General features: G+C 29.3%; 2 protein-coding genes and 1 pseudogene across 3 annotated transcripts; 1 reads left to right on the top strand and 2 right to left on the bottom strand.

Annotated features, from left to right (window-relative positions):
- Window positions 1–24,810: 24,810 nt before the first annotated feature.
- LOC111041163 lies at window positions 24,811–34,138 on the bottom strand. The gene is made up of 10 exons (XM_022325360.1): window positions 33,773–34,138; window positions 33,561–33,687; window positions 33,325–33,483; window positions 30,341–30,708; window positions 30,129–30,260; window positions 29,102–29,330; window positions 28,805–29,035; window positions 27,662–27,935; window positions 25,217–25,364; window positions 24,811–25,131 (listed from the first exon to the last, which is right to left on the bottom strand). The coding sequence occupies exons 1-10, from the start codon at window positions 33,838–33,840 to the stop codon at window positions 25,077–25,079; spliced, it is 1,791 nt and encodes a 596-aa protein (XP_022181052.1). The 5' UTR covers window positions 33,841–34,138; the 3' UTR covers window positions 24,811–25,076.
- Window positions 34,139–34,246: 108 nt separating this feature from the next.
- On the bottom strand, window positions 34,247–51,744 carry LOC111041164. 2 transcript variants are annotated; one of them, XM_022325361.1, is made up of 4 exons: window positions 50,474–51,744; window positions 49,981–50,102; window positions 49,788–49,917; window positions 34,247–34,362 (listed from the first exon to the last, which is right to left on the bottom strand). In XM_022325361.1, the coding sequence occupies exons 1-4, from the start codon at window positions 51,048–51,050 to the stop codon at window positions 34,304–34,306; spliced, it is 888 nt and encodes a 295-aa protein (XP_022181053.1). In that variant the 5' UTR covers window positions 51,051–51,744; the 3' UTR covers window positions 34,247–34,303. The 2 variants fall into 2 exon arrangements, with proteins under 2 accessions (XP_022181053.1, XP_022181054.1); XM_022325362.1 differs by lacking the exon at window positions 34,247–34,362 and adding an exon at window positions 48,305–48,599 and having other exon boundaries at window positions 50,474–51,721.
- Window positions 51,745–60,952: 9,208 nt separating this feature from the next.
- LOC111041149 lies at window positions 60,953–67,769 on the top strand (annotated as a pseudogene).
- Window positions 67,770–72,089: the final 4,320 nt, after the last annotated feature.

The raw sequence follows: 72,089 nt of genomic DNA, 5'->3' as shown, positions 1-72,089 counted from the left end.
AAATAATATTACATACATCCATCACGCGGCGCCCGCGAAAACATGACGCGGTAATGACGAAAAGGCAACAAAAACAAAAAAATCGCACGCGTGTACACAGATATCACGTCGTCCGCAAGCCACACGGACGGTTTAATTGTTACGAAATTTCGCGGGTTTGTTTAGGCGTTAAGGTCCCTTTAAATAGATTGATGAATGGCTCGTTACCATGGTTACTTCATTAATTATGAGGTCCGCGAACAAAACACGTCAAGTTCAATGTAAACATTATGTATACGGCACGACGCACCCCGCCCAACACCACCTCTATCACACCACTCCAAGGCTCGCACACACATACGCGCACACACACGCACACGCACACACACACACACACACACACACACACACACACACACCCGCGCGAGCGTTTGCGCGTAAATTATATAAATAAGCAATTTATACATTGACCGGCGACGCTTGTGGGACGGGCGGGTCCGGTCTCTATTGTTTCCGACGAGATACATTGTATGTAATATGTACGTATAATAACAATAATATAATACGTCCGTCATCCCCTGCAGCGACACTCGAACGATCGCGCATCGAAACAATAATATTATTATATCTAATATTAAATTAATAATATGCGCGTTTTTTGTTATTATTTGTTTTCCTTTGCGCCACCACACATTGTTCAATATGAATTATGTAGTGGATAACGGTTTGCGACGTATATCACATTATTATAGGCCGGTTTAGATTTTGAGTGGAGTGATTAATATACTTATCGATTTCACGATGATGTGCGGGTTCTTTTCTGCCGTCATCACATTTTACGGCAGTAAAATTACTTCGATTTTCAACAGCGAATTGGCGAATGTAGTTTGACTTTAGGGCGTGAAAAGTATCCGAAAGCGAATAAATGTAGATACTTAAATTGTTCACCAAACATTCACATTATAATTTCCTAGGTTACTAGGTTGGGTTATATACCAATGTCATACGCTAGTTAATAAACCATTTATTATATGGTATAATTTTCTATACATTTTTAATCTTTTCTATTTATAGACATTTTCAATTATTTTTTTATTAATGTCGATTTAAATTTGTTTGAAGTCGAATTTTTCTTGTGGATATTTTAAGTTAAAATTTATACCAAATTAAATATTTAATTGAAAAATAATGAACATAGTTGTTCTGATGTAATTTAAGAATATTTTTCGTGGGTATTTTTAACGTATAAGTGCAGTCATATATTTTAAACACAATGATATTTTTAAATTCAATGTATTACTAATACCTAGTACAATAAATTATACTTTGATAATAATTTAAATAACACATACGTTATAGTGATTTACTCTCAATGACGATGGGTGTATGTACACTCGTCACATATACTGTATAAGTACAAGTGTATAACAAAGCGGTTACCAATCGTCTACTTTTTATATTATTTTGGTATGGCGGTGGTAGTGGTGATGGTGGTGATGGAAGGTAGTAATGGTTTACTCCGCGACATTTGTCTGTTTAAACCCCTGCAGCCAAATTAATACGATACAATCTAATTGGCGGTGGTGTTAAAATTGCGAGGAACGTAAAAAAAAAATACTATTATTAGTACAACACCATATTGTATTATATAATAGCTATTTTCTACTCGTTTATTGTATTATTATAATAGTTTTATTGTCGCGGGGCACGTCAACGTCAACGTATCCATTAAAATCGCATTACGCGTGCGCACCATCACAGCGTAAGTCCACAAGCGTGCTACTTTACTCGTTTGCACTATAACACTAAAATGTCCTAATCTGATCGATTCCGGTTCGGTTTTCGCCCCGAACCCATCTATATCGCAGTAATGGCCGGTTGCAATAATAACATGTAGCAACGCGTAAAATATTTTATTATAATATACAGAGTAAAGGTCGTCTATCAGTGTATATAAAATGCAATATAACGTCCGTATATACCTTAGTCCAGACCGGTGACTCTGATCGTCTGATTTATCTATATGACATATTTCATAGAAGATTTTAGATGTGTGGGGGGAGGGGTGTAAGGTAGTACCGCAGGGTACTGAAAGTAGAATTTCCGTTAAACATAAAAATAAATAGAAATTATAAAATTGGATGGACGATAGGAGGGGGGAGGTCCCTTGGTGTACGATGTCAGAGTATATTTTAAACACTTCGGCGCCACTGGTAACGATGTCACTACAGGGGTACACATTACTGTCAATAATAATAACAACTGCAGCCGTACACATTTCAAACGGAATTTGAAACGAAATCGAACGGAATAATCTTCTCACGCATATGCACAAATAAATTTGTGTTTCGAGTTTTCCAGAAAACGATTTTGCCGTTACTTATTTTCCTCGAAAAATAGACGGCATGTTTTTTATTTGACTCTCCAATAGCTTCTTTTAATATCTGGAACAATCGATATTTTTAATAAATTTATAATTACGTTGATAATATACTGGACTAAGTAAAAACCGTGTGGCATACTCGATGGATTGGGGCTAAGGAAGTTTTAGTTAGAATATGAAAATGACATAATTGAGGTTCTATTGAGCATAGAAAACACAAAACAAAAAACTATCATACTATAATACAATACAATACTTGATTTAATTGGGTATTAGATTACGGTTTTTATACCTAATTCCAAAATTTGATAAACATAATGTATTATATCATTATCAAACTATTAATTATACTTACCATAAGCCATGAAGTGTAAGAATAAGGTAAATTATTATTAATTTTATAATATTTACAATACGCCAATGCATATATATTGGTAGAGTACAAAAAAAGTATTAAGCTAAACAAAGTTTTTAGTATAAACTCAATTTTTGTATAATATACACACTGATTATTTTGTCAAAGGACACTCATTATTTAAAAATTGTTAACTTTTTCAAGACTCATATTATTTTATGACATAACAGTAAAATATTTCTTAATTATATTAATTAACATAAACGATGATAAAATAAATTTTTCATTTTATTTTCTGAAGCAGATTTTTTTTAGGATCGTTTAAAATTTTGATCTATAAAAGTTGAATTTTGGATGATTAACAATAAGTTATCCCTTGAAAAGTATTTGGATAAGCCAAGTATCTGTTAGTTATAAATTTAAAATACGTCTTGTTCACTTTAACTAACTAAAAACTTCTCCAAATTGTATTTTAATATTAATATCGAAATACTCTGAAAAAATTGGGAATTTAAGATAGAAAAATATGCATATTGTCATTCAAAAAGTACAAGCATGACAAAATATTAGAGATAAAAAACAATAATTTGCCGTAAGGAATATTATTTTTTGGTATTTTTAATTTATAATATTTTCAAAAAAACTAGTTACCTATACGTTAAAAAAATCATACTGTATATAAATTATTATTAAATAATCAAATTATTTTTCAAAAATGCAACCATAAGAAAATGGACAATTTAACAAAATAATAAAAATAAATTGTAGTTTTATGGGGGTTGACACAACACTGTGTCGTGTCATATCGTAGTATAAAATAATTTTCTCTGATTGGCTAAACCCCGTGGTTTCATTAAGGTATACCGTATATGGTATACCATATGATATAATATCGTTATAATATTATCACACGATACTGCATAGTTGAATATATTCAACTTTTGGGCATGTGCCGACAATTTATAACTAAAAAAATGATCTAAGTGTTATCATCATGTGCAATATTCATATCGTTGGTATTGCATTTTGTTATACAGATAAAAAAACGAACGGCACGAAGGCACACGATCATTAAAAACTCGACGACTTGACACGGTGAAATGTGATTAGTGTGAACCACCCTTAATACGTCAACATTATTATTTAATATGTAGCTTATGTCACATAAAACAGTACCTACCTACGAATTACCATTTATGTACCAATATGTTACATTATCAAGCATACAACTATAGAATATATTATAGTATATATATATATATTGCTATAAGAATAGTGTATAATGAAAAAATGTGTTATGGGTAGGCAACTACCTAATTTTAATTTAATATGTTTGCCTCGCTCCACCATTCAAAAATCCTTTGTACGCCAATGGCAGGGACAATATAGGTCCTGTTTATTAATTTAAAATAAACTTTTTTAGTACCCAACTTTTTCATACATATACAGCATAGTACGAAATATAAATACTTGACAACATGGTCGGTACTAAATATTCACAGACTAAAAACTTTTTTGTAGTGATTTTACCAGATAAAATATCTTTTTTACTTTAATCTATAATGCACTTTTTATAAACCAAATCTAAATTTTGTTATAATATAAAACGATAGAATAAAAGACTTACAAACAGACATTAATTATGTCATCCGAATTCGATGTTAAATTCGTCAAATTTTGTGATGGTAACTAATTTTTTTCGTCTGATATTTGAAAACCATTTTAGACTTGCTAGTAGTAAAGTGAGTGTAGGTATATTGTGATTTATGAGTTTATGACTGTATGTGAAAATTAAAACAATTTTTTGAATTTCTTATCTTGTCCAGGTAATTCACTAATTCAGTATAATGTTTACTTAAGTTTGGAAGTACAAATGTATAAGCGGCGTATACTTAATATTTGTCAAAATCATAATAGACATAATATAAAATGTTTACCGAAGTAGGCACCTACATGTTTTATTCATACACATAAATACATAACATTACCAAAGAGATGTTAAATCCTTCGATACACATGCCAACTATTATTATATTATGATAACGTGATACGTCACGTTTGGAGCATTTGTTTACAATTTTTATAAGTATATTTTTTTTTTTTTTGCTCACGATGTGAGTGAAAATAGACACCCTCGATACCCGCCAATGTAATGTGACAATGCAGTGAAACTGTGAAAAAAATCATAAGCTCAGCGGATAGAAATCAGACTTCCATTGTAGTCTCAGCACGGGTACGTGAGTATGTATAAATAAAATGTATATATATATATATATACACACACACACACATGAGGATCGGGTTTGACGAAGAGACTTTGGAACCGACGGAGCTCTCGTTATTGATCCAACTTAACAGAAAATGCTACTCCAAGACATCAGATATTTTGTCACTCGAACTATAGTCTAAAAAAAAACACGTAGAATGTTATTACTGTATATACCGAGGACTTGTTGGCGTATTTTATTAACGCTTATAGTCATATACATATTATGAGACTATTATTATCATACTGCATCAGAACTAACGAAATACTACACTAAACGTCAATAGTTCTATATTTCCGTTAACTGAAGACAAATATGGGAACTATAGAATAATAGTATATTATTTTTCTTTCATATAATAATACGTTATTGTTTTATCAATATATAAATCACTTGTTTGGAAAATCATCTTTATCCATTATTATACGTAGGTATTGGTAGTCTAAAAGCGACGAAACATCAATTGTCAGCATTAAATTCATGCCTGGTCCTAATAACCGAGTCAGTACGTTGTTGATATTTCCGGCAAAGTTTCAAGTGCATTGCGTTTACCATATGATATATATACGTACATATAATATGTATGTTAATTATTATGTCCACCTAGCGTTAATCGTTAAACCAATAATACAAAATGTAATAATTGTATATCGTGTCGATTGTTGTGGCCCTGCGAGTTGCAATCGTTACAACGCGACGGTAATATTAAAAAATAATTTGAATTACTGTATAAGGTCACAGCGACTACAAAAAAACCGTATGAAAATTTAATCACAAAATTAAATGTCAGACATTTTATTATTATTATTTTTTACAATATTGTATGTAGTTTCAACCCTGGCGTCAACCTAAAAACGGTGTGGACAGCTATTAGGACATCATCCGCGCAGGGTAGATACGTATTTAAATACGCGTATATTATGATCTCGGTGGTGCAAAGTGTGACAGATTTTAGGCCATATAATGGTATTGTCGGAGCGTTTTTTCAATGTGGCCACATTCGTTGTCATACATAAAACAATACCTATGGTCAGTTGCTGTTCAGCGACAACAACAGTATTATAGTTCTACTGTTAGTCTTAGATTAATAATTGAAGCGCATGTATTTTGAATAATTAACATCGAAATACCTACTGGTATGAACATATAGCGCCATTTTTGTGGAAGGACAAAAGGTCCTAGGGCAGAATTAATTCTGTATAATTTCGTGCGTATACATAGGGAGCGGCTTTGTATAGAAGGATATATTTTCTGGGTAGGTATATAAGCTCACAGCAGACGATGTTTTGGTATTTCTATAAATAAACATTAATGAAATGATGTCTATGCACATATTATACATATTATATATAGTTACGTTTACTAATCTTTTAATACGAGGTTGAGATTTGATTATTCCTGTTTTTGGAAATTCTCTTTGATATACTTTCATCGCAGTCCTACATAGACTTTATCCCATAATATACTTTATTACTTTAACGACTTTGTTACGCAACAAGATTACTTTTCAGATTTCGTAGGACTCTGCAGTCGTGCACTAAGACCGATTTCTAAAATAATTCGGCCAGAACATAAATACCCAAATATTATACGATGGCAATAACTAAGACTCGTATAGTTATTTCATGTTTGTCTAGAAAGGTCGCAGAAAAATATGAGTGTTGTATAAATATGTTTCATGACACAAGGAGGTTATATATTCAAAATTGTATTTTGCGTATTTTTTCGTTATTGTGTACAAGTACGCCTGCGATAACATGAAAAAAATTAAGAGCATAATATTAAAAGGTTTAGGTACAAAATGGAAAAATATTGATATTAAAAAAAATATGATGCACACAAAAATCTGTCTAAAATATTATTTTCTAAATGTGTACTTAATATATAGGTACATAATATAATATAATATATCATAATATAGGTACCTACCTATATTATGTTATAATATTAATATTATCGGTTAGATAATTCACTCCTAGAACACCTCGACAAGTGTTGGAAGAGAACTTTAGTTGTGTGTCATAATTTATAACATTTTTTTAAATATTATAATAATTTATATATATATATACACATTACACATTATTTAGGTACCATATAATTTTTTTATGTATTAAATTTCTTCAGAACATACATTTTTAAGTACATAGGTTTTATATTTTTTTATTTTCGACACATAAGTGCATACATATTTTGAGGCTTTCGAACAATAAAAATCCTCAGCCCTAGTAGAAACTATTATAATACCTATCTATACTGTTGTTGTAACAACATAAAAACAATAGTATCATGTACAAATTATATCGGTTTAGCGTTAAAGCTTATCGCGGACAACAAAAGTCCGTCAAAAATGTAAAATGTAATGTGTTTCTTCAGGAACGCCACAATAGTCAATAACCCTGGTAGTTGAGGCATATTTTTAAGAAAAATCTCTTCGGTGCATCGCTCTCGCGCATATTATTACTATCATTGCACTGGTGTACCTATATACATAATACAATGACGTCGTATGCACGATATTATTATTATTTTATAGTATATAGGTACACCACGTACGACCGTACGGTCCACGTGGCGTTTCATTCTTTCGGATTTATTCCTCCTCCGCCTTTACCATTATTTTTTTTTCGTTCAGCCTTTGCATTCGCACTCGCCGTAACACGTGTCGTTCGAGCGATTCCGGAGCGACCCGCGCGCGAGCTCGGAATACTGATGATGATCAACGGCGGAGGATTATGGCCGGCAGCCGTCGACGGTTGACAATAACATCCGATCGCGAAATACCCAATTTCACCGCCAGCACACCGGCTGCTGCGGGCTGCGTGACGACGAGATGACTGCCAAATGTACTTACATAATATTACGTATTGATGTATATACAGGGCGATTATATTAATTTTGCCGTGCACAGGAAACGTCTCCGGAAATAAGGATACGTTTTTTTTTTTTTTTTTAACTGTAAAGAATTATACTATAAACATTACGTATATATAGCCAACGATTTTCTGCGTGCAAATCGTATCACGATTGATTTGAAGCATTGAAAATTGCTTATATCAATATTTTCTCAAATATTATTGTTTACGGTTCGCGAGAAAAGAATCCGTCTGTATAAAACACGCACGAACCGGGTCACGCGGAACGCTCTATATATTCTTACAAATATATATTATTATTATATTATATAATAATATGTAGGAACGGTAGAGACGTTTATATTTAGATAGGAGTTTGGTTTTCTAGACTCGTCATTTGATTATTGTGCACATAATATATGATTTATATGTGTATAGAGGATTTGTTTAGGTGTAGGTATATGTTATTACGACGATCGATATATATGTAAACAGCAGCGAGCTATGGGGAAATACAGTTTTTGGAAAAAATTTTTTTTTTGTAAACTATATACGGAATTATATTTATTACATTATTACATGTTTTATTTATACGGAACAAATATTACAATATAATGCAAGAAGTCTTATATTATTATTATTATGTTTTTCTTTTATCCGGGGATACTGCAGAAATATACTTAAGTATTTATCTTATTTCTATGTGTATAACTTCTCCTGGTACAGTCGTGGTATAGCGGTATCAGTAGCGTCACCGTGGCAATATATACTCGTATAAGATACGCCAATCATAAATTTTGAAACAATAAACGTCATAAAAAAGTGTCTAAAAAAATGTTTTTGTTTGTATTTCAGAAGTTTCTGTTTGTATATAATTGCCGGCGGATAACGGAAGCATTTTCCCATCGTAAAAGCGTCACAATTAAAAACAAAAACCCAACTTGAAACCATTTGCGTGTCAACATTATTTTTTATCTATGAGGAACGATTTATGGTGCTGTGGTGTTTATACCGTAGAGTACATTTAAACAAGTAAATTAACAAGGATAACGGAAACCAGAGCGAGCTGATCGAACTTTTGATTGTTTATAAAATTCAGTATACGACATCTAGCAGATATAGAACACTTCGCACCACCCGAAATGAGAAATGGTGTATATTGAATCACGTTTTGTAAAGGATACGCGACACATCTATAAACGTATAAATGCAATAAAGTATATCAACTCTGTATATATTATATACTTATAATAATTGGTTTTGGTTTTCGGATAAATCAAATGTGATCTATATAATGGTAAGACAAAGTGTATTGTAAATTAAACACGACACAAATAATAAATAAATAAGAATTACCTGGCTAGAAATATTTTAAAATATAATATCCATTATCCGCAATACCCACCATCCTTTCCATTAAGACGCAGTTAAACTGACAAACTTGAACAAATTGTGAATGGCCTGAAGATATTTCAAACTTCAAAATAAATATGTATACTTAAACTAGACTAAAAATATTTAATAAATTCACAGTATTAATTGTGATAACATTGGAAATTATTTTATTTTGAATTCAAAAATGACATTGACTTTTTAGTGTATAGATATAATTTGTTATTTGAGTTAATTTTAGTGTAGTGAAAACTTTAATTTATACATAATATTTTATTTACGTAATTTCAAATAATACTAAGGCGCTGTTATCATGATATCATATTTGTAATAAATAAACAATAACTTATGATAAACTATTAATTCGTTTCGGCTTTTGCTTACCACATCTTCAGAATATAAATTATTTATCATACTAAAAGTTTAAGTATATTATCATTCTCTGTGAATTCTGCGAACAATTTTTGAAAACGATTAGAATTTGAAATTATTTTAAGACTACATTAGTAATATTTCTTTTTAGCTGACTATTGTACTGTAGATTTACTATTATGTACATTGGACGTGTTCTAATAAACTAAATTATTTAATAACTATGTTTTCCTTAACATTTTTAATAATATATTATAAACTCTTTAAACTCTTTTTTGATGTTAAAAATTAAAAGGTAATTTTTTTACATATTCCTTTAGTATAAAATATGCTATTACGTTTTCGGTGTTATCATAGACTCACATATACAGCACTCAAGAGTCAAGAGCAATCATCAATCGCATTACATTTTTCAATGTTTCATACATTTCGTTGCATACAATTTTTTTCTAAGTTTTTAAAATATAACTTACCAAACTCTTAATTAAAATGTCAAGACGTTTTAATTTTCATAAAAGCAAGAATAATTATGATGAAACACATTTAAACCGTTCAAAATATTACAGAGAGCCGATAAGTTATTATAATATTGTCTGAAAACTTAATGATGCTTAAAATAAAAGATAACCTTTCAGCCATCAGTTTAAATTTCTACGACTACTAGTAATATATAGTACTCGAATAATAATCAAAAAAATATATATACAATATTGATTAACGCAAATGAGTGGGTAATATTATGTTCAGTAGCAGATGTACGTGTGCTGTCAGCCACGACCACTCTTGATTGGTTATCAATATTATATTTTTTTAGTTGTAGTAATAATTACTGTCAGGTTTAATAATAATATATTATAAACCAGCTGTATGTACTGTAGCCGAAATTTGATTCATATTGACATTAATTTTTCCGTATATTTTTATCTGCAGATAATTATGTAATAATGATATTTACGATATTTTAGTGTTAATACGACGTTTCGGGTCCTGATACTATAGGGGGTGGTAACACAAATTAATAATTATTACAGCAGTCGACGTATAAAATAATATTGTAAATGGACAACCACGCCACGCAGACAAACATGAGAACAATCTGATGTCGGCAACCAAAATTTCAAAAACATTTTTAGAGATTTGACAGAAGTCGAAAATGCCATTATAGATGCCTTTCAGTTGGATCAGTTTAAAGGCTATTATAATATAATGAAACTGCTTAATGTGTTTAAAACTACAACCATATAATAGCGGGGACTCTCCGCAACTTCGTCTTCTCCTTCGTGAACAAACCGAATTATCATTAGTAACCGACGAATGGCTTGGAAAATACGATTAAATTGGACTTTAAATACGTTGAATAGTGAGTACGTACCTATAATAGAATAAAATATAAATAATACGCAAATAATAAAAGTCTATAGAAAACCCAATATATTTTTCTGTTTTTATAAGACGGCGCTCTGTGTATGCAATTCTGGTACAACGCGTATAAGAACTATATTATACGTACTACTCGAATGTGAAGTAAAAATATAATAATAATATTATAATAATAATATTACGTTCTACTCGCTGGAATTCGATTCGATATTCCGACGTTATTGCTTGCCGTTATTTACAATTATTGAATATGATAATATTATTATTTAATACACATGCATATTATATCTATCGAATAACACTTGTTTCGTATGTCAACAAACGCCGGTAAATCAGAACGCAATAGAATGTTGTTTGCGAAAAATTCGAACATAATATCCGTAATAATACCATTTCCCTGCGATTTCCGACATCCGACGGAATGCAATAATTCACATTAAAATGATATTATACAAATACACGTGTACCTTAAACATGTCCATGTCATATGTATAATATTACATTGGTTCAATATTATTGAAAAAAAATAATAAAATGTTCACGCACAACAGCAATATTAGTTATTTTCTTCATTGTAACCAAAATTGACCAGTAAATAAAATATGATATTCTGTTGTACCATGCTTAGTCTTACTTATTAATACGCATGATGCCGGTCTACATTTTAAAACAATTTTAAATATTTAAATAAAAAGGGTAAACATTTGCCGAGAAAATCATGGAATAGTCCTTTTAACCACTTTATTTTCATTTTGGATTTTGAACGACAAAACAAGAGAAGCTATTTAAAAATAAACTCAGATTTCCAAATCACATTATATTGAAGATAATGTAACGTTAAATATTTTATACTTATATAAAGAGTTAAGTACTAATTTTTTTTAACTAGGTAACATTCGACATTGTATACTTTGTTCTTACATTTTTGTAACTTTCTCTAAGGTCAATAACAGGTTTTAAAAGTTTTTAAGCAAATAAGCAGTATAATAGCTAATATTTTATAACTCATTTATAATAGTATGTAATATTTTTGGATTCACAGGCTTTTTTTTTTTTAACGGGAGACAATATTGTGCAGTGAAATATTTATATTTTATACAGTTTCTCGCCATCTTATCCGCGTCAGTAAATTTTTATTTTTATTTTTAATTTCCGAAAAATTTTACCGTATCATAAAGACACAAAATTTATAACGATTGTCGATTCCTAATATTTTTTTTAGTTCACCTAAACTTAAAATAAACAAATATTCATTTCCAATTTTTTTTTCAAAAAACAAGAGATATTGAAATATTTTACAGGCAAATTACGAAATAATTTCAACAAATATAAATAAGATAGTAATATATTTTAATATTGTGTATCTAAAGCATTTTGCTTATATGATAAATTATGTTATTATACGGCACAGTCAACTGTGTAAATGTTTGCAGGTAACTCGATCGATTCGCTGTATTACCTCTGTATAGAACTAAGGTTTCTAGTTCCATTCCGAATAATGAAGTATTCTCATTTTCACTGGTAGTTTTGTCACCGGAGTTTAGTTGTATGCGTGTACCGAATAAAATAAGTTGTATATAGTCTATATTAAACAGATAAAAACAGGATGAGATAGCCAGTCTAGCTATTGGAAAGAATAATAACATATTATTTACACAGTTCGAGTGCTGTTAACATAGAAACGTTTTAAAACAATTCAATTTATATTCGGGACTGATATTTTTGTTGGAAAGACGTGTTTATCATCCTCGCTCGTATTATCTCTCTCAGCTCTTCTTCCTCCTACAAAAATAATACAGTACCTATGTATTGTTTAATGACGTGCGCGCATTATATTCACGTTGTTATTAACAAAATAGAACAATTAATATAACAGATTGGTTCGAAATAAGATACTATCACAATATATCATGTATTTTCTTTTCTAATAAATCCATTTTATTAACGTTAATTTCGTTTGTATAATATAGGTGAGTAATGTAAAATATGTCTTACACAGATTCCTGACTCTCAATAAGTGGCTAACTGACACTTCATAAATGTCATATATGGATAGGTTTATACCTGCGGTATCATTATAATTGGATAATATTCTATTATAATTTGATATTTTAGGTGCAGATAATAGTATTATAGAGGTATATTAATGCCGATTATGCGGAATGATTATTTTGTCGTATAGGCACCACAGGAAATGTATCGAGAAATTGTGTGTGAGGAACTTTTAAATAATTGTTCTCAAACATTTAAGGAAACAATAATACGTGATTTATTGATTTTCCTCGGCTAAAAACAATAAAAATTCTGACGATGAAATAAAATCACTCAGTACACGCCTAATATGGCACCACTATAGGCACTTATATTATCAATATCTACAGTCACCCTGAGTGCGGAAGGCTAGACGTCGGCGGTGTGTGTAGTATAATTGTATGCAACTATATGGCACTCTCTGGTGCACAGGTAGAGGTACCTGCCTAATACCTTCGACGACGAGAGGCTTGGGCTTAAGGCGGATTAGAGCCTGGGCCGTGAGCTGCAAGTGGCCGATAAGGACGCAGAACGACTGTGTGCACGATAATGCCGAACTGGCTGCAGCTCGAATAAAGCGGCTTAGCTTTTCCAATCGTAAGTCCTCCTCGCCCGCGAACCACCTCAAACCGTTTGTAATTAAACCGGCGTGGAGCGGCAGCACAAAAGCCAGAGCGTATATTCGTACACTTCTATATCGTTCCACCCGCCACCGCCGCCGCCTCGGCGATAACTTGAAACCGGCTAAAGGTCGATGGTCTTTGCACTGCGCCCGTGTAAAGCCAGCGACACAAAAACCTTTGTCTTCAGCTCCCCGCGCTTTGCTCATGAATTACAATATATTATATTATTTATTATAATCTCACTCCCCCGGCACCGCGCGCCACCATCGACGCATTTCGATTCCTATTGTTTTCACAATATCATATTATATAACTATATATTGTAATAATACAAAATACTCATCGTCGTGTCTGCAGCGCTACGAAATGTGTTATGAATATCCGACTTTTCCCCCCCAAAGACGCTCTGCACTTAACATACGAGTGGCTAAAAAACCACAAGACCCTATAATAACCGTCATCATACAGGTTCACATACCACACTGAAACCTATATATTATTATATACCCAAGTGTTTATATTCGACTATACCTGCAGTGACTATTTTGATCGTCGACAGCGAATAATTATATTTTTGTGTTACCAACACACGTCTTGATAACCTAAGCATCTGTAATCTTAATAATGAAAATATTTTTATATGCTATGAAAAAATTGAATATTTAATTAGGAGGGTCGGCGCACTTGAGGCAAGCTGAGAGTCTTTGAGGTATGTATAGTATACTATTATACTTTACCACTATAAGTTACTACTTATTAAGTACTATATATAATTAGTAGTATTCAATTGGTGTTCTCCTGGATTGGTTGGTGATGAGAGTAGGGGTGGGGGCTATTCTCCACCATAAATATCCGTTATAAGTTATATCCCTGAATAGCTTGTATTTTTATATTTGAGTGTTTTTTTGTGCTAACTATAGTTGAAAAATAATGATGAGCATTTTGTGATGAGTTGATAACGTTATCCTTTTTCATATTTATTGAGTATCAACCATTTGAAAATCACGTCGAGTACAGTTTATTTCGACTCTGTTGACATTCAAACCGCCATTGCCAATCAATTAATATGGCAGTCAAAACTGCAATCATACAGTTGGTTGTCTAAAACAGCTGCATGAATTGCCCACGTTTATGCTGACATTCAATTTTTCTCGATAAATTACATTATTTATCAATTAGTTAAATTATTATTAGTTATTGTCTTTGTCGACTTCTGAAAGAATCTTTTCATGTATGAAAATATTGAAAACCTATTTAATAATAAAACAATGACTGAAGTAGGTAAAGAGTGCATAATATACCAATACGATTTTTCGTATCATCACAATGTTAATTGATCCCGAGTAAGTGTGTTTAAAGTCATATCTTAAAAATCAAGGAAATTGTATGTCGTTTTATGAATAAAACTACGATTTTTCAAATGTGATGCATAGCACCTATAAATAATATTTTTACTAAAGTATAATATTGTATATTCTATTGTTTTTGTAGTTGGTGATGGGGGTTAAGGGGACAATGTGTTAAAATGTATATTCAAATGTTCCATCACGTTCATTTAAAACTGCAGTCTGGGGCGACTGAATCCGAATTGCATATACCACCTGTTGTTATAGCTTAATAAAGTATAGTCTCCCTAGATAGAACGCCATCTCTGAAGAAGTATTAATGTGCAAATTGAATGCCGAAGACAATTTCACTTTTTTTTTTTAATTTGTGTTGATAAAATTGATTTAGCTTAGAAATTTAATACAGTGTTCACCATAAGTTGTTCTTGCAGGAGTTATAAATTATCATCATTTCATATGGTTACCATATTTTTTTTATTAGTATATAAATTTTAAACTTTTCAAGAAACCGACAAGGTTTTTCCGAAATTAAAAAAGAAACTGTAATATTATATTATGTTTAGTGTATGGCAAGTTCTATATTGGCGTTTTGTATCAATGCATATTGATTAAGCAATAATAGTTAGCTATGTGATCACATCAATATTGCATATCGCAAAGTTCTCTAAGCATTCAGTGTAGTAATATTATAGTTCAAAAGCTCATATAAATGTCACGTGCTTTGTCAGCATTCTGAATTTGAGTGAATATTATATATTGTTTAGCAATATAATATTAAAGTTACTAGTAATAATAAAAATAATGTAAAAACTCGCTAATACCATAATATTTTGTTTATAGTTTTAATAATTCATGTATTTTGTATTAAAAAAAAACTAACTAACTAACGATTAGGTATAATTTATTTATAATCCGATCAAACTTTTAATACCTATCAAAAGCTTCACATTTTTAATATTTTACATAACTGGTATTTTGAAAACTTTTTTTCATTATAAGTTAGGAATTCCAACACACTGGTTTCGTTTTGTTCATCGTAATTAATTTTAACGTTTGGTATGTTAAACTGCAATTTAAAATATAAAAACACGCAGATATAGATATAAAACGTTAAAAAAAAATTAAAATGCATTATTTTGCGCATTTTAAAATATTGTTGTATATTATTAAATTATATTTAATGTTATATTATATACATTTTAAAGCCATTAAATGGGTTCAAATTGATTTTTACACAATTTGACAAATCCATATTATGTACACTATTTTGAGTCGGAAAAACTACTTACAAAATACAACTATAGTTGAAACTAATGGATACTATTATGAACAATTAAAAAAAAAAGTTTTTAACCTCCAGTTATATTGGCCATTAGTTTTACGCTATTATGATGATATACCTGCCTACCACTATTTAACTGATTTCACATTTATACATCATATATTAATATAATAATATTATACAATGTATTTACAATGTGTTCAGTGTTTATAACATTCAAATAATAATACTATAATAACCGATCTTTCCATATTATTGCAAACTTTATATTCATTACTTTTATCTTGTAGGAATTTGAAATTGCAAGTATCCTATAAAATATTTATTTTGTCACTTAATTGGTCAAAAATATAAAGTGTTGTTTTTAGTACCTACCAAAGTTGACTGAATTTAACACATCCTGTAACTGATCCAATTATAACATAGGATACTCTTCCAGTAGGTGTACGTATATATTAGGCTCATTATTTTTACAAAGAGGGTTAATATTATTAAATTATTATTTATTCGTCAGTAATACAATACAACAATTATTTCGCTTCAATATTTTTTATAATAATTACCTGTAGTTTCTAGATTTTCTAGATTTAACACTTTAAAAAAATAAAATAATATAGATATTTGCATTTGAGTTACAGTTGCAGGAGAATTTTTCTGGAAAAATTATTAAACGTAAACTATATAAATCATTTTTGTATGATAATAATATTATGCAACAGTATCTAGACTTTGTAAGAGTAAAATGGAAAAAGGTCATTCTCAGAGTCAGTAAAACCATTACCTAAACGAAACAAACCAGTGTACAAGAGATAATCACACCTGCAATACATGATAATTATGTGATTTTCAAGTGGAAAACACCTGTGTGACATACCGACTAGAACGCGTGTCGCGTGTCCGAGGCCACATATATAGCAGTGGACCACGCTTAGAACTTTAACGATGAAGACTTCACTGAGCTTCACTTCAAAGATACTATGAAAGAAACGCAGCTGCAATATTCCACTTAAATTCCACATCACCATAATATAATCATATTAAAAGGATAGGACTTAACGATATCTCCACCACCTACGATTATCAACACAAATACCGTCCCACCTAGATCGCAATTGTGGGCAAGAACATACTTAAAAAAAAAAAACATAAAACCGTCCCTCCAAGTGAAGTAAAGCCAAGTTTGAACTTCACGGATCCGAAAGTCATAGACTAGGCTGACGCCTGACACTGACATGTGGCCAGATCAATCAGGTACACCATGATCAACTGTGATTGATAATACGCCAGTCGCAGAAGACAAACAGACTCAGCGGAACTAAGTTTCCACCAGAGACCGAGCCACCGTACGACGACGACTACCAGATGTGAATAACTCAGACACGTCCAGCCTGCAGTAGTCAAGGTTGCTCCCTGCCTGCCTACACCCGCAGACGAACCCATCCCGATCGTTTGTATTGGGTAGTAATCACTTATGGCCACCGTGCAGTAGTTTTCACATTCCCGGAGACTGCATTCTGGATCGCCTCGACCAAAGTATAATCCAGATTGGCCCAACGAAAAATGCTCTTTTCAGAGCTACCACTCCGCGATACACCCGACGCGCCTGTTCAGGCCATCGTCTCCGGACCAATGTACTCCACCCCCAGCCTTTTATTTGAGTAGGAACGTATACTGCGGCGGTAACGTCCGAATATTGTCAAACATTACGAATTCCCTATAAATTGTTTAACTGTACCTACATTTATATATAATGGCTCAACCGAGACTATATCGCCTGCGGGCCTTATTAGTATTAGGCCGATGTCCTTTTAAATATTGTATTTACATACGAAATTGTATATGAAAATAAAAGATAAGCTGACACTATAACAAATTCTGCATCCTTCAAATATTATTTCACAAAACGGACTGATCGGAAGTGTTGCGCCGTTTCAATTTATTGTGGTTACCGATAATTATGGGTAGCCTCATACGAACGATGTAAACACTTCATCGAAATAATTAAAAACGATCCTGTGAGGAGTATGTGAACCTTTCCTAATTCCTATGTTGTACGTGGAGGATGAGTAGGTTATCGCGTCGGTAAATAGTAGTATACCTACCTAAATAATATCGATAGATAATAATAATACTGTATAAAATGTGCCACGTAAAAACGAAATAAATTCTATGGGAATATGGAATGCTCAATACACTAGATATTTTAAATACAAAATATTGTATAAACTCGCATATTATTTTATACCTACCTACGCATTCTGTATATTATTGTGTTTTTTATGAGCCGATATAACCTGGAATTATGGGCAACAATGTAATAAACATCAATGCCAATGAAAATATATAGCGCAATATCAGTCATGAATTCATGGGCTAACAAAATATAAACAAATGCATGTGCGTTAGATGAATGACTGGTTATAGTTGTACACTTTATTTTCAAAATATTTGGAGAATAAATTTAAGTAAATTACTTCGACTTTATTTTTTTTAAAGATACTAGAATATAATAGGTATACGTAGGTGAAATCATAAAAAAAACAATACGATTTCAATGAAATGTGATAAAAACTATTTATATAATTTTACCTGCTGTGTACAATGTACATATTACTAAAATAGTTTTTTTTTGTGTACTTATAAAATTATCAATAAAATAAACCAGCGGATGCGTTTTTTAAACACACGAAAGGTATTTCTATGGAACAAAAAAAAACCGTAAATGAATTTATCATAATATTTACGACGTTTTTATAATAATATTCATAACAATCGAATTTATACCTATCAGAAAATATATGATTTGATTTGTTTTGTTTTATATTAAAACTTGATCATTTATCCCCATTAAAAAATAGGTGGGCAGTCGGGTACAATGGGTGTCGAGTGGCTCACTGTAATGGATGTATGAAATTGAAATTTAATAGTAATATGACATAATTGTAAACGAAAAACGATTTTGAGCGAAAACAGACCATCAGCCTATATGTATTAGGTATCACTATGTATATTTTATATTATAAGCTATTAAAGTAATTGATTTTACTATTAGTAATACAGCAGGTTAATTAATTAATTAACTTCTTCCGAAATGGCATAGTGTATAAAAAATATTATAAAATACTTTAAAAGTTTCAAGTGTTTCATGTACTCAGAAATAATATTTTTAAATTACAACAAAATAATTAAAATTGTAATACTTAGCTTAACTATTTACCTTCGTCCAATTTATTAACGCACCTAACTATATTATAAACTATGAATCATTCCTTTCAATCAGTTTCTCCAGCATCACTAATAAGAGGTTGTGATCAGAGCTATAAGTTAATGATTTTGAAAACAAAACTGTGTGATTTTAACTTGTCCGAAAAATGTTTAATAATACTCGTACAATAAAATTACTACTATAGTACTTTACAACTGTACAAGTGTACAGCGATGCATTTTTTTTTTTATCAGTGATCTGTGTAAGTTAAATTCAGCATCGGAAAACAATTTTTGGATGCAATGGCAGAGTTAGCTGCATTATACATAATTGTCACGTCGAAGAATACAAAATTTAAAGATCAACAATTTTATTTTAAAATTAAAATCTCGTTTAATACAACATAATGCGAAAACACGAATAACTTCGTAGTTTTAATCATATCATTGGGCTAAAATGACTTAGTTACATTTGGCTAAAACTTTTAATTGCAATTGGAGAATTGCTTAAATTGTATAAACCAAAACTTAAAGAGCATTAGACAGCCAAAGAAGTATAATAAGTTTGTAAGACCTGTTATAGTAAGCTGTAATGGATATAGTTTCTCTTTCTTTCAAGATATTCTCATTCATTTTATGTTATTGAAACGACCTCTATGGACGTACATTAAAACTAAAAACTATATTAGGCGAATCACGTTACTAGAATGCATCAGAAGTATGCGAAAATTAATAATATACATAATACTAGTTACCTACAGATAATAACTAATTTCATGTAAGTTTTATGCTGTAAGATGAATGAGTGTAGCTCGTGATTTTTCTTGGTTATGCTGTTGGCGTTTCCGAAATCAGAATACTATTTTCCAATTTCCATTGTCCATGATGGTTAGACAAAAGAGAAATGAAGAAGATTAGGGTTTTTTTAGGTATACCGTAATATTAAAAACACAATCTCTCGTATACTTACATGCGTTTGAGTGTACGACTCCACATATTACTTTATAATCAAAATTCATAAGTACCTATAGCAAATGTTTGCATATTATTTTTTAATGAAGCTTTTATACATTCACAAATCCACACTGATGAAATTATGATGACCTTCTTCTTATTTTCCATGTTTAAGTAAAAATACATTTTCGCAAAAGAATAAATTGTATTTATATACTAAGTAAAATGTGGTTATATTTGGCAGTTGATTTACTCATAATTATCATTACAAAAGTATGGCTTAATATGGCACGGTATCTACATTCAATAGCGTGCGCGCTCTGGGTGTTCAGCACCAACCGGTGTTACTAGTTCGCGGATGGGTGACCACCCGGGATTTTTAGTAACAAATCCTTGGCACACATACAAGTATTCTGAACCAACTGTGCCCTTCCCCAGAGTAAAAACCGAATAACCATAAAACAGTTGATGCTTTAAAAAAAATGTCTATTTATTTTTGTTAATTATATAATATTTATATGCAATATAACTACATGACTATTAATTATGGATATTAGATTTAAGTACCTGACAATTAAGAATTGTTTATTATATTTTTGGCATGATTATATCTATATGGTTATAAAATATGAGTTATGTATTTATAAATAAAGTGAATAATCCCAGTTGCATGCAGGCTTACAGAAAAAAGTAGACACATCCAACTTCAGGCAGTTCTGAGATTCGATGATATTAGAACTTTTTTACTCCCCTTACTTGTTATGCATTTATGAATATTATTTTATTCCAAACGTAAAGGAAATTTCATAATGTATTTAAAGTAAAAAATGTCTTGTTAAAGATAGAAAACATATTTTATATGTTTCAAAGAAATAATAAATAAACATATAAAATCCATAATAATATTATGATCATGATAAAATTATACTTTTTTCGCAGTATTATTAGTGTTTATAACTATGTTCTGTCCGGGCTCGAAGATACAAACTAAGAAAATAAAAAACATTCTAATTTAAAGATATTAAACAAGTATTTCTATTTGTGGTTAAAGACAACTGCAATCTACGACTTACGAGCAGGGCACTATAAAAGGTGTATTACTGTAGGATACCATAGGTATACATAATAATATATTATTATATATCAAATACAATAATTAACAATCGTTATAATTATTGTATAATATAATTTTATTAAATAGTAACACACACATAAATGACAATAATTTTTGTTATTTCAAAAATAACAAAGTTTTAATAAACATTTATTTTGTAATAACAAATAGTATTCAAGTAGAATCATCAGAATCATTGAATTGTCAAACATCCACAAACGACACACGGATTAAACTATATTATTGTTATATAATAATATATCTTTTATATCTTTTTTTTTTTGAACTAGTAATTATCTATAAGCTAATCACACACTAATGTATACCTAGAGGTATTTTAAGTTCTTTTTTATTGCGCCAATAAAAAAAAGTGTATTATTAGGTCTAGCGACTAAGTAAATTTGGAAAAATATTTCAGCTGCCCATAACTGACGACAAGGAGAGATATGAACTAATGTGAATAAGTATATTATATACTACGAAAATAGGGCATATATTTTCTAGCTACAAATAATATTCAAGTAAAATCACCATGAATTGTTAAACACACCACACAACATACAGATTAAATAATATTATATTCCTAGTAATAATTATCTATGCACTAATCACACGCTAATGTATATATTTAGTTCTATAATATTATGGCAAAAAAACAATGCATTCTTAAGGTCCAGCGATTAAGTGAATCTAGAAAATATATAAGTGGCCTAGACCTGACGACAAGGGCAGATATGAAGTAGTGTGGATAAACATATTAATATTATCATATATTATGAAAAGTGAGCATGAATTAAATGATTCCAATTGCATTCGTTGTGTTAAAAATATCAATGTAGTTTTAATTTTGTGGATCTGTAAAATTTAAAAATGCAATAAAATATTTGCAGTTTAATGTTGAGGTCATTAATAGAATGTAACTTGTAACTGTTAGTTAAAATTTTTATATAGTAAAAAATATTACTTTAAAAATTAAAATAATTGTAACACTATAGCATTAACATTTGGCAAAATTAATAGACGTAAAAATATACGTATCATAATATGAATATGACTTAACAGAATATCAAAATGTCATTATAACACTTTCATTTTTAAAAGAATAAATTAAAACGCGTGCTCCAATATAAGAAGAAAATATACCAGTTAGGCACCTGTTAATCAGTAAAAAAATCACATGGAAATATGCGGTAAGTAAAAAATTGACATGGTAAAAAAAATGGACACAAGTGAGTAAGTGTATAGGAGTTGTCGAGTATGCCATTGACTATTGTAATAGATGTGTTAGATTTGAATTCAATGTAAAATAATTTTATACAAAAATGATTCTGAGCGGAAAAGGTGTGTCAGCCATCCTTATAGAAATAATCAAATTTAATAATTTTAATAAAAATTAATAAAAATTAATAAAATCGCATGGCTTTAAATAGCATTACTTTTTGTTAAAGGTAGAAAACTTATGCTAAATCTTTTATTACATTTTCAAATGTTAGCCATAAAAATAAAAATATTTATGAATTTTTAACTGGAAATTAATTTTCAAATTTTAGGGATATTGTCAACATTTAAATGCATATAAGAAATAATTGCTACCAAAAATAACTTATGAGGAATCTTGCATTGAATTCCCAAAATTTTTAACCGAGAGAACATTTTGGATCAACAATAATTTAAAAAAATTGTTCAAAAAATTCGAAAATTTCTCATGATTATAAATAGCTCAAAGAGAAACAAAATATTTTGAAAATGTTATAATGAATAGAAAATAATAGTATTAACATTTGGTGAAAATGTCAAGTATATATACAGTTGTTCGTTTTTTAATTGCAATATATATAATATTGATGTAGGTACTACTGTACTAGTATAGTTTTTTAGTTTTCGGTATTTTTTTTTTGTTTTGTTAAAAGTAGAATAACTTGCGATTTATCTTCTACACAATTGTATTATGTTAGCTATGAAAAGAAAATTTTTATAAATTTTTAACAGAAAAATAATTTGCAAATTTTTGGGATTATGGAGAATTTTATCAAAATTCTGACACCAGACAATCATAAAAATTACTATAGATTTACCCAATTTTTGTTTTTAAATACACTATTTACAACTCATATAAAACGTCGCATTACACTTTAATGTTTTTTAATCGAGGAAAAAATTATTTTTCGAGGTACACTAAAAACATAAAAACTATTTTGTCAAAAATTGGTTTTACTTGAAATTTCACATTTTTCCAAAAGAGAATGTCAGCTTAATATTTATTTTCTCTCTCAGACTCAAGCACAACATAGATAAAACGCTTTCTTCTAAAATAATTTTTTATAATTTTTTTAGTAACTTAGAGTAAAATCACCTGTACCAAAAATGATAGATGATAATGTATATTTGTGGGTATGACATATCGGTTTTATATTTCATTATTATTTGACTTTCAATCGAACTAGATTCATTTTCTAATTTTGAATTTAGAAAATTCACAAATTATTTATCAGTTAAAACATAAGACATTTTTCTTATCAAAGGTATCTAAAATAATATAATTTAATAGAAGATTCCCCACAAATTATTCAACGTTTAACAAAAAAATAAAAGTTTACTGGAAATTAAATTTAATTTTTAGTAGGAGTTTGAATTTAACATTTTTAGAATATTGGATATTTAAGAGTTATCCCAGGATATAATTCTCATTATATCCCCGGGATATTAATAACCTTAGAATATTGGATATTTAACAATAATTTAACGATTTTTTTTTGTATTTTGTTGTAACTCAAAAACGAACAACCGTATACAATTTATACTATAGATACTTGAAATTCTCACCAAATTTTTACATTAGCATTTCCCATACATTATAACATTTTCAAAATATTTTGAATATTTTTGAGCAATTTAAAGTTATGTGACATTTTCGAAGTTTTTTTTAAAAAAACTGTTTCACTTGGGTAAAAAGTTTAAAAATTGAATTCAAGGTTCCTTGGAACTCTTATGTTTTTTATGGCAGTTCAAAAATATTATAGATACACATTATGCTCGATTATTTTTTTGAGTTATAAGTTCAAAATTTGACAAAATTCATCAAATCCCGAAGAGTATTTTCCAGTTATTGAAATTCATAAAAAAATTTGCTTTTCTTTTCTTACATTTGCCAGTTTAATTTTAATAGAAGATTCCTTATAAGTTTGTCTACCTTAAAAAAAAAAGTTTAGAGGAAAGTAACAATATTTATATAGATTTATAATTTATATTATCGAATCTGATTATTTATACAACTATGAGAACCTCCGCTCAGAATCGTTTTTTGTATACAATGATTTATCATAAAATTCAAATTTAACTTTAACATATCCATTACAATAACGTCATACTCGAAAACTGTCGTAGCAGTGCGGTACCCACTTGTCCACCTTTTTTCAAATTGGTTTTATTTCCAATAACAGCATGTGTCAGGATTATTATTATTGTGAAAAAGAAAACTGATATTTTAGATTTTTAAGTAAATTTTGTCAAAAGTGTCATTTTCCTTGATTCTGGTATACCTAGTATCCGTCAGCGAGGTCAACAATATCCGGTTGTATATTAAATATGCGCCTGCTGCAAATGAAAACATAATATTAATTCACAATTTATAACAATGCAAAGTATCAATACCTAACTCTTATTAATAATAGGTACAAACCTGTGAGCCTCGGTCATCAACTGGTATCTGCGTCTCAAATCACCCTTCAATTGTGGCTTGACAATGTTGAACGCCGCATTAAAGATATTTTCTGCGCTGGAACTCCCAAAGTATTTTAACTCGAACTCAATGCATTCGGCCCACAAACCTGCAATTGAGACGATCTAATACAATCGATTCGATGCGATATAAATATAAAATATTAGCCTTTTCGAACTTTTCGGTTTTTATCTCAACTAGGCGCTATGGGTCAATTTAGGACAGTCGGACCACACGACAAAACGCCAATAAGTGCCGAAAATATTGAAGACTGTGATAATTACATGATAGGTACATATAATATTATGAACAGTAATATTTATCTAAGTCAAATTTTTTTTCTGTGACATAATGACCATTTTTTATTGGGTGTAGCTCATAAGCGCAAAATATGACCCAAACGCAACCCAAAAGCGCAAAAATAAACAACCCATAAGCGCAAATCAATTTTATAAAAAAGTGTATTTAATTAAAATCGTAGTTATTATTAATATTGAATTAAGTATTTACAGTGTCACGGTGATATTAAAAATGGTAATAAAAAATAAAGTAAAAATAGAAAAAAATAAAAAATATAATGTTGAGTATTATTTTGAGTATATTATTTTAAAATTAAATTTGAAATTTGAAGCCCACTGACTTCAAATATTCCAATCTGGAATTTTTTTTTTCATTATACATGGTCCAAGTTTTTGTATTGGAGATGCCTTTAGATTTGAGATTCGTATAGTTTTTCGACCATTTGACTGTATTTTTAAATAAACTTCTGCTTGGTGTTCTTTAATCACTTCGATAAAACTATAAATAGATGGGCGAGGGTTATAAAATTGATCTTTCAAATGACGGTGATATAATTCTGGACCATTGGTTGTCCTTGGGTCATTCTAAGGTGGCTCAGCCCAGAGGTGTGGTGGGTATCTGCTGTCATTTACAATAAAATTTGCTAAAATATAATCTGAAAATGCTGATATATTCTGATTGTCGGGAGCAATAGAAAATAGTTCATAAAATGCATCATTATCAATGTGTTACGATAAGACACAGACAAATGCAACAACCGTCGCGACGCGTTGCTGCAATATGTCTTGAAACGGGTCATATACATGCAAAGCGTAGAGCGTCAAGCGTTAGGTCAGTAAAATATTGTATCAGGTTATACAATTGATTTTTGCGCTTTTATCCCACTACCAAGGTACAAAAGCACAAATTCATTTTGCGCTTTTGAGTTATCGAAAAAAAAGGTCGATTTACGCTTTCGGGCTTCATCGTTTTTTATTATTCTAATTTTACCAGTTTTTGTATCCCAATTAAAAAAAACTCAATTATTGTTAGATTTTTATCTTATCCTATTCAAAAATATACCTGAACTGCTGATAAACTTTGTTAATGAGACTCGATGATGTTTTAATGGGCATTTTTATGAAGTGGATTATACCTAATGCGAAAAAAAATGTATAATAAAATGTTCCTACTTCTATCATATGGGAAAATTACCCAAATATTGCACATGTACAACATTCGGTATGACGGGGGATAATTACTATCCACATACTTATTATCCATCTAACCCAGAGTCGATATCTCAACTTAATGACATTTATTCTAATACAAATAGGCAGGCCATAAAAAATTTCAGCAGACCAATATAATATAAGTACTGTGTCTTAAAATTACAAAAAAAAAATGTGTTCTCTCCGGCCTACAATAATTAAAATCTTTATATTTTCCAGATACCTAATATATGAATATTAGAAATATTGTGTACCTAAGAATACTAGATTATTCCTTAAAATATTTCGATTTCAATTTAATTATATGCCAATAAATGCCCTATTCACCGATTCTTTAATTTAGTCAATCGCCGCCGCATTATAATTTTAAATAAAACATCCACAATGTTTATTTTATTAGTATTCCATTATTACTTAGTTTACTAAAAGTGAAAAAAAAATTAAATTATTCATAGATACTATTAAAAAAACATTGTATATTTATATAAGGTTACATATAAAATATTTAAGGCTAGTCACAAATCAAACATTTATACATTTCATTTAAATAATACATTAATAATAATATCATTTGACCATATTTTCCAATATTTAAGACCAATTTAAAAAAAAAAATGTATTTGCCTGGTGCAGAAAAATTGCAGACTGTTCAAAATGTAACCTTGATAAATTTCAGGTATGCATACTCATGAAGGATACACCGAAACACCTGAAATGATTTACTCTATTGGCGCCTATATACTTACCTATATCGATAAAATTACGTCACATCATTCCGAGACTACTAAGCCAATAAAAATTAATAATCGATTATCTTTTTAATATAGATTATAATAATTTTTGTTGCACTTCAGAAATTATATCAACATATTATAAATATTAAAAATTAACTCACTGGTGTCATTGTCTTGGTGGCTAAATTTCATGCACGCGAGGTTGTACAGTTTTTTTATGATGTTGAGGTTCATCTGGGATTGCTGTTTCTCGCACTGAATCATTTCCATGTACAAATTTTTGGTTTCCGGTTCTAAGTTTATCAATTTATTGAAAAGATCTCGAGAAGAGGATATGCCATCGTACATGTGGCACCATGCAAGATAGTCGACTTTGTACACCGTGTTGATCTCTTCATAGGGACTGTAGGCACCTTCTTCATAAAACTCCCCAAGCTATAAAAAACGAACGTTAAAACTTGTGGCAAATTATAAAGAGACTAGAGACTCCAAAAAAAAATAACATTTAAAAGTGCGGTGTTGACATGCTCCACTATTTTATGTCTGTTTTCCATGATCGCTTTTTGTCATCTACGTAATTCAAAATGTATTCTACCATCTTCATTCATCACCAAATCACCAATTCTGAATTCACAAAGAGTGAACAACCACATCTTACTACTCAACCAATTGATTCTCCACGTTGGCGACCGATGAGGAAATTGTGATTGGACTCAATACATTTTGCAATGTACCTATCCAATGATCTTCCTCGAGCTAATCCGAATTCCAAATAAGCAAAAATATCAATCCCTCAATCAATATAAAAAAACACCAAAAACCATTTCGCATTCCAAATAAAAAACACACATCTCTACTCAACCCTCCTCCTGTCTAGATCAAACCATAGGTACTATGTGTCTCCGTTGCTTCTGACTACAAACATATCATATAACCTAATGACTTATAGTACTCGCAATCTAAATTTCATTTAAATCTTCCCGCTTTAATGCTTACGTAATTGCTGAGCTATAATCTTTTGGTTAGTAGGTAGCTAAATTGGGAGTACAATGAATGGGTTATTTACTCTATTACGAGATTCATGTTATGTTTGTAAATCGTATGCTATCTCAATGACTTATTGTTTAAATTTATGTACAAATAATTTTTTTGTTTATCGACGACCAAAAATGCCGGAAAAATGATATGATTTTTTAAAATCGATTAGATCTTTAAAGTATCGATATAACTTTGATATGCGTGCATATATTTTTTCCATACTCCATATACCTAATATACCGAAATAATAATAAATAGTATCATACCATTGTGATGTCGCAGTACTGTTGCAAAAATGAATCCATAATTTCCCACAACAGTAATGCCTTGTTTTCCAGTGCAAGATTGCCGGCATCAAAAATCCTTTTTATTGTTGTACAACTACTATTGTGAACAATATGATAATCCAAAACTTCGGCCCACACGAGAACGTCATCTTTGTTGTGATCGACAGCCAATTTTAAAATTTCAGGACGATCATCATAGGAAATAGTGGCCTTCGTCACGAACAAAACGTTATTTATTTACAATTTACAATATATTATTATACTGACAAAACCTACCCAATAAACATAAAACTCTGGTTCGAGTACACCTCCAAAGTCAAAGTGGGCCATCTGGAATACGTTTTTCATTTTCCTTTTCACGAGAACATTAACATCCCAATTGTTTATACTTTTATTAATTTGCCAAATTTTTACTATATGTTCGGTAAGTAATATCATCAAATTTCGTTTTTTCATGTCACTTGATACATTTTGCACTCCTTTTTCGTATGTTTCAATACAACACCTATAAAATAAAATCTTATCAATATATATCATTAATGTGAAGGTACCTACCTATGAAATAAAATCAAAATACATTTATGCAGGGTGATTCTTTTAACAGTAGATCACTAATCATAATCTATAGAAATGTTGAAGTACAAATGTTTTTTATTTTTAATATTATGTTATTACATAGGCAATTCAAATCACAAAACTACATTTTTAATATATATATTTTTTTTTTTAATGTACTTTAAGAGGACGTTTTACATATGTTGTCTCCTTCTTACGAGTGCATAACATATGGCAGATCACATTTAGCTCTGTTGGCTTAAAAATTAGAGTGAATTGACCTCTTATTAAAATTTAAGGTAAGATTATTATGGAAGGCTTCTTAAGGGCTTTTAATTATATTTAAATTTTAAAGGGAGTTATGAGTATTTTAAGTTGTTCAAACAATTTACAATATTAAAATATAACTCTCTTTTAAATTAAAATATAATTAAAAGCTCATGAGAATCCCCTCATAATAATTTTATCTTTAATTATTAATAAAAAGTCAATTTACTCTAATTTTTAAACCGACAGAGCTAAACTTGATCTTTTGAGTGTAAAATTTGGTAAGTTAAGAATTTGTAAGACGGTTACATAATATCTAAATAATGCATAAGATATATTTTCAAAAATATTAATAGTTTTTTTTTTAGATAAGCAGGCAGGTTTAAGTGTTTACTCCTAAAATAATCACCCTGCAGTTATAGACTCGAGACAAATTGTATTTAATAATTTTAATACAATTAATACAATTATGTGAAACAACCTCGCTCTATCTTTGAAGTCTGTGCTGTATCCAAAGAAGCTAATATCGTGGTCGAAAATGAACCCTTCTGAGCACAATGTAGCAACTTTATGCCACATGAGATCACTTCGTTTGTACGTTTCTATTAAATCACTAAATGATGTAATAATAAAACAATTTTAGTATGTTTTGAAAAATAATCTACTAACTAATATTATATTATGTATGGGTACCAAATAATTTCGTATTGTAGTCTCCATATGGGTTTTACTTCTATAGATCTGTCCAATAAAAGGATATGAAAATCGATGTCCCGTTCAAACTTTTTTATAATATTTCTATATACTTGAATTGCTATAACTTCATTCGATTCACCGCCTCCTACATCACCCAAGTGCATCACTTCAATCCACAATTGTTCTAAATAAAGAGCTTTTTTATTTGGGTGTATTTTAATTCCTTCTACGAAGTATTGCCTAGCTTTCTCGATATTATGTTTTTCATATTCGAACGTCCCTGCAGCTATAAACATTTGGGGATCACATTTTTTTTTCGTCATTAGTACGATTAGCGGATGCATTTCATTGGTGATCAACTTTTTCTGAAATCAATAAATGGTTGATGTTAAAAAGGTTTAAAGATTTTTCGTAATATTATGTTGATAAATATTACAAAATTTGTTTATTTCCACTGTTGATTGATGAAAGAAAAAGTTTTTATCTAATATTGTTATTTTTAAAACAATGACCACTTATATTTTTTCAAAATATTATAATACATTCTTGTGCAAAATATCTCTTTTAGATTCTGAGCAAAGCAATGAATCTATTGATTTTACAATGATGTATGTTTTTTATTTTTTGTGACAGTCATAAAAAAAGTATAAAATAATTTATGTATATTTTATAATGGGTAGACTTTTCACTCCGAGGGACAATCCAACGAGATGCCAGTAGGAGTGTAAGACCATACGCGGAAATCGAGGGAAGCCTGAGGAGACTAAGCTAACTAAAAATTTTAAGTACAGGTTTCAGTAACTTGGTCGTTACAAATTACATAAGTCATAAGGTTCCTAAACATATAATAATTCATCCACGTCGTATGTGCCAGGTTCGATGAAAACACAAATAAAAGAGTTTTGAACTGTTTATGGACTTTTTCAATTTTTTTTCTATAAGTGTGAATAAAATTTTATTTGTTCGTTAAAAAATGTAAAAATATCATAAAAGGTTTCTGATATATTGTTACATTATCAGTTGAAAAATATTAAAAATACATTGAAATGTTTTTCTTTTATAATCATTAAGGTTCAAATATTGACAAAATGTCTGAAATTGAAGATGATGTAGTTGAAAACGTATTAATTATTATTGTATAATAATTGTATATAATGTATAATTCTTATAGCTAAGAATTGAACGCTTAAATCAAGGTTCAATGTAAGAAGTTGATTCTGTAACCAAAATATCTAAAAATGAACACAGCTCTTTTAGAGTTATTTTAAGTTCAAATTTAGACAAAATTACATGTTATGAAAAAAATAACAATTTTAGTCATTTGTAATTCGGTTTCAAAACAGCCCAATTTTTCATAAGTAAATAAAATATTTTTCCAGCATCACTGATAATTTAAGAATACTTTAATGAATAATATTAATTTAACTTACCGGCTACAGTTTTAATAATAAGTAATAACAATATAAAATATCCTTGACTGGCATACCGTCTCCGCTCAGAATCGTTTTTCATATACAATGATATTATATCATTGAATTCAAATATTTTAATACTATTCATTACAGCTACCTTCTACTCACCTAATGTACTTACCTATGTACTTATTTTTTTTTTACATTTGGAAAAAAGATAACAATAATAATAATAATATCATAAGTCAGTAATGATAATATTATTTGGAGCATGCTCTAAAATAATAAATATTTTGATGAAAATTGAGTATAAAAAAAAAAAAGAAGTAGCACATTATTCAGCCCACAAGTAATAATTCTGCCATGCCATTCGAGAACTATATTTTTTGAATAAAGCCACGGTACACGCCCAACTCCTTCAAAATACGCCCATTCCTTTCGATCGTAAATTTTTAATTAGGAACAAAAAGTTTTTAGTGCTGCTAAATTGGTAACACTGTTTCAAGAACACCCATTATGGCTTTCATTTTCTTTGTTTAAAATACAGATATATAAACATGTATGTTTATATATCTGTGGTTTAAACCGTCGCAGAGCAATCTACTTTCATTCTCACTGAGCATAAAGACTTACCAATCAAATTGATCAATAACATTTAAAAACTTAAGTATAATAATATATTGCTCATAGATAATTTTGTACTCCCAATGCCGTGTAAAGAAATGGGTAGCTCCAGGCAGCAAAGATTTGAGAGTGAAAAAGTTAAAGGTGTGATTTTTAGTAGAACATTCAGATGTTTAGTGATGGTAACACTGTTTTTTGGCACAACCGTGACAATCATTTTTTTTTTTCATACACTCGTAAAGCAATCTACTTTCATTCTCCCTGCGCATAAAGACTTACTAATTAAATTAATCAATAATTTAGAACCTAATCTTATAGATTTTGTACGCCTGACGTAAAAGGTTGGTAGCCCTGAGTAGACGATCTCTAGGGGCGGTTAAGTTTTTAAAGTGTGTTTTTTAGTAGAAATTTCATGTTTTAGTCGTGGTAACACTGTTTTTGGTCACTCCCGTTACTTTCATTTTCTTTGTTTATAGTTTTAACTTTCGCTGAATCCTAAACTTTCATTTTCTCTGCTCATGAAGACTTACCAATCAATTTAATCAAGAACGTCAAAACTTACATTCATAATAAAATATATAGATAATATTTTACGCCCAATGTAATGCTAAAATACTAGTAATATACTAATATATATTATTTTTTGTTTTTTGAGAGTGGTGAAAAGACTTTAAAGATAGCTTTTTAGTTGAACATTAATATGTGTTAAAACGGAATTACTAATAAAATGTACCAGTTCTTAACACTACAATGATTACAAATAAAACATTGAATTTTTTACCAATGTGACTTTTTATTAAATATGTATGGGATTTCTTGTATGCGATAGGTTAGATTGACTGTAACCGTCATAAGGACAACTCGCAAAATGGTAAATTTGCCAACTTCAGTAATTTTAGGTATTATTTAAATAAGTACAATCGTCAAGCATCATGATTTACTTACGTTTTTCCATTGAAATTCCATGTACTCTATCAATAACACACATTCGATAGAAAACATTTGAAACATACTGAAGTACAAGTGATCAATTCGATTGGACATCAGAGTCATCATTTTGGTGCCGTCGCGAATGTACTCTGGTGAGAGATTATAATTTTCATGCTAATAAGAAAATGACAACAACCAACATTAGTATGTTACGACTCCCATTTGATTATTTATTACTGAATAGAACCTACGTGGATTGCTAAATCGCAAATGTTCATAACGTTCAGTTCCAGTTTTATAAGTTTCAGACACTCGCCTTTGGTAATTTCTCTGGTAACAGATTTCTGGATAAACAACGTTCGTTCATTGATAAGGTTTCTAAAAAGAAGAAAACACCATGTATAACAATAAAAAATATAATTTGATAGTGCGCTGTATAAAACAATGACAATTGTGTACTCACTTGACCAAATGTTCTTTCATAAGTCTGTAGGTCCTTAAAAAACTAATGTCAAAATGTTCATTCGGCATGGCGGCGAAGTTTGTATATAATATATAGTTAAAACCTTGCAAATACAGCCGACAGATGTATTAAACTATGTATTATATGGTTCGTGAATGAAATGTAAGTATGGCGGAACTCGTCGACAGTACGTGCACGAGCTTACATCAACCGAGATGTTATGTCGGTGTTCACCGTTGGGGGTTTTTCATCGGTGTTGATATACCAGGTTAAAGTTGACCGACAGCAGCGCTGATTTGTCTAAGCGATCGATGGGGGTCGCTGTACGAGATGACGGATTAGACTTCCGCCGCTGTGGCGGCAGTGTTGCCGGTGGTAGTGACGGTAGTGTTGGAGTTGATGTTTTTAGTGGTGGTGGTGATGGTGACGTAAGCGATAGGGATGGCTGTTTTTCGGGGATTCAAAAATCGATTTCAATCTGATGCTGGAAGCGGGTGGGTTGCGCTGGCCCGTGTTCCAACCCCCGCCATCTCAACACTTCCAGAACCAGCCACCGTGGCCCTCGTGGACCTTTGGCTGCAATGGCGAACCTAAAAAAACAATTAGCCACTTTATTTGAAAAATAAATAAAAACGTGTTCTATGTAGGCAGATGTTTCCTTGCCGATTCGAATTTACTAGACTACCTGTGTAGTCCACGCATAGTCCTTAAATATTAGTACCGAGATCAAACCACAGGGGTTTCACCGAAACAACCAATTGAACAAATTTTTTCTCGAGTTAAAGAATCTCAGGGATCATTGAGGGCACACTGCACTTTTCATCAGGTTATTGGCTCATTTTTATAACCTATAATACAATTTCATGAATTTTAGTCATAGTGTTTGTGTGACTTTCTTTTGTGTCCAATGCTTTCTGTAAATTGACCACATATACGTACACCATGCAGCATGTAAAAGTTAAATTTAATTTAAATCATGGATAAATTATTTGTAATAATTTGTATTATTAAAATATGTTAAATAGTAATTATAAGCACGGACTTTAGATAAGAAATTCGAATGGGCTCCATTTTCAATAGGAACACGATTAAAGTTTGACTATATAGGTATATATTTAATTATTTTGTGAAATAAGATTATCAAATCATAGAACATTAATTAATAATATTAGCCTCAAGCCAGCTCTATACTATAGATGTGCCGTGGTTCGTGGTCCACACTATACTATAATACTCTAAGGGCTGTTCTTACAATATCCGGTTAAAGTTAACGGCACTTGGCTGGTGGAGTTCTGTGAGTAATAAAATCTGTTGTCTGTCGGTTAGCGTTAACCGACACTTAACCACGGGAATAGTTAAACCCAGACTAAGGGTCCATACTGTATACTACATGATAAGTGATAATAATAATTATTTCACGGAAGTTAATATTAATATACATAATAAATTACCGGTGATTGTGGGTGGGTCATAACTCATACAGTAATAAGTGATATATAGGTATTCAGCAGTGCAAAACTAGAGAAAAAAAAATTAAAGAAAAAAGAAAAAAAAATGTTTTGGCTACTGCACTGCTACAGTCTAAATGGTTGAGTACCCACTAACTACATCGTATGTGCATACAAAGTATGATGATGGCTTAAAACCGCTAACGTTGACAGCCGATGTAAAGAACTCGAATCGCTGCCTTTTATTAACATAATAAATTATAGTAATTGCGATTGAATGTGTACCATTGAAGAATTCGAAAAGGCCATTCCTATATCATTATATTTTACTCGTTGACAATAAGAGTACCAACATGACTGACGTCCACTATAGTATTATATTGTATACCCGTGTGTATTTGTATTAGATTATATGGAATTACAAAAATCTCAGTAAAAAAAATCCCTGGAATAAAAATACGACTTATACTTGCTTTTTTCTAACCCAATACTGCCATACTTATGACCATTGAAAATATTGACTATATTAAACCATAACTATTAGGTTATATGTTATATTGTTACCAATAATATACCTGAATAGGTCCTATAGTAGGAAATTGATGGGATGAAATTGTTAAGCGAAACAAATACTCGGTCTTCTGTAAATTCAAAGTAGGTATGTTCTATTATATATTTCGATAAACTATATTAGCGTAAATAAATGCCTGGCATAACTTTTACAAATAATCATCTAAAAATGTTAAATCTCTATAGTCATCTTTTTTTAAATAACAACAAACAATCATCTAAATCAGCGGCTCTTAAACTGTAGTCAACGGCAGCCTGGGGGACCACAACGGGTTCTATCTAAAAATAAAAATTTTCAATTTTTATGAAAAATTATGTGTAACAAAAATAATTATAAAAGTGTAAGTTTTTATGCACCCACTTAAAATAACTTATAATAAGTTTTAAAAAAGTCGTAAAAAAAAGGTATTCAAAAGAAAATTGGTAGGGGTCAGAGGGCTACAATACCTAAAAGTCTTCCATCGGGGATCAGTACTTGCCAGAAGGTTAAGAACCACTAATCTACATTGTGGATTTTATTAAGTAAAAAAAATTGTTTTTTCTTTTCTTGTTTTATATTATATAAATTAGTAATAAATAATAAGTAATTTATGAATAGCTATAAATACAGTATACGAGGACCCTACTGCAATATCGAAATAAATGTTATTAGATATTGGTAGAAATATTTAAAACATGATTTGACTGAATGCAACTTTAATAAATATAAAAACCACGTCAATTCAAGTAAGCACAGTTAAACTTGCCGAGCTTATATGTCTTATCTAGACAATGAAATCGTAAATGTAGTATATTTCCCTTTTGTTACAGCAATTTTCTATTCACTTATTGAAGTTTTTATAATTAATTTTTCCAAACACACTTTGAAGTGAAAAATACTGAACCAACCCCTCAAAATAATACTATAGCCTACATATTATTTTTACAGATTTCGTGGAATAGCAAAGAAAGAGAAAGCTCTGTCCACGGTGTAACAGTTGGGCGCACGCGTGCGCGCGTCCCCAAAATCTCAGCTCAATTGATTTTCGTTTATTTACACAGAATGGCGTGTACCTATTTATACATTTAAAGGACCCTGGACTTCTGGGAATTTTGTTGTCATGGTTACATCTATACTGAACGCGTCTGATATCACATGTAGATTGTACAATTTGTACAGCGCTATGTTTATTTATGTATATTATAATATTAATATAAATAATATAAATAATACTTATACTAATATTCTTAATTTATTATTATTATTATTATATTATTTTTTTTTACTTTATCCGCGTTATAATGTTACCTAATCAAATACCACCACTCCTTAACATATTAAATTTACCTAATATGAGTATAATTTAATTAAATTGTTTGGATATTAACCCAAAACCCAAAAATGATAAGCGAGTTTGTATCCTAAAGGATACTAGCTACTTTAAAAAAATTGTAATCATAATTTATAGGTATTGATTATAGTAGTCAGTGAATTGCCACTTGAAGAATGAAATATAAAAGCTTCTAATAAAATAAATTTATATTTTTTTTGTATTATTATTGTTATTATTATTATTATTATTCAGGAGAATCCGCGAAAATATAGGCCATTGGGTGTGGAGAGGTACGGTAGGGTGGTTATTCTATAGGTTTAGCAGGTTTTTATGTTGAAAGGATTGTAACACGGGTTTGTGGCAAGGATGTGTTGCTAAAACCCGAGTGGTCAGTGGTCACACATCCAGGAGCTTGCAACGACGGCCCCGGTACACGTACTGCTGCTATTTAATCTATTCTGTGCTACAGCGCCTCAGTGCCTCACCAACCCACTATAAGTTTATTGCAGGATTGCAGATACAAATACAGGTGGCATTCTGCTGAAAATCGACAGGTGGCAATTGACCTAGTTTAATTGCACTTTTAGAATATCTTAAATGATCGTTGAAAAATATATTTATTTAGATGATATAAATGAAAATAATTTGTAAAGATGATTCCCATAGTCAAGTTAAGAATAAAAAAAACAGTAACATTCTTTATTGTATAAGACAAACTAAATGGGAGTATTAGCCCCTTCCAACTAAACATTTTAAATTGCTGTTATGAAGTAACTGAATATTAAGTTTTCAAAGTTTTCTAACGAGAAACAAAAACTGAATGAATATAAATCGAAATAAAAATTCTATGGTTCTAAATGATTACAGCTCAATAACAATTATATTTTAAATATTTTAAAAAATATGTCATGTCTAGAAAATACTAATATAACTATTTTGATGAAATTTTAAAGTCTCTACAGTCATTCCTCTCTGAATTACAACAAAACAACAAGTTGCTTTTGTCAATAATGTATAAGTTTATATATTTTGAGTGAAATATATTCTTGATTTTCACAACATTTTCATTAGATTTTCCAAATTATTTAGAAACGATCTAGTAGAGATAGACGTATATTCGATGGCATTTTTATTTCCTGTGGAAAATCAAATTCAATGTTGGAGATCCAGAAATCTGCAGTGGCGATAGAGAGATATATAAATAAAAGAAATAAGAAAAAAGTAAAATATTAAATGATTTGATTAGATTTAAATTTCAGATTTATTGTAATTTCATGATATTACAAATTAATTTCAGATTGATCATCACAAAAGTCAATAATACATCGGTAAAATAAATTTAAATTAGTCTTAAAGACTATTTATTTAACAAATACCTATGAGAAATTGTTTGTAACTGCACTTTGTGTAAGACTATAGAGTTCATAGTTTTAAATGTAAAATATCTTAGTTTTTTATCATGGCGTGATACTGTAATTTAAATACACAACTCATACTTATGAACTATAGGTACATACAGGGGCGGCTTGTTATAAAAATACTAGGAGCTACTGCTCCTGTCTCGAAAATCGGGAAACAAAATGTTTTAAGTTTAACATGCAGGTTTACTTATAATTCATAACAGGAGATCATTCAAGTAAAAAATAAGTGTATCTATATCATAAATTGTAAAAGTTAATGAAAAATTTAACTAAAGAAGAACCTAAACATATTACATAGGTCCTAGTAAATGTAGTTGGTGGGTGGGTGGGTGGGTTGTTTATAAGCTTGCTCCTTGAGTTATGAAGACTCAAGCCGCCACTGGGTACATAACATTAATTTCAAATTGGTAAAGTAAAATTAGTGAAGATAAAATTAACATAACAAAAACTAATGAAGCGGATATGGGCTTAATAACAGGGTGTTGAATAAGTGTATTGAATATTGTAGGTACATAATATATCCAATACGGACGAGAATTAATTTTAAATATGAAATAATTGTAATTTCTAAGGCTTATTTTTTAAATATTTATCGTAAAAAATATGTAGTTGATTCAAACAATAAACCATTTATCTCGAAGTACCTACAAACAATGGTTATACATATACTATTTTTAATAAATTTATGTAACTAATGTCAAATATATTATCCCTCATGAGTCATGATTCTTAATAATGACATGATTTCCTCAAAAAAGTCACCCGATATCTTGGAGTCCAATTAGACAACAAATTCATGTGGGCCTCTCATATAAAATCTAAGAGAAAATTCCTCAACATTAAACTCCACAAACTTAGACAGTAGACACCTCCTAAAAACAAATCGCCCCCTCAATATCGAACCCTTAATCTACAAACAAATTATCCGCACATCGACGACCTACGGAATTCAGTTATGGGGTACGGCCAAAACATTCAACATTAAAATAATCCAATCATTCTAGTCAATTTGACTTCACCTCATTACAAATGCCCCCTGGTATGTCAGCAAACTCTTCTATGAGGATACATAGGTACGGTCGTGCTGAATAAAATTATCGCATTGATCTATTAAGTTATTGAGTTATGCTATGCTAATTCCATCGAATCCCAAACGGTTAACGTCAAAAAAGATTTTACGAACAGCTAAATTCCTGAACGGCTCCCGTCAAATAAAAATGTACAAACCGTTATAATTGTATAATAGTGAACTCTAAAATAATTATTGAACATTTGCACGCCTGTCTTCCAAAACATCCTTCATAATAACTGCGTTATATTATTACGCTCCTCGTAATGCTGTATAGTATAATATACAGTTCCTGTGAATCATATTTTTAAATTTTAAATTTTTAAGACGGAATACCAAAAATATAGGATATGTTGATAATATCGAAAAAAACCAAAACATTCAACTATAGCTTATTGGAAATATTGACAATATAATGTCGATAATTTGTCGACAACAATTTTTCTTAATTTACAATTATCGGATATGCGTATATGGCACACAATCGTATCAATTTGTGCAGTTTGTTCAGATTTTAGCCTGTTCACGATATTCGCCTTTGTTGGGTGGGTTCATTTGTTTTTATTATTTTTCTAACATGTCTAGTGAAATGCATGAAAAAATTGGTAAAACATTTTTCGATTTCTTTCCATAAAAAACTCGCCGAAAATGTACAACGCGTGGTTGTAAGTCTTATTTTAAACGAAACAGTATTGGCGAAATATACGGTGAACATCTGGAACACAACCACTAACATTTAGATGACAGTGTCATAAGGACGAGAGAGATAAGTAAGAGTTTAGAGCGTAAAGCTCAAGAAAATTTGCACAGCTCGAAAAACTACTCCGACATCAACCTAAACATATTTAACCCTTTCCGCAGTAACTAACATACGTATCTGATTTTTACCGTGTAAGAACTTACATAATATGTACCTTTTCCCGTCGTATAGGAACTAACGTCTATATTTTGTGTACCTGCTACTCTCGTGTAGGAACTTACATTCGCCCGTTTGGAAATTTACCTTTTTGTAAAACGGCAGCAGAATGGGCTACCACCGCTAATTCTTATTAAAATACATCGTTAATAAATGCTTAAAAGGTTAGAATTTAAAATCGAGAATTTTGAAATAAACGTTTTGTGTGGTCGAGTAACTTTTAATATGTTTGATTATTTTTACTTGTTATTCTTACTAGTTGTTTAATTCTCCGAGTTCAAATCTGAAGCACTGTTGAGTGTTCAGAAATGCAAATAAAATACTAAAATAAAAAAACAAAAATACAAGTAAAAAATCATTATGAATTCATGAGTACTACTTTGCAATAAGTAGGATAATAATATATAATAAGAAAAAAGGTAATATATGAAGCAACATGATAAGTAAATACATTCGACTACTTTTGTAATTAATAGATTGTTTATTATATTTCATACATTTTTAATCTTATTAAAGTCTGGAAACAATAAAACGATACACATCAAATGTATAACTCTCAAATTAAATGAATTAAAATAATTGTTGTCTTAAAATAAAAACATTTACAATTAAAAACAATAAAATATAATAAACACATTGTATGATAGATTTTTAATAAAAATACATTCCTACATGCTCAATTCATGTATTGTCATTCCACATATTTTTCAAGATTATGATGGTTTCTGTTGCATAACAATTTATATGAAACAGATCCCTGTTTGTTCAAACCCAACTGTATTGCAATTCCAAAATAGTTTTCTTCGTATTTAACAATAGTATCAATCATCCTTAAAGTAGACAATTGTACGGCTGCATCCGAGTTGGGTCCCAAATTTATAATTGCTACACTAGTTGGGTCCCGAATTATTTTAGGTACTACACTAGTTCGGTCCTGAATTATTTTAGCTACAACACTAGTTCTTGAATATTTGATGGTAAATACTACACTATACTAACATTTTCCTTCCCATTTTAACAGACTGTCTATGATCTATTTAGGCCACAGATATGGTTAAAAATGCTTTTTACAGTTTTTTTTTTTAACCAACTCGTCGAGGTTTAACCGGCATTTATCGCTGTTATAGATAGATTATTATAAGATATGTCAAAAATTATCAGATATTACCGATAACACTGAAATTTTTACACGAATGCTCGAAAACCACTTACGTCTTTTTTTATTACGAATATCCCAATAGACAATAGTCATATTATATACGTATAAATACTTTTCATTTACTTTTCAATTTAATTAAATTGTTTTAATATAATTGTATAATAATTTCAATTATTATAATATTGTTACTAACTATCAATTACTTATACTTTAATATTTAAAAAAAACTGTAAAAAATATTTTTAACCATACCTATGGTCTAAGTAGATCATAGATAGTCTGTTAAAATTAGAATGAAAATGTTAGTATAGTGTAGTAATTACCAAAAAATATTCAGGAACTAGTGGAATACCTATAATAATTCGGGACCCAACTAGTATAGTACCTTTAAAAATTCGGGACCTAACTAGTATAGCACCTATTAAAATCCGGGACCCAACTAGTATAGCACCTTTTAAAATCCGGGACCCAACTAGTAGGTACACTACCTGCGATTAGTGGATTAGCCCCTAGTATTCGGGACCCAACTCAGATGCGCCGAATTGTACATCTTTTTAACATAGGGTATTAATAAGGTGTTCAGACGTTCCGGTGTGCCTGCATTGTCCCGGTGTCTCGAAAATCTTAATTGGGACTTTATTTATTTATCAAATAAATTCTTATTTTTTTTTCGTTGAATTTAATTAAATAATAAAAGTATTGAATATTTTGAAAATCAATTACATTATATTGAAGTACATTACCTCTCATTTACTCATTATTTCCTTTTTTGTTATATTTATATATTAATTAGGTATTACTATGGTTATTATTATTCTCGTTTATTTTGTTATCAGGTTTTTGCCCATTCATTATTCAACTGGTCTATTTATAAGATTAATGAAAGTATTGAAAGTACATAATATTGTATTTTTTTATGAAAAATGTAGGTATTGTTATAGAATAAACTATATGTCCCGAATTCCTAATATTCTAACATTGGTTATACACTATTTGCGGGCTAGTGGACATCATAGTCATGTTACATATCTACATACACTGATATTTTGTAACATAATTATTTATAAGCATAGGCCTTAGACAGCCACTTATGCGCTTAAAATAGTACAAATATGCTTCAAAAATATGCACTTAAATTTTTTTTCACTTAGGTAGGTACCGTAAATTCTAATATGTATTTTATTATAGGACCCCCCCCCCTCAAAAAAAAAAGGTTCAAAACCTGGCTGCATATAAGCATAAGAACCATACATTGCTACAGACCACGAATTAAAATATACTGGATACCCAACGACCTATATGAACACCTATTTTTCTTGGACCCAAACTGACTTGCCAGAACAGCTGTAGCAAACTACACCTAGCGCTTGTTATCATATTAGTGGTAAATTTTATCAAAATAATTTAACTTAAAATCTGTTAATAACACAAATTTAATAAATTATGAATTTAAAAAAATCAAAACATTATATCTTTCTATTATATATAATATTTTTAAATAGTCAATCTAGTAGTATACATTTAATTCCCTTGCAGCGCTAGTATACCTTTACACTTTTGAAAAGTCAGCGTTGTATCGTTGGGTATCCAGTATATTTTAATTCGTGCTACAGACGTAGATAATAGATCTCTTTATTATCTATGGCTACAGACTCATAGCCAAATCGAGAGCTCTGATTGGTTGTATTTAACTGGTGATAACAATTCAAATTGTTCACTGATCAACACTACTATTCACTAGAAACAAACACACTTCAACACTTGAACTTGTAAAAGGAAAGTTAAATAATAAATAAAACCAAGTCATTGTACATACATGATTCTCCCCTGTATAGTAGCAACTAATTTTTATTAAAAACACGTACTGTACTTTATTAGCACAGAATAAATGAAATTTCATTTATTCTGTGGTATAAGTATATTATTTAATGTCACAATAATACAATATATTCATTTCATATATATTATTCAAATTATTGTTATTACTTAGGTATTATTTATAAAATAATTATATTAGGTATGTCAATATTGATATACCTACCGACGGCCACCATTGAATCTATTATAAAATGATGTGAATAAGTAGGTTCATAATAACTACTAATAGGTAAGTTGATTAGATTAAAATAAAATCATAAATTAAGTACTTATCTTGATTGATGATATTCAGTTAATTTTCCATTATAACATATTTTATTTTATTATATCTTTCCGTTGTTCTTCATTATTTACTAACCAGCAATTAATTTAACTAATATCGTATTATTTTATGGTTTAATAAAAATGCAATAGGTACCTATTGACTATTTGAGTTATAATATTTTTGAAACTAAAAGTGCTTTACTTTTCATTCAATGCTATATGCAATTAATAAGTCTTGGCTAGTATTTAAAACAATAACAATAATTGATTTGATCAGATATATCAAATTAACATTGACTGGTTAATACTATTAACTTAATAGTACATGTAGTATATTAATTATTATTTACTTGGGTACATAAATGTAATTTTAAATATATATTGATAATTTTTTTTAAAAGATTTTAAGGTTAATAGATAATTTACATAAATAAAATATTTATTTTTATAAATGATTAAATCATTTTTATAGCTAAACATAGCATAACCTATTTGTCATTATTTCAAAGCAAACCTATATTCTATATTAGGATTTTTCGATCTGCACCTTACACTTAATTTGTAGCAAAACAATAAATATATCAAAAAACAAAAAATTATTGTTCAAAATAGAAATTGGAAAGGAATAACAAATAAAAATAAGTAAGCAAACTGCAATAGTCAATAGGAGTATGCAATCAATATTATATTTTATATTACCTACAGTTTAATACGATCAAACATTCAGATTATACTATTATTCACAATACCATTATTAAAAAACAAATTAAGGACCCAAATTAAGCAGTTTTAATTTGTTTATCGTATTAAAATTAAAATTGTAAAAACTTAATTTTCCTACAGATTGTAGCAAATTTGTACAATATTTCATCTAGAAGAAGTCATTACTCTTTAGATAGGCCTAGTAGTAGTCTCCCAAAGGAAGTTAATTTATTTATTGAGCTCTTTTTTGTTTTGACACTTTAAAACATTGTATTTTTAAATATTTTGTTTTGTAGTATCAGTAACCTAAATGCGAAAAGTCTAATAATATATAATTTGTCATAAAACTGTACAATTTTTAACCATAGTTCAGACTTTTCTATTTTCATATTTTGAAATTAGGTACTTAGTGACACTGACACTATTAATAATAATTTCGGTCTTGCCTAATGTAGCCAATTTGGACTATAGTATTGTACCACGGATTAATCCGTGTATTGTACTGAGTATGTCTATAATCATGACAAATCTTTTAAAACAATTACAAAAATTACAAATTGATATTTTGTAATTTAAGGTTATAATACAATAATAATATAATAAAGTCAGAATGCAAGATAAATAAAAATAATAATAATGAATTCTTAAAAATAAAATTACATTATTAAAACTATACATAGGTATTTTATATTACAACATGGAACATGGGGGTGCTTAAGCCCCCCTAGCACCCCATTGCTTTTGATTTTAATCTGAAGTAACATATATTGATAGAAAATTGTTACTTCACCAAATTAATATTCCATTTAAAAAAATGTATTACTTATTTGATTATTAAATACCATGCAATCTACTTTTAGTAAAATATAGCTTATGGGCATTCTACAAATTTTTTCCAGGATTAATTAATGGTTTTCTTTTATTTCATATAACACGGTAAATAAAAAACACTTCATTGCTCTAAGTTTGATGTACTTTATGTAGGAAAAATTCCAATAGCCTTTTGGTTTTCATTCATGTTATGAATAGCGCATTGTTTTGAAAAGATTAAATTTTATTGAAGTTTGTTTTTTTTTTGCATTTCAGCATAGTTGGATACCGTATGACCAGATTGGTTTCAGTTATGTTTTGTAGACGAGAAATTTGGAATTAGGAGAGGTGTGTTTATTAGAGATAAGAGGTTTGAGGATATGAAAACGATTGTTTGGTGATGGTATTTTTCTCCAATACTGTGGACCCGTGTTAACCTTTTATCTAGATCCAAGGTATTTTAATGTAAGAAAGAATAGAATTGAAGTACCATATAGTTACCTCAGGAGAAGGAGCCAGCTTCAGTGTAAAAGTGGTGTGAATAGCTTGCTATGGATTATTTTAAATCTACATTTGGTATACCAGTTCTCAGTTTTTACTTCTTAAAAATTTTTTTAATTTTTATTTTTTCATTGAATCAGTAGAGGTCAGAAAAATTACCTTTAATATTGTATTCATATAAAATATTGTTTGCTACTTGATCAATTGTTTTAGAATATTTTCTCTTAATACAAATAGGTACTAACATTTGAAGAAGAACTTTCTATGAAAACCAATAAGAATTTTCCAAATTTTTCTCTCAGTTGAATTTATTTATTTGATTTTGAGTAATTCATTAGAATACTATGATAACTGTCTAATTTTTCAACCATTATCTTAACAGATTTTAATGTTTTTAAATCCAGCTTACTGATTGCAGCTTGACTTGCTTGCTTTATAGCATCTTAATAATATACATTATTAAACCAAATTAATAAACAATTCTAAAATCTTTTACATCAATAGAGGATTAGTACTTATTTTATATTTATTGTACGAAAAAACATAAATATGAATATAAAAATAATCCAGTCGCTTCCTAAATAAATTAAGTAATGTAACATAATAATACACGATATGTATATCTGAGGAATTGAGATACAGCTGAACATGAATAATTCAAAATTTAAGAGAAATTATTTCTAACTATCGAGATTCCACTGAATTCATAACTTTACAAGTTTATTTCACTTACTTGGTTACAGACATACCATTTAAATATGCTAACAAAATTTAAATTTAAGTACTTAATACAAAAAAATTATTCTATGAACATTTTTTTGTATAGAAATTAGGTACTGAAGACTTAACAATAGGTACTGTTAAAAAATATATTGCTCGGAAAACATATAATTGAACAAAATACATAAAATTATCAGACATTTTTACAATTAAAATATATTAAGAAATGTAAGGAAAACCTTTAAAAAATGAGTGTAGGGTTCAGTGGACAATAGGACATTGAGTGACATAGTTCAAACATATTATGTGCTACATTATATGTATCAACTATATATCTCTGAAAATATTACATTATAAGTATATGTAGATGCATTCAGAACCTGTAGTTGTACACTACTGGACACAGCATAATATATTTCTAACTTGGTAAGGTGATAATAATTTTTTTTTTAAAACAGAATAGAATTTGTCACTTTAACAGTCTTCTAGAGATCAATTCTTTCAAATTTTAATTTCTCTAAAAAATAATTTTCTGAGAACTTATAATAAAATTAAAAATTTGGGAAAGAATGAAAATATTTTTAAACCAAAATGTATTACATTAAAATCAGGGGAGTTCATTTTCGGGTAAGTTATCATCTGCCCCCCCCCCCCATACTTTCAATACAATTTAATAACCATAAATCATATTTTAAGAATCTCCAACAACTTCTTTTTTTGTTCTTGTAAAATGCTATTTGAACTAAGTAAAATTCTAAAATTAAGCTTATATCTACAATTAATAAAGTACCAAATAAAAAATTATAAAAAAAACTTCTACAATATTATACTTAAATTAAATATTACCTACATTTGAATACATAAATTATAAATCACCTAAGCATTATGATTATATTTATAATAATTTTCAATGTTTCATCATATAGTTTTTGTTGATTATATTATTAAAAAATAAATGACAATACTTTATAATATTTATCATTATAATATCACCTATTATCAAACTAAGTTAAAAACCTTACATCATTGACATTACCTGCGTTGCTAGTGTTGCTACGTTGGTTATTTTATGATATTTTAATTTTGAAATTGCATAATAATAAAATTACATTATCATAAAAATCCAATGTAGCAGTACCGATAATATTTTTTTTCTTAAAATTTGATAATAGGCAAATTCATTCTGATATTAAAAGTACAAGGCTGAGGATATTGCAAATGGACAGTTTTTAAGGCTAGATTTTTAGTTTTCAAAACAAGCAATTTTTAAATTGTATGGATGCGGGTCGTGTAAATGTGTGAGTAGTAAGTGGTCATTAGTGAGTGACAATATTTAAATAAAAAATAGGAGCTCTATCATGTACAAGTCACCGCCTCAGTGCCGTGCACATGCACTATAAACAATGTGTGCCCATTTGCATGTACTTTTGTCAATCCTACCAATGAACCTGATAGCGAGATGTAAATTCTGAAAACTGATTTAAATTTGTAAATATGTATACTTGAGAAAAATCAGGCCACATAGTATGATATTTAATTTAATTTTTAAATAGTCAACATCAAAAATTTCATACATTTTAAATATTCAAACAAAATGTATAATAATTAAAGAACAAAATTTAAAAAAAAAAGTGGTCTGATCAATCTCAAGTATACATATTAAAGAATTTAAATCAGTTTTCAGAAGTCTCATCGCGTGAACAAGCCCATAAGATTGACAAAAGATTAGTACATTTTAGTTGAAATAATTGTCCGTTTGCAGTCCTCTTAATATATAACACATGGTTGGTTCCACTAAACATTAATTTACAATGATGCACGTGGGTTAGAGAGAGGAGACAAATGGTGCACTAAAATTATCTTAAATCTAACAGAAACTAATATATTTTGGCACTTGCAATGGATTTATCTGAAATAAATAATTCTAAGTAATATTGTAGTTTACATCTGATTTAATTTAGGGTTTAAAATTATTTTCTTAATTGTTTATGTTGCAACTGTAACTTCCAGTAAAAACTTCACAACCCAGATGTTCCAGGATCCATCAAAGTTCCATCTAAATTGAATCAAGATAATATATAAACAGTGTAGATAATTGTAATGCTCTGAGCAGTAAATCAGATAATACATGATTCATAAAAAATATAATTATACAAATAAAAAGTGTGATTTAATTACCTTCCTAACAAAGGTCAGATAATACAAAAACAAATGGTTAATAATTAAAATATATATGAATACTCTTATTGTTCATACTTGAGTACATAAGTTAGCATAACAAGCAAGATTCGGATCGTATAGCAATTGCATACTTTTTTTATTTATTGTACAATATAGTAATGTGAAAAAAAACCGCTTTTATAAATAACTTAATTATTTAATGTTATATAAATAAATAATAACAGTATTATACATTTTAAATGCTGTACTTTTATTTAATTTTAACTGTTCTATATTTGGCTGAAGTAGATCACTAATTTAACATAGATTTATTTCAAATAGTCTATATGCCCTGTCCAGCAAGAAAACGTGTCGATTCTGAGCACGCCCCTAAGACTTGATCTAACCCTGGATGTTGCATGAGGATGAGCAAAAGATCCGATTTTTGTTAGAAAAAAGCATATTTTATTCTCTCGCTGAACAGAGTATATGATTGATTTATATCTCACTACTTTTGCATATATAAAAATAATTTAGGCCTTCGGTTACATAACAAAACTAGTTTTAAACGCAATATTTAAAATATATAACAAAATAACTAAATTAAGTATTAATAAAGTAACACTTAATTTTATAACTGTAAATATATTTAAACCCATTACCTATTTTACCTATTACTTTATAATTTAATTATATAGGTACTTATAAGTTTAAAGTACAATTGTCTCAACTTAATGGCCCAGGGCACATGGATTGGGTATTATTAATCAATATTGCATTTGTTCTATTATGTAACACAATTAATAATAATAGATTATTTAATGTGAAATATATAACATGATTAACTATAACTATTTAAATGGTATGTCTGCATTTTATAACTTGGTATTATGTTAAGTCAATTATTGACTAACATGTTTAACCAACGCAATATTAATGTATCAACGGTTGTCAAAAAAAAAATGACATTTTTTTAAAAACATTTTAAATAACAATATGTTGTTATTTAAAATAGTTTAAGCCGTTAAGTGGAAAATATATTTTTTACATATTTCTAAAGTAAGACAAAGTTAATTTGGCATACCTGTATTTTTATTATCCCCTTTTTGTATTAAGGCTCTTTGTTCCTCAATTAATTGTCTCCACTCCTCTGTTTGAGGTAATTCAAAGTCCTTATCTTCAGAAAAAACCTTATCCACAGGTTCTATTGCGTCCTATGATAAAATAAAAGTAGTGAATATAAATAAATATACAATTGTTATCTTTACCACACTTACAGCTTGCTTCAAATCATACAAATATTCAAGATAAGTCCAAATTGTGTTAATAGGTATATCAAGGTTGAGGACTTTTTTAAGGCGCGTTTTAATAATATACACATCCATATGCTTATGCACTCCTAAAATGCAAATATATCATTCTAATTATTTCATCGAAAGTATTAACACATACTAATCAAAATTAGTAATACCTATAGTTAGCAGTTTGTAACTTACCCATAAAAGGTTGAAATATAAAACAAAACAATTAGTCACACATTGTATTATTCCAACAGGTCTAATAAGCTCTTTTAAGATTATTACTCTGATTATTATGACTAAAAATTATTTATAAAACATTAAAACGAGATTTTTATTTTTTTGGTTTCATAACTTAATATTACTCAATATATTTAATTAAGAAAATAATAGCTGTTAAATTTATTTCTGCTGTCTAGGTATTTACTTAACGTCATTACATGCCATAGATACGATAATTTGTAAAACTAACCGTAAGGGCTGATCCCAGCCATAGCCATTAATATTGCCAATTGACCTTGTGCGGTCCATTGAAACTGTATTATATCTTTTCCGCTCACTGGATCACATCTTACAGCACCATATTTCATAATTGTACCAATACCAGGTGGTTGGTTCAGTATTTGAGTTTCCAAACCATCATCTGTCGTTGCACTAGTTCCAGGTTGATTTTTTCGAGATTCAGTTTCAAAACCACGATTTGTCGTTTCACTAGTTCCATCATCCGTGTTTTTTTGTGTAGTTGCCCGTTTCTGCATTCGAAGACTTTTATCTGCCGTTTCACTAGTTTCGGATTGATTTTTTTGTGGTTTAGTTTCTAAACCACGATTTGTCGTTTCACTAGTTCCATCATCCGTGTTTTTTTGTGTAGTTGCCCGTTTCTGCATTCGAAGACTTCTATCTGTCGTTTCACTTGTTTCAGATTGATTTTTTTGTGTTCTAGTTTCTAAACCACGATTTGTCGTTTTACTAGTTCTTTCATCCGTGTTACGTTGTGCAGCTGCCTCTTTCCGATTACGAAGATTTTTTCTTCGACCAGTACGACCCATTGCTTCAGTGTTGCTGTACTGCTGTCAAATACCCAAATGACGCAATGTCAAGATGGAGTTTAAACACCGTTTACTTTAGAACTTAAACTGTCCTACCGACTTCAAAGCAATCTACGTAGTACAATCGTGGTAGTTAAGTGGTTGCAGGTATTAAGCAAACCTAACCTAAAACCATACAGCGTACTATGTTCCTTATTTTCAGTTAAAAAAGATGGCGAATTGTCAGTGGACGATATAGACGGCGGGATGGTGGTGGCTAATAAATGGTTACCAAAATGTTTGTTCCATGCTACTCCACCCACTTTCAGTATAAAATATTTCGGTCTCGAGCGCCAACAATAATTCAACATACGATAAAAAAGTAAATCGTGTCGAATTTGTTTATAGACCTTACATATTCCAATAGTGAACACTTGCTAATCAACAATATTACATTTCGTAATATTGTTTTAATAAATTAATAATTACTTGATCGAAATGAATAGAATATTGTTATGGTTATTTATTCATACCTAGATGGCGTGAATGTGGCTCACCCGTCCGGGGAAACAATGACCTGCGGTGTAGTTACACTGCACTGGCGCAAGAGATGTGGCACACTCGTCGTCGGAAATTGATTTGCTTTGTAAGATTGTAAACAATCCAGCGCCACAGTCGTGGTGAGAGCTGAGTAAATAAAATATTGCGGCGGCACGAAAGTGTATATTATCTCGAGCAGGTGTTGCCCATTTAAACAGTGTACATTTTGGTGTTTTTTTTTCGACCCGACATGACTAATTATCTACTGAATCAATTCACACCCAATAAATTGGCTAAATTAGAAGATTTTCGCAGATAATTCATTCTCTGCAAAAATCATCGAAATCGTGACGTTAGAAATCAAGTTATTAAAGGAAACGTGCAAAAATTTTAATGAGAAATTATAATGAAATCTGAAATCACGGCGGCCACGTCTCGCGTTGTTGTGCCGACCTGTTCCTCCACTTCATTTCGTGTACGCAGCACAAAATTATTGCTATCTCACATTCGAGTATTTATTATTTGTTTCGTTTATCGATTATTACGATTATCGCTTATTAAATTAAATTAAATTAATTTTATAAATTATAATATATAAATTAGTCTATTGTATATTAGACAGTATGTTATTACTTATTACCGTGTTCGGACTTATAAATATGCCAGCCAAAGCTTACAAAAAAAGAATGAAAAATAAAGAAAAGTACTTTCTGAATAAAAAAATAAACATAATGATAAAAGAGTTCTCCAATAAACTGTAAATAAATAAATGCTAAGTAAATTGAATTGATGAACACTTATTTTGTTTAATAAATAATAATTGATTTACTCGGAGTGAAATTATTCTGAGTAGATATGTCTATTTAAATATTTTAAACTATAATGAACATCTAACGCCTTTTGTTTATTTTATTCAAGTTACTCCGTGTGCCACTTCATATAAAGTATGTAATTCCTCGACAAGTAAATAAATTATTGAAACAAAATAAGTGTAAAGTACTATTCAATTATTTCAATTTACCTAGCATTTACTCGTATTTATGATATCACATCTTTATAGTGCTTAAAGATCTGTTTTTTTTTTATTAAACCGTTTTTAATGCTTAGTTCGACGAATTGTTTTTGTTGTGATATTGTAATCACTAATCTGACGGCCGCGACACAGCACAATGTCCACCTGGACCATAGATAATCAGCTAAAGAGACATATTGACTATTGTACATAATATTTTATGCAGCCTTCTACGCTGTAAACATTTGTACTTTTGGATTTAAATCGTGATATTTTTCGTCCGCTCAGAACTGTAAAATGCTACGAATATTATCTAATTAATAATATTAATATGAATTACAATTAATGTAATGAAGTCCATGCAGACTGTTTGTCCAGAACATTTAATTTAACTCGGATTCCAATATCCAATATGAACTTACTTAAGTTAATTATTAATTAATATGGAAATAAATAATAGGTAGTTCATAAGGCTGGGAAGACACTGTCCAGTTACTGTCCGGTTTTGCACAGAATCCAACCGCAGAGGTAGAAATCATCCGGTTGTCCGGTTCGATTGAAAGGCTGCATACTGGTTGCGGTCATGACGATTTTTGAGATAAACAGATATAACAGTTGCGGTCACACCAATTTAGGTAATATCTTAGTTGCGGTCATAGCTTATCATAGTTGTATATAATGCACACAGTGTATATATGTGGGAACACCACTACTTATCTGTAAAGTTTATAAATAAAATTTCCTTTAAATTTATACCTACAAAATTTTAAAATTTTAAATTATTATTATACTATTATATATTATATTTTGACACAAGTTTACTATTATATACTATATTTTGACACAAGTTTAACCACGTAATATAAACATAAGTAGGTATCAACATTTTTAACCATAACTACACAAAAAATAATAGTGTAGACAGTCCTAAGTCTTTTATCTTTTCGATATAAATGGGAAGGAAAATGTTGATTAATACATTTTTCTAAATTCAATAAATAAACGAAATATTAATTTCATATTTAATTATCATATAAACTATATTTTATTATATTATTTTAGTATACTTAGTTATTATTATTTGAATGACCGCAACTAGTATGTAACCTTTTTGATGGATGACCGCAACTAGTATGTAACCTTTTTGAGGGGTGACCGCAACTAGTATGTAATTTTTGATTATGACCGCAACTAGTACACACCGGATTGAAATACCGATCGTTTTGAATTAGACCGAATACACTATTCTAAAATAACCGCTGCGGCTGTCGTGGACAGCAGCATGATGCGGTCGAACTAGGCGGTTTTTTACCGATGCAGCTGTAACCGGACAGTGTGTGGTTCACGCATTATTTAATACCTATACACTTACTATATTAGTAGGCGTAGGATGCCACTTAGGATACCTAATATTCTATTTGAAACCAATTATAAGTAATAGCGTTTAAAAAATACTATTTTTTATTGTACTATGAAGTAAATATTTATTTTTTTTGATTCTTAGCACTAAACATTTGTTATTTAGTAATAATACCTTACCCAAATGCATGCATAAATGCATAATGATTGGTGACATTGAAAAAATCTAAAAAAAATCATTGGTCAATAACATTTTGTTAGGAGCGATTACCTAATGATTATACTTGAAATGTAGAATTAACTTTATTCTCATGTAAAACACCGATTTTTTTCAATCAAAACCTTATATCTACAATTTTAAATTGTAAGTCCGGTAAAAATCTTCATTTACAGAAAGATTAATCACGTATTAATTTTCCATCTATGTTTCAAGTTTCTATAAAGATTGACTCAACCGATTTCTTTTACGTGTTCAAAGGTTAGGTTAGCTTGAGTTAAAAAACAATAGATGAGTTCGATTGTTTAGAAGTCACATTCATCACTCTGGTTTTACCTTGAGGGGTTATCATCGCTTTCGATGTCTCATTCTCTCTTGTCGTCGCAGGTCCCAAACCTGGGAATTTCGAATGTTCAGGTATGTGTGGGTAATAGGTAGTTGACCCGCACTATAATAGCACGCGTCTCAATAGGTACGTGGTTTCGTGCCTTTCGTACATGATGAGTGATGACACAATAATGTACGATTTTAAACCACATTTAAACAGGTGCACTATAATTGTACTTGAGCTCGGAATAGCTTTGGTTTGGCGTATCCCCGTGGTACATGCAGATGTGCAGTGGTGTATTAGTAAATATATTTATGGGTATACGTACTAATAACATTTGTATGTACCTTAAAAATATTTTTTATCTTTTTATTATCAAATATTTCATTTTGGTAAAAGAAACCTTAACTTACAATATGTATTATATATTTATATTATTATTATTTATCATACATAATTATATTACCTATGGGTACATTATACGGGCATACGGCAATACTGAATAGTGAATAAAATAATATTATAGATATACAGTTAAACCTGACTTAACGGGCACCCCTATTAACGGACAAAATGACCAAGTCCCAGCAAAAAGATAGGCATTCTAATGTATTTTGACCTGTCTATAACATTTTAACGGACTCCTATTACGGACACGGACACTAATATTTATATATTATATATTTATATTATATTTATTAAATACATTTAAAAATATTTTTTTTTTTTTGATAGTTTGTTAATTTTTGTAAGTATTTATATATTAGTATTTTACACAATGTATCTTACTTTGTTATTCATTTATTAATGACATAGTTTTGAACTATTGAATTTTCAACCTTTAAGCTCAGAACAGTTCGAATATTTTTAAGCATGACTATACAATTTTTTTTTTATCAAAACTTTTTTAAATTGAATTTTTTCTTAATAATATAAACAAGTCAATATTATACCTATTAGTAGGTAATTTAAAATTTGAAATAACTATTTAAACATTAATTGTATTATTCATAGTTGACTTCTTTTATAAAAACATATTTAGACAGATTGTTTATTTTTAATTTATCAATAAATTAGGGTAATGATGTAAGTAAGAAATTTCTGACCTACGGAAATTTCCAAGATAAAAGGGGTAATGTTATATATTTTTTAAACATTAATTTTGTTGTGATAAAATAGCAATACTGCTTATGTTATACTACCGTTCAAATATGAAGTATGAATATTATCATTAGGTAAGTAGGTATAATAATAGGTAAATTAATTAGGTAGGTACCTCTGTACTTATGAATTGTGATAAAAAACAAAATATTTAAATTAACACGATTTGTACGGTATATTTTTAATGTTATGAAATATAATTCAGAATTCAATAAATATTTAAAAATTTTACACACCTTAAGTAAAAAGGTAAGTTCTATTAAAAAATAAAATTTAATTTTTAAATTTGAGAAATTTCTTGAATGTTAAATCTTAAATGTCTAAAATGTACATCACTCGTTAAGAGTTTAGATTAGTTAACACTTAATTTTAACTAACCTCTTACCTCTTCTATTAAATAGAATTTCTATTGTGCAATCAAATAGGCAGCTCCATTAACAATGTTGTGGACTCAGGACTGTACACAACCACACCATCAATGTGCTTTACTTGACTATATAATCATAATCCATATGAACACTTACCTCCTCTGTCAATAAAAAATATAATGTTAATGACTTTTATACCTTTAATAAATTTAATTTCACATTTTGATTTCCTGTTTTAATATTGCAGAGTGAGATTTGATAGTTTTGTCTTTTATTTATTTCTAAGACTATTTTCCTATTGACCTGAAACATGTTGGCCAATAAATTATAATGATCAATATAGGTATTTATAATATCACTACACTTGAATAACTTGAATGCAAGTTTATTCATGTATGTCATATGCGACCGAATCTAATAAACATTAGATTAGAGTAGGTTTTGAACACTTCTCTACTATTACGGATATTATTATCATTTTTAAATTAAATATTTTTCCTTTTCTTATATTAAATTGGTGGACATCGTTTGCAGTACAGTCTTTTGACCTAGTCAGGCAACCTGGCATGTCTCTGAAAAGAAATTCTTAATCATACACGATACACCTCCCAATAATTCAAGAGGTTGTGAATATAAAGCATAAAAAAATAAATGTTTGTAGAATTTTTTAGTTTATACTTTATGGTGAACTGCTGATGCTATATTTCACTTGATGTGTATGTGTACATGTACAAAATATTTTTAACATGAAGGTAAAAACATTAAGATTTTAATGCACATTAGAAAAACCATATTGGTGATAGGTGGGGTTAATTAAAATTGAAATAAGTATTCAGTAAATAGAAGAATTCTAGTAAAACTGTATGAAGATTATACGGTTCATAATATTCAATATTTTTTAGATTGCTCTTTCCTTAAATTATTTTTTACTAATTTATAGTTTTGGTGTATAATTTTACATTTAAAAATGTCTGTGTAGCTTCCTAAAATATGCGGAATACACTACTGGAGATGTACTACAATCATGTATACAAAGTTACATTATTCTTTCAATAGAAATGTACTCTCTCTTGCACCCGGAACACAGCCATCAAGATGAGAAAATACGAATGCAAATGTATATTAGTGTAACAGTAAAACTGTACCCATGCACGTATTGCAAAGATCAATTTACCCTAAATCCTAATGTTAGTTTTTGGTACCTACTTTATTTATTTTGTTTTGTTAATTATTTTTGTTTTAATTAAGTTGACATTTTTATTAGTTTTGGTGTTTTTGACAATTATACTAGGTCATTTTATTAATTTTTAGTGCACATTTAATATTTATACATGATATACGTTATTATTTTTAAGGTTAAATTTAATCAGTTATTCAAAAAATTGAGTTGTGACCATTTATCACTTTTCATCCGTACTATAATATTTATGATTTTCTGAACTTAACCAATAACAACTATTTAGTCAGTTGGTGTTACATAGTAATCGGGTTTATTTCGTGTTTGCTCAAGAATTGTTAAATCATTTTTAAATTACATTGTTGTTTTTAAAAGCATTTTAAGAGCACTTTCACTATTTTAAAGCATTTTTGGATAGTTATATTACATCAATTGTACACTAAATTTAATCTATGATTTATGAATTAAACTTTAAAGTACAATGTATTACCATAGTAGTACAATATTAATATTGCCTCTAATAAATTAACATATTAAAAACATATATCACCGTTGTCTGTTATTATTATGTTGTTTGATGAGTGACCAAAAGTCAAAAATAAAATTCTAATAGTTTAGGTTGTAACAAATAAGTATATGAAGAATTTAATGTACCTACTCAATATAAATAATTTATATATAAAAACTTGTACCACTTACCTAAAAAAACATAATCTATCATCCACTTTAAATCACAAAGTTAACATAAGGTATGCTACTAATTCAATAACATTTCTCCAAAAAACGGGATGTCGTAAAATGTATGATTTAATTGGGACACAAATACATAACATAATTCCCAGAGAAGTGGTTAATATGTCTCTTCCAGTATTAAAAAAATGCATGACCCATTGGCTTCTCCGTGAATATGATGCTTCAGTATTTAAATATTATTTTCTATTTTATTTTTTATATAATTTGTTTAATTATTTGCTGTTTAAATTCATAATATTGAATTTCTGCTTTTACATTACATTGTGTATTGCAGTATTTAAAGTAAAATTAAGAAGAATTTTATAAAATGTATGCATTATTTCTAGGTCTCCTCGCGAGTTTAATACTCAGTGAGGCCTAGTAATCTTTACCTATTTTAAATTAAATAAAAATTCAATAAAAAATAGTATAGGACCGGTTTTTTTCAATAATAGTGGGTCGAGTGCACCCTGTAGAATTTCCATATTAACTGCAGTTTACCAATATTGCGCTTAAAATGATCTTTTCATGTACCTATTGGCTATTGCCGCTATTGGGCTCTAAACATTTTAGGCCTTTAGGGTCGATAAACCAATCGCCCTTTAAGAATTTTCGGGTCTATAGAACAATTGTGCTCAAAACATTTTACAATATACTTGAGGAAAACTTGTTGGTTAGTTATAAATGTATAATTATATAATAAATGAATACATTAACTGATTTTTTTCGGGAGTTCATTATACATAATATCTACATGGTACATAATAATATAATATAATACAAATAAGTAATTTTTACATTAATTTTTACAGTAATAATAACACACTGTTGTAAAAAAATATTTTTCCGCCAGATTTGAATTTCTCAATGATAATTGTTTTTAAAAAGACAAAAATATTCGGATGGGAAATGAATCAATCATATTTGATATGAAAATATATTTTAACCACCAATCACTTTAACCAGTAATCAATTGATCAATAAATAAGTTTTTAATTTTCAAGCATTTTAGTGTGTAGATTGTTTGGTTGCTTATGTTGATACTGTCTATGGGATTAGATCGAACAACAATATTTTCATATCTGAAAGAAGCTGGTAGGGAAATTTGAATGAAAGCGCAATTGGCGTACTGACCCTAAAATACAAATTTTGTTTTGGGCGCAACTGGTCAATGCCCATATGACGGCCTAACAATAAAAATATTTAGGTCATTACCTGCGCCAATCATAGGCCTGGCGCCACTGACACTTAATAGTGGATCAAGCATCAAGATCTTGATTCTTGATCACTTAAAGTCTTTTGTCCATTATTGTACACATTTTTGTCAATAGATTTTAGATTTTAATTGTTCCTATCTCCTGTCATAAAAGTTGTACGGTTATAATGTATATTAGTATAAATTATACAAAAACGTTGGTCTGTTTCATATTATTAGGTGTGTATTAGTTATTTGATTATTGGTACATTCTACGATAGCGGGGTCCACGGAGAAGCGACGACCGCGTTTATTTGCCTATTATTGTATTATTCGATGTCACGTAGGTATTTTAAAAATTTCATGCTTGGAAATAAAATATGCCTCTGCTATGACACTTGGATAGCATATTTTTCGTGACATTAAAAATTTATTTTAAGTTTAAAAATTAAATTTAAGCCCCAAAAAAATATGAAAACAAATTATTATTTTCGTATTTAATTTAATTATTGTATGGTGTATAGATATTTAAAGTACAAACATATTTTTATGAAAGCACTTTTTTTTTGAATCATTAAATAATTATGAGTTTCGACGACGAAGGACCGGTTGAGTGACCAAATACCTACCGATGAGGACCGACGCTTTATGACAAATATTTGTCATGGTGCGCCGGTCAATGATACCTAACAAGAACACAAATAGAAATCAGAATCAGTGTTGCAAGAAATGTCAACTTGAGTACTAGTTCAGAAATTTCATAATTTTATTATTTTACACATATTATTTGGGGGCGATTTCACCATATTTCACCATACATCAATGCCACACCCCTGATTTCGTCAAAATGTACTATAACCAAATACTATATACGACGTCGTATATAGTATTTGCTATAACTTATAGTCACGAAATATTATGGATGGATTTATTGATGGCGAAGAGGTTGGAACTTGGAACGCTCAGTCCATTTTTTTATGCTTGTGTTCATGACAAGGTGGATTTATAAATTTATAAATTCTCCTTGGTTCGTGACAATTATATTTACGTCATATTATTTTAAGATACGGTGGCGCCCACTAGTGGAGATTATGTAATTCGTTATTCTGTTATCAAATCTGTTATAACGTTTTGTCCTTATCAATTCAATTTTATTTTATTAATTTTTGTGCCTTTTTTCGAAAAAATTTACGTTTTTAATCGATTTTTCGACTCTTTGACCTATATTCGTCGCCGCTTGTACTCAATTTGCGTAGGCCGTTTTTTTTAAAAGTCACTGATGTGCGGTTTTCACTCGAAATCATTTCGTACGCTTTGCGATCGCGACCATCAAATGTTATTTCCTCATTTTTGGTTTTTTTTCTATCCGTTTTTTCTTTATAAGCGCCATCTGTGCTCTATTCGTATAGTTTATTTCTTTTAAGACCCTTGGATATGCGGTTTGTACGCGAATTCGGTTCGTACGTTTTGAAATCGTAGGTTAGGTTAGTTTTTTTTAAGCTGTCGGTCTTTGTAGAGCGGTACCGAAAGGTGTAACTCCGTTTTCAGTAAAAGTCGAAAATGTATCAATAGATAATAGATTTCTTAAAGTTAAGGCTAAACAATATTTAACTATTATCTATATCTGTGATCCGCAGCTTGAGATTTGATGTTGTTTATACTTCATAGGTATTTATTTTTTCGGCTTCACCAAAGTCTTAAGAAATTCATTAGTATAATTTTTATGGAAACATAAAATATGCATATATTTTAATATAACAAACTAATAACAATACAAACTTAGCACTTAGACATTATATTTTTTAATTCATTTGATACTTATGAAATATGTTAGAATAATATTATTTGATAATTTAAAAAATTTTGTTTATAAGGTTAAGTGTAAAACTAAAGAAAAAAATAGGGCCCCTTCTTTAAAAGTGGCACTGGGGCAATTTGTTACTGCAAGGTTACTTTGAAAAATATGAAAGCGCGATCAGGACCCAGTAACAATAGAACATTGATCATTTCTATTTTCTCGGTGTCTTAAGGTTTTAACAGAGTTGATCTACTTATTTCGTACACATTTGTTTTACTCGTTTTCTATCCATTGACCATTATATTCAATAATTTAAATATTGACGTGAATATTTAAATAATGGAATTCGTCACAAGTGAAGGCCTCAGATCAAACAGTTAATTTTCCATTGTAACAATGGATATTTTTACTTAAATGTTCTAGGACCAATTATAAATCATTACAATGTTTAACAACAAACTTTCATGCAACAGGTAATTAAATATTTTATACTTAATAAATTTTTATAAAGCCGTTAGGCCATAGTTGCCAAGCTTAAGATCAATTAAAAAAAAAAAATTTTAGTGAACTATTATAAAATCAAGTACACAAATTGAGTGAGGTTGGATAGTTGAAGTATTTACTATTTAGTATATAATTAAGTAATTTTAAAAGGACTGTAGTATGATTGATAAATACCTGTTTCACTCTCAGGGTGTGAAAAATACACTACGCATATCATGATATTGTAATTTAATATTTTTTAAAACATTATAATTTAACTTAAACAAAAATTTTTAATAATGGTTTTAGTAAATACAATTTGAATAATATAAGTGTTCATAGGGAGGTAAATAGTATAAATAGTAAATACACTCAACGAGTTTAATTATTGAAATAAGTTTTTATCTCGGATCTTATGTAATAAATATAATAATTTTTGTGAAACAATTTTGACTTACCAATTTTTTATAGGTCTCATTGTGGAAAACATATTTTACGAGAAGCTTACTCACACATGTGGTCCCAACAGGAGTTACTTGGTACTAGTTTATGTAAAACAGAGAAATTTACAATGGCACATAAAAGCACAGTATAAAATGTACCCCACATACCGAGTTATTTTTGAAGAAGAGAAGTCAAAGAAGTAATTTTTTTTTCATTTTACAATCATGAAGTGGCAGAAGCAAAACTTTCTATTTTTTAAAAATACTACATTTATTTATTGCGAGATTTATTGTCTTTGTATCTTACACGTCAACTGTTTAGAAAAGAAGGCTAAAAAAAAATTGTTCTGAAAATAGCTTAGAATTAACACCCTTTTTAAGAACCATGGAAAGAACAAGTGCTGCAGCTTAACCTAAAATACCAGGTGATCTTATGGAATATGCAGGTGATTTGGGTAGATGCTCGCTACAGTTATCTATTTAGAACAGTTAAAGGACAAGAATAGCAATATTTAAAGATTTTGTCATAGACGCTCCTGATGCTAGATCATTAGCCGTGTTCATTTCTTCATCACTGGAAGAGTAATTTTAATTTAACTGTTTGTAGAATGTAAATTTACTCCTTCATTGTATATTTAACATGTATCTTAATTTAAACAATTTTTAGCTTTTTTGCTTCTGTTCAAAAAATACATATGGATGCTGCTGAAGCAGGACACTTGTTCTGTTCCACCAACAGAACAATTGTAGATCATTATGGCCATGTACATGGACCAGGTAAACTTTATTTAGATGTTAATAAATAGCTATAGAATAGCTATATGCTTTATTTGAATACATTATACAATTTTTTTTTTAAACTAAATACCTAACTATTTTATTTATTTTAACAGGCATTTTTAATTTTATACACACTAATGATCAGCTAAACTTAAATGGCATACACCTGTGTATTAGATCATAACTGGACTTGTTTCCAAGTATTATTACTAGTAATATTGTCACTGATAACCAGGTAGTGCTGAACAACATAGTTCCAGGAGTCAGATTGCAGAAATTCTGGGTTTTTATGGCTCAAGTAAGATTTCTTAAAAAATTTAACAATTTTCATTTTATTACGTATAATGTGGATATTTTAATTTGTGGAAATGTGCAGTTTGATGATTAAATATTAAATAATATTGAAACTAAAACAAGTTTCTTAAACATTAACTTTTATATTAATAGGCACTTGAAAAAAATGCAAAAGACTTTAGTTTACAAAGAAAATATTCAGGACTGACAATGCAGTGCATACTATGTTTTCTATGTCTAAAGCTCTAGCATTTATGCCAGCCAACAAAATAATTGAAGGCTTTGAAGTGATAGTCAATAGTCTAGGCTTTCTCCAAACATTGAGGTTGCTGAACAATATGTATCATACTTTCAAAATCAGTGGATTAATATGAGAATTCCAAAAGAATTAGTTTTACTTTTAATTTCATTTTTAAAATTTTTTTTAATAAACAAAACTGTTAAAATAGGTTGTAAATCATAATAATAATTTTTGACATTTTTTACCCAAGAATAAAATTTCAAAATTCAATTTTTATAATCATTTATTTGTATGGATAGTCAAATATTTCAATTTTACTATTTCAATAATAAATTACAATAAAAATTAAGTCTTAATAGTTATTTGCAAACTTTGTTCTTTCTGTAAGTTTTAGTGTTCATATTCAGTCACCCCGGTTAGACATTTTTTTCTTAAGAAAACCATAAACATAATTATATTATTTATAATTCCACCTTTAGTAGTCTTCATCTATAATAATATTAATTAACATTATGTGTTGTTGGACCAGAAACTTTTTGTGCACATGGCTTGGTCAGGAAGAACCAAAAACAACCAGGAGATTTTTCATCGCCACTTGAACACCATTATGCCTAGTCCGCGTCCTGGTATTTGGCATTTCACCAGTAAGCTAAATTTAAATTTAAGATCACTAAAATAATATGATCAACATCTTTATATAATTAAGTCATATTTGAATATTTTATACACACAATAATTATTTTGATTACTCCAAAAAAATATTTTAAAAATAAAAATGTATTTATTTTTTTTAAATTGGTTAGTTTTTAAAAAAGTTATAGTAAATTTGTATAACTTTAAACTTATTACATGACTTATCTAGTAGATACAATTGACGAAAATCATCCCACATTTTTCAAATATTATGATTCATGTTAAATAATATACTTTATTGTTCCCTAATAGTTGAGTATTATTCCAAACTAATCTGCTATCATATACATACTACTCTTCTTTTTCTCTAATTTCTAATTGATGCAATTAATTAAAATACTTCAATAAATTATATCGATGGAAACGTTAGGTACTGAAAGTTGAACTAGAGTATTGCACATGGTATGAAAGAATACAACAAAGACCAGCTCTAAGAGGCTAATGTCAGGCTTACGTTCAGCTTGATAGAAAAATTAGTGTAGCAACTGCTTACGGGGCACAATTTTTGTAAAAGAATTTGGCTTATGATACGTGTATGAAACATACATCTAAAAGAATTAAAAAGATAGTCAGTTATTTTCAAGTGAATATACATAAAAAATTCACTATTTTGGGTAACATAAAATGTTTATATAAAAAATTTTATTTCTAAGAACAAAGACCAAGTGAAGTTTGCAACGTCATTAATGTTCGCAATGAAATCATTCCACCCCAGATCATTGAAATTATTGAAGGGTAATAACAAAAATAGTTAAAATATTCACAGTTCCATGTGCATAATGACAATATGTAATTATCTAATAATTATTTTGTATAAATAACATTTCAGTACAAATTCTTATTTTTTTTTTAAATTTAATTTGAAATACACAATCTATATCAGGGATGGCTACAATGAGGCTCGTGAGCCGCATGTTGCTCTCAAATCAATTTTGTGTGGCTCTTGAACCAGACTTAGACTAAAATTCATAAATACATAATTTCATTAGAACCGTCAGATAGTGGTTTTTATTGCCGTCGGTTTCGTCATCATTTCAGTCGTTATTAGGTATAGATTGGCACAACAGCGGCGGTGACTGTGCTTTTAATATGTGTAGCCAAAAATAATCACTGTGTGTTTCAATCATGACAGAGTTCCTTCATTTGATTTAAAATGAAAAATGTATCTTCATTTTATAAACATTGCTTTACAATGTGGCCCACCTTGAATTAACTTTATACATTTGCGGTTCCCAAAGTTAAGGTTAGTGGCCACCTCTGATCTATATCATAAGACATAATAAGTATATAGTTTAAAGGACATATAACAGAACAAATTCTTATGGAAAATGTTTAAGATAAGTTGTTGAAAGTTTGAATTTTATCAAATTTAAAATACTTAAGCTCAAAATAATAACATTTAAGTACTTACAAAATATAATATGTTAATTATAGGAATATTAAGACTTGGCATTCAAGTGCAAAATTGGCTTCAGCAGCAACATCCTATCACAGAATAGTTTCCTAGTTAGTTTTTAATTAAAATATATTTGATAATACCCATCATGAAAATTAAAATTACAAAATGTACTTACATTTGTGTGTCCTTTTTCAGTTCAAGATGTCTCAGATTTTGAGATAGATAAAGATAGGGATCCAGTGTTCAATGTCATTTGTGAAATATAATTACAAAGGATGGCAAGAGAACTGGAAGATATCCCTAATATACATATCAACCCATCAACAAAACTATTGAGTTACCAAGGCAAATACATTTCAGTGGGCTTGCCTCTTGGGTACAAGTGTTCAGACTGTGTGAATCAAGTATCAAACTGATGTCCGATCTGCAATATTTTGATCACAAATGTAGTTCTTGTTTTTAACTAAACATGTACCAACATATGAGATATGTTAGATAGGTAATTTAAATTATCACTAAACATGTACCTATAATTTTATTAATTTAAATTGGAAACACATGAATAGTAGTTGTCTCTTTTAGTAATTAATAGCTCAATAATCTTGTACAGTTGTCATTTAATAATATTTTAATGCTTAATTTAAATTATCTAACATCCTCGTGCTGGTGCCTAATACTCGGAAATTATGACAATCTGAGGTGTACACATAGCACACTAGTGTCTAGTAGGTGCTCTGTATATAAGTAGTATTTATTGAACAGTGTATTATATTACTTAATAGGTTGTAAGCACTATGGCCAGTTTCCATTATAATAAATACCTACTATGTACCTACGACAATACCGGAAACTTACGAGGATTACAAAAGCTATTAATTTTTCATCAAAACAACCTTAGACTGTCAAAATGTAAGGTACTTCTAGTGGTTTGATTTAAAAAAAGCAAAGATGTTAGGATTGGTAAACAAGTTTACTTTGCAATGGCTGGAGCATATATTTTTTATCTTTTAATATATTCAATATTCAAACTACAAATTTATAAAATGTAAAATATTTACTCTCGTCAAGAATTTACTAAAATTGAAAAAGTGCTTCGACCAATGCAAAGTAATCTAGTTTAACAATTCAATTGTCATTACATTTTTTAAATTGAACGGCAAGAAATCATTGAAACTTTTGTCAGTCATACAGCTATTTCACGGCTATAAAGGCTATAAATTGGTTTTGAATATTTTAATCGAATGACTAAATTACATGTGCATGTGGGTGCGTATAATATGTATAATACGGGTGATTGATGACTAGTGTACATGCACTAATGAATAATGATCATTTACTAGTTTACTACACACAAAGACGATCAGTGACAGCATTGATTATAAATACTAGTATTTATAATCAATGGTGACAGCATGGAACGAAAAAAATTGCCTATCTCGAACCCCTTAAAATGTATCTGTCTGTAATCCACATGTCTTACTGATAATGGCTTGGCTGGCGACATAGTTTATATAGTTCACTAGTGGTTGCCTACACAAAACTCCTTAAAATTGTTTTTCATTATAATTTTTTTTCGGTCTATCATTTTTGCCACCAGCCGAAGTAGGGGATGCATTTACTGAGTTGTTATCAATTATACCAGCCGACAATGAATGTGTACAACTTTCCGATATGTCTCGGACACCTACATAGACGAAAACTCTGAGTTCCCTCCTCATTTGTGGGCGTCATCACCAATATTTGACCATCCCAGAACCACAAATGGACCAGAACCATTTCATTTTCACTTAAACAAACAATTTTACACACCACACCCTCATGTACATCAATTGTCAAGTCATTGCAGTATTATTAGAAATCCAAACTGAAAATATGATTAAAATCAATTCCATTTAAAAAAATATCCCTAACGCTCAACGAAAAGAAATTACAAAAAAAAAAGAGTTTGAACAAGAAACATGGAATAAATATGAAAGAGGGAATATTAGCCAATTAGAATACAAAAAATGTTTAGGTTTAAAATATCAGACTAATAAATTACTTTAAACTGTACTATAATACTTATATATAAATAACTACTAAAGCCCGTATGGTCTTATGGTATACAACTTTGGGGTTCAGCCAAACCATCTAACATAAAAAAAATTCAAATATTTCAATCTAAATGCCTTAGACAAATTACCAAAGCTCCTTTTTACGTCTCAAACGATACATTCCATAAGGACCTCTCTATTCCAACAGTTCAACTCGTAGCCAAAACTGTATAAACGATTCCACTCAAATCTCTCCAACCACCGCAATCCTCTAATCTCAAACTTATCTACCCTCAGCATTCAAAATGACCCCGGAAGACGTTTAAAGCGAAAATGGTTTCAAGACCTCCTGACTGAATAAAACCAATCCACAACTCCAAAAAGTCCCATCACTGGATGGATTCTTCGTTCAAGTCATCAGTCCCTTTTTATTAATCTATTACAACACTTAAGCTTATTGTAATTTGTTAAAATAATATATTTACAGATTGTGTAATAAAACTAATTAAAAACAAAAAAATCTGTACTATAATTATATTATATGTAATTTTATTTATAATTGTTGGCTTATTATAAATTATTCATATTTTATATGATTTTTGACTGTAGATTATTTTTATTTTATAAAATTTTGTTTGATTAATTGATGAGTGTATATTATAAGCATTTTCATACCGCTCAAACGGTATTTTTAATTGAATAATTCTCGCCCAAACGGTAGTTTTAGCTGACTAAACCCTCGCCCAAACAGACCATATTTTGGGTCGATTCGCCCAAATGGTTTTCGTCTCTGGGAGCGGGCCACTTCATTCAAATACTGGACAAATGGGATTCTTACCTTAGGCTTAATTTTCAAATTACTCCATACAATTTTAGCGTTTATCTGCAAATAGATACCTACATAATATGGAGTGAAGAGTTAGTTTGAGAGATAATTCGTTGTTTTCTCTGATATTATCGTACACATTTTGTTTTTTGTTTAAATATCAGTATCTGTATAAAAATACTTTATGGAGAGATAGTTTTATTGTCTCAGTATAAGTATCTATACTTATTTAAATTTTTTGCGAACTGTGAGCAATATATATAAAATATAGGTTATATGCACTTATATATATTATATACATTTGGAATGATCTTACTAACTTGTAAAAAAAAAGGTTAATCGTTTTAAACCGCCGTAATGAATGTCTTACCTTAAATGGATCATCCGGTACACATGTTATATTATGTAGGTGCTTGTATCACAATGAGTTAAGTTGCAGATGGTCGGCCAATCAGTATATTAGGTTTATTTTGAACTGCAAATAATGATATATATATATTTATATTTTTTAGCGAGTTTTGGACATTTCTGGGTCACCGCCGCCGCTAACACCGCTGATTGCCGTCTATTGTCCCGGCCCATTATGAATATATTATGCTAATAAACTAAAACAATAATATTAATCCATTATAATAGGTAATAACAATGTTTTCCGACGGCAATCACAGGTCATTATTGCAAACGGTGTAAATTTGTAATCAACCGCAACGATGTAACACATAATAATAATAATAATGTTGTCCATGATGATTATACGGTGGAGAGCGACAAAATATTATATTTGGTAGTCTTCTCTTTGACGCTACTCAATATTGTGTGTAATATATAGCTAGCGATTGTTTGTTTACGTTCTATACAGGTGTATATATATGATAAATTATGTACAGCCTTTTTAATTTCCACATTTTTCTTCAATAGTACAATATTATGTTTCCGGTCTGGAGCAGGAAAGAGTCGACAACACTGCACAACGGTCCGGTCACACTGGAACTGAATGTGAGTTGGATTCGATAGTTGGATTGTTTAACTTGTAAGTGTTTGTAACCACGGCTTTAGATAATAGAAATTTCTATCTAAAGCCGTGTTTGTAACGATAAATAATGATAACGACAATTTTAAAATCATAAATGTTATAGGTTGCTAGGTTATTATGACTTATTATAGCAATTTGGATATTATTAATGCCCGATGAATGTTGATGCGGTCTTTAAATGTACACCTGTAGGTACCTATCACTTTTTCTCAGTCTCAAACACATAGGTAGTCAAAAACCTCACTCATCCCCATTACACTGTTGACACGAAGGCCTAATAATATATTAAGCATAACAATTACCTAAAGAATAACTGTGATTTGTAAGAAGATTTTTTAAAATTTTCATTTTTAGAAAGTAATTAATTATATTATAAATAACTAAAATATTCAAAATTAATAACTTTGGAAAAATATAAATATAAAAAAAAAACCCCCGATAAACAGTACATACGATTAATATTAGTTTTTATAACAGTTATAACAACATTGGGTGTATGACGTATATGTATTTAATAAACAAATGAATAACAAATTAACAAAACCAAAGTATTATAGCCATTTAGGTAATACATTATTTATACCTATTTAAGCATATATTTTATTATTTTTTCTGTCAGCCATTAGCCAGTATTCAGAAATTATTTTATTGAAAACGTTTGTTGATCACTTATCACTTTAATGTGCAATAATATGCGGAGTCGACTATTTAGTACAATAATGTAGATTTGTATCTGTGATAAAGACTGAAAATTAACGCTTCCAATCAACTTAAAAAACTTAGGGGTAATATCAAAACATTGTAAATATTATTTACAGACCACTAACAAAATGGTTATATTATATACAAATATTGTCAATTTTTTTGTTTTAAAGTCAGTTAGAATGTGTGTTACCTATTGTCTATTGAAATTTTAAATCGTTTGAAGTAATTGGTTTTTACTAAAAAATTATTTTAAAAGTCAGGGTGGTACTTTTGCTATTGTTACTTATAGGACGATTGACTGTTATCTGACAAGTATTCTGAATTCTAAGAGGGTATTAATTAAAATATTTTTATATTCTATTATACCATAAAACAAGTGGGTATCGATATGACGATGTAAAACTACGTAGGCACAGCTAATTCCTATAAGTTTAATTCTAAGTATATTAAAATGCTCAGATTATTAGATAACTAGTAATTAGTAATTACCAACTATGACCAAATTACTGTATATTTAACTGAAGTATATGGTTTTTGATGTGAGGCTTGTTGTAATTTTTATTATTTAATTGCCATGTGAACAAAGTAATAAAAAAAAATATAGTAGTTGTTGAATGTACCTTTCTACTTCACCTCGAGTAGATCAGTTTAATATTCATTTTAAATATTTGAATTCAACGATAAGAAAATAAGACATTGCTCACGAAAAAAGATTCTAAGTGATTGTTTGTCAACCCATATTTCTGTAAGGATATTTATTAAATATTTACCTTACTATTACAAAATAGCCTATAAATAATACGATAAATTGAGCTAAATTTAGAAAAAAATAAATCACATTCATAATAAATAAATAAATAAATAGATAATTATGAATAACAATAATACAATAATTATGATATTAATATGGTGGCTTGGAGAGGCGCGGTCGTACTCTAAATCAGCGGAAACGCTTTGAGTGTACTTGCCGGCCGACGTTCCTATAGCTCCCGGATGGGTGATCACTCGGGTTTTTAGCAACCCATCCTTGCCACACTAACACAAACACATGTTACAATCCTACCTACATAAAAACCTACTAAATCTATACAAAAAGCTCACTACCCTACCACCTCACACCCAATGGACAATGTTGCCATGGATTCCACCTAATAATAATAAAAAAAAAAATTAATAGGTATATTTAATTTAACTATTTTAGTTGTTCAGTTAAAATAAATTGTTGCAAAAACATTGCATATAATATTACCTAGTACCAAATATACCTAATTAATTTCCCAGTGTAATATTATAATATCGTGTGGGTGTATTCAAATTATTAATTATTAACCTATAACTTAATTAGTCTGCAATAACACGTACTGTTTTATAGTGTGAATTATTTATTGGTATAAATAGCAAAGAATTCGTCTATTTTTAACGGCAAAATTATTTAAAAATTTAGTTAACATTTGAACTTCAAACCCATTAAATAAAAATTACTAAATGAGGATAACTGAAATGTACGAGGAAACTTAATACATATTTCTAAAGCTATTTATTATATATTTACATATTTATTCATTTCACGTAACAATTTTTTTTATCGGAATTTGTAGAATAATTTTTAAAAAAAACTCGAAAATGCACATCTATTAATTGCACAAAGATCCTAAAATATTTTGAAAATCATATCATGCCTAGAAATTGCTGACATAAATATTTGGAGAACATTTCAAGTAATTATGGTTATTATTAATTTTTGAATTATACATAAAAAAATATGAATTTTGTCAAAAAGCGGTTTCGCCGTTTCGCGTATTTTTTTCCCCAACTGTTTGGAAAATAACTTAATATTTATTTTTCAAACTTTTTAATGATCCAAAAATTGATTATGTATACAAAAAAAAAAACATAAATGTTTTGAGAAACTAATACTTAATTCATACTTTAACTCAGAATCTAAAATAAAGCTGAGTACTTTTTACCTGTCTTGTAGTTTTGTATATTAAAAAATTAGACTTAAGTTAATAATACATAAACGGGATTTTTGATTTTAGGCCTCAAATATTTGCTTGACATTTATTAATCTTTGATTATTTTCTATTTTACATCCATATTGTAGGTATGTCATAAACCTGTAACAATAAAATATTGAATAAAACGGTTTCGAAGAATCAATTGACGTTTTATCTAAATGTACTCATTAAAGGAGTTAAGGTGATTAATTGTTATAAAAAAAACTGTTTTTAACACAATAAAAA

Source organism: Myzus persicae, unplaced genomic scaffold (genome assembly GCF_001856785.1).
Source record: "Myzus persicae strain clone G006 unplaced genomic scaffold, MPER_G0061.0, whole genome shotgun sequence".
Lineage (NCBI taxonomy): Eukaryota > Metazoa > Arthropoda > Insecta > Hemiptera > Aphididae > Myzus > Myzus persicae.
This window is presented reverse-complemented; position numbering and strand designations above follow the sequence as displayed.

Bases quoted from the DNA above. Each gene is read 5' to 3' on its own strand.
- LOC111041163 (XM_022325360.1), bottom strand. From the start codon at position 33,840: ATGCCGAATGAACATTTTGACATTAGTTTTTTAAGGACCTACAGACTT. The intron at 33,688-33,772 runs GTGAGTACACAA...TCTTCTTTTTAG, and splicing joins ATGAAAGAACATTTGGTCAA to AAACCTTATCAATGAACGAA. The intron at 25,365-27,661 runs GTGAGTTAATTT...TCTCAATTGCAG, and splicing joins CCACCAAGACAATGACACCA to GTTTGTGGGCCGAATGCATT.
- LOC111041164 (XM_022325361.1), bottom strand. From the start codon at position 51,050: ATGGGTCGTACTGGTCGAAGAAAAAATCTTCGTAATCGGAAAGAGGCA. The intron at 50,103-50,473 runs GTTAGTTTTACA...TTTGCATTTTAG, and splicing joins GGCTGGGATCAGCCCTTACG to GAGTGCATAAGCATATGGAT. The intron at 34,363-49,787 runs GTATGCCAAATT...TTGTTTTTTTAG, and splicing joins AGGGGATAATAAAAATACAG to GTTCGCCATTGCAGCCAAAG.